Source organism: Phyllostomus discolor, chromosome 4 (assembly GCF_004126475.2).
Source record: "Phyllostomus discolor isolate MPI-MPIP mPhyDis1 chromosome 4, mPhyDis1.pri.v3, whole genome shotgun sequence".
NCBI classification, from domain to species: Eukaryota; Metazoa; Chordata; class Mammalia; order Chiroptera; family Phyllostomidae; genus Phyllostomus; species Phyllostomus discolor.
Window position 1 is genome coordinate 110306478 of NC_040906.2, and position 70646 is coordinate 110377123.

The 70646-nt window shown below is 50.9% G+C and overlaps 1 protein-coding gene and 1 pseudogene across 2 annotated transcripts; one reads left to right on the plus strand and one right to left on the minus strand.

Moving 5' to 3' along the window:
- Positions 1-5093: 5093 nt before the first annotated feature.
- On the plus strand, positions 5094-29313 carry FGD2 (FYVE, RhoGEF and PH domain containing 2). Of its 2 annotated transcripts, XM_036024046.1 has the most exons (17): positions 5094-5626; positions 8385-8616; positions 10343-10423; positions 11105-11253; positions 12377-12533; positions 12697-12835; positions 13391-13449; positions 13672-13818; positions 14517-14609; positions 22971-23050; positions 23135-23165; positions 23599-23691; positions 24247-24378; positions 27075-27221; positions 28361-28507; positions 28726-28800; positions 28886-29313. In XM_036024046.1, exons 1-17 carry the CDS (start codon positions 5559-5561, stop codon positions 29099-29101), a joined length of 2046 nt encoding a protein of 681 aa, XP_035879939.1. In that variant the 5' UTR covers positions 5094-5558; the 3' UTR covers positions 29102-29313. The 2 variants fall into 2 exon arrangements, with proteins under 2 accessions (XP_035879939.1, XP_028365291.1); XM_028509490.2 differs by lacking the exon at positions 28726-28800 and having other exon boundaries at positions 5097-5626; positions 28886-29101.
- Positions 29314-57823: 28510 nt separating this feature from the next.
- On the minus strand, positions 57824-57976 carry LOC114495907 (annotated as a pseudogene).
- Between the last annotated feature and the right edge of the window lie 12670 nt (positions 57977-70646).

Here is a 70646-nt window from a genome sequence, read left to right on the forward strand (position 1 = left end):
TGGAACTGCTGGGTCAAAAGGCAGTTTCATTTTTAATTGTTTGAAGAAACCCCATACCATTTCCACAGTGGCTACACCAGTCTGCATTCCCACCAACAGTGCCCTAGGGTTCCCTTTTCTCTACAACCTTGTCAGCACTCAATGTTTGTTGATTTGGTTACCATGGCCACTCTCACCAGTGTGAAGTGGTATCTCATTGTGGATTTGCATCTCTCTGATGGCTAGGATACTGAGCACTTTTTCATATGTCTATCAGCCCTCTGTATGTCCTCAGAGAAGTGTCTGTTCAGGTCCTTTTTTTAATTGGGTTGTTTGTCTTCCTGGTGTTGAGCCGTATGAGTTTTTTACTTATTTTGGAGATTAAATCCTTGTCTGATGTATCATTGGCAAATATGTTTTCCCATATGGTTGGTTCCCTTTTCATTGTGATGATGGTTTCTTTAGCCCTGCAGAAGCTTTTTAATTTGATGTTTATTTTTTATCTTTGTTGTCCTTGCTCTAAGGAGATATATTGGCAAAAATATTGTTACACAAGATACCTGAAATTTTAATGCTTGTGTTTTCCTCTAGGATTTTTATGGTGTTGCAACTTGTATTTAAGTCCGTATCTATCTTGAGTTTATTCTGGTGTATGGTGTTAGTTGGTGGTCTGGTTTTATTTTTTATTTTTTTGTATGTACCAGTTCAGTTCTCCTAAAACAATTTATTGAAGAGATTGCCTTTACTCCATTGTATGCTCTTGCCTCCTTTGTCCAGTATTAATTGACCATAAAGACATGGGTTTATTTCTGGGCTCTCTATTCTGTTCCATTGATCTATGTGTCTATTATTATGCCAGACTATTTTGATTACAGCAGCCTTGTAATATAATTTGATATCAGGTATTGTGATCCCTCCAACTTTGTTCTTTTTTCTCAAGATTGCTGAGGCTATTTGGGGCCTTGTTTGGTCCATATAAAGTTTTGGAATATTTGTTCTAGATCTATGATATATGCCATTGGTATTTTAATAGGAATGACATTCAATCTACAGATTAGTTTGGGTAGTATGGATATTTTAATGATGTTCATTCTTCCTATCTATGAACATGGTATATGTTTCCACTTATTGTATCTTCCTCAATTTCTTTCTTCAGTGTCTATAGTTTTCTGAGTACAAGTCTTTTACCTCCTTGGTTAAATTTACTCTTATATACTTTTTTTGCTATTTTTGTTGCAATAGTAAATGGGATTGTTTTCTTAGTTTCTCATTTTGATAGTTCATTATTGGTGTATAAAAATGATATAGATTTTTTGAGTATTTATTTTGTATCCTGCTACTTCACTGAATTCATTTATTAGGTCTAGTAGGGGTTTTTGTTTGTTTGTTTGTTTGTTTGTTTATGTAGGGTTTATGTACACTATCATGTCGTCTGCAAATAATGACAGTTTTACTTTCTCCTTTCCAATTTGGATACCTTTTATTTCTTCCTCTCTGTGGCAAGGACTTTCAGTACTGTGTTGAATAAGAGAGGTGAAAATGAAGATCCCTGTCTTGTTCTTGATTTTAAAGGAAATGCTTTTAGTTTTTGCCCATTGAGTATGATATTGGCTGTAGGTTTTTTGTATATGGCCTTTATTATACTGAGGTAAGATCCCTTTATTCCCACTTTGCTGAGGTTGTTACCATATAGATCAGATTTGATGAGAGAAACAGAATCACCAGAGTAGACAGAATGTAAGATTTGATCTTATGCAGTGGAGAAGCTACTTAAAGAATTGATGTCTGTGAGTTTACAATCATCAGGGCAGGCAGTGGGGTAGCAAAGATGGATGCAAAGCTGGGTGAGCAAGACTGATCTGAACCAGTGAGGAAGAACTGGGACTCTGAAGGATGAACCTGCAACCACTTCCAAGCCACCCACTTCAATGACACAGGTGACCTGCAGAAGAATTTACACCCTTTGTCCTGGAGCTAAACACACACCTGGCCTGAGGAGCTAGACACGTTAAAGAGGAGATGCCTTGAGAGCCCAGAAGCCTGCATCCACCTGTGAGAGGTGCAGCTGCACTGGAGCCACCCCAGCTGCTCCCTCCCCTCCTGCGGCCCTGGCCAACTTGCAGGAAAGGGGGGTCTGGAACCGTGGTTCTGCTTAGCTCAGCTGACACAACACAGAGCCACCGCTTTAGGTCAAAGTCCAGACCTGGCGGAGGGCATGGTGGGGGAGGGTTGGGCTTGAGGGAGAAATGGCTGGGAGGGTTGGTCAGAGCCAGACTGGGAGTTTGGGAATCCTTCCACGGGTCATGGGCTGGTTTTAGATACTGCATGTTAAGTTGGAAGTGAAGGTGGAACATGTCCCAGGCATGTCCTGAAGGTGTTGGGCATACTCAGTCTGGGGCAGGAAGACAGGAACCCTGTGATAGATTCTGAATTGGGTGTGTGCGAAGGAGGAGACCAGAGCCTGGGGCTGAGCCTCAGGTGATGTCTGCAGGTGAGGCGCAAGTCAGGCAGAAAGGCTGGCCCGGCTGTGAGGGGCCAAGGCCGGAGAGATGGGGGCACAGGAGGCAGAGCCCTGGAAGACGTTTGGGGATGCGGCCATCTCGGCCCTCCTTGCTGGGCAGATGCAGCTTTGATGGCACTTGTGTCGTGTTCAGAGCCGGGCTATTAGGTGACCTCCTGCAGGAACCTCTGTCCACTCTTCTGCCTCCATGTGATGGGCTGGTCCTGCTGTTCAGGCCCAGACTCTGCGCTGGAAGCTCAGGCACTGGACGCTAAAGTGTGCAAAAAGCCTCTGGGCTCAAGGTGCGACATTTGTCCATTCCACATGCCTTGTGAGGCACCACCGTGTGTGGGACCTTGGGCCAGGCTGGGGACCAGGCAGGAAGCACGTGCGCCCTGGCCCTGCCTGCAGGGAACCAGGGTGTGGTCTGGGGGAGGCAGAAGAGGAAACCAGGCACTGCAGGTGAGGAAGAGGGGTACCAAGGGTGGAGGCCCCCCCACACCTGGGAGGGCCTCTAGAAAGAGGCAGAGTTTGAGTATGAATCTAGTCAAGCCCCTAGATCTAACCGTCATGAGTAGGGAATCCAGGAGCCAGTACTGTCGTCGTCCTGAGGGAGGGACCTGTTTGGCCAGCAAGCAGTGTCCTCTCAGCTGAACTGTGCAGGGAACTGAAAAGAGCATGGCACACCTGCGCACCTGCGGATGAAAGGAGAGTTAATAGACCGGGCAGCTCACTGCGCCATTGTGGGCCTTATTTGGATCCTGAGTTTTTTAAAATGATGACGAATTACTCTGCTCAGGTTGCCATAGCAAAATACCACAGATTTTGAGGCTTAAAAACAACAGAACTTACTTCTCACAGTTCTGGAAGCCTGAAGTCCCAGATCGAGGTCTGACAGGGCTCCATTTCCAGGGAGGATCGATTCCTGCTCCCACGGCCACTTATGCTCACGTGGCCTTTCCTGGGAGCCGTGCAGGGGTGGGGGAGTAGGAGTGTGGGGGGAGAGACCACTCCCTCTTCTTGTAAGTCCACCAGGCCTACCAGATTAGGACCCCACTCGTACGACCTCATTTAACCTTAATGACCTCCCAAAGGTCCTTTTTCCAAATACAGCCACACTGGAGGCCAGGGCTTAAATATGTGAATTTGGGGGACACAGCTCAGTCCATAGCAGGCGGTATTCAGGAGTGATTGGGTCTTTGAATGCTGACTCGCTATTTGATTATATTGCATATAATCAATACATCTCCAATCTCTGAGTTATTATAATGGTAATACTGTTTCATATGTACATAAACATATATAGCTGACCCTTGAACAATGCCTGGGTGAGGGGTGCTGACCTCCCACGCAGTTGAAAATCCGAATGCACTTGAAGTTGGCCCTCTGCATAATGATGGAAAACACAGCTGAACCTTGAAAGAAGCAGGTTTGATCTGCAAGGATCGCTTGAACTGTGGCCATTTGAAACTATCTGTGTGTAAGTGGACCAGTGCAGCTCAAACATGCATTGTTTGAGGGTCAGCTGTATATATAGCATGTATGAAATACGTGTGTGTGCATGTACAGAATACATTACCATTATATGTGTGTATGGGGGGGGGGTAAATGTATGTCCTTATCTCTCAGATACACAGGAAATACTTACGGGTGAAATCATCTGATGTCTGGGATCTACTTCAGATGGTGTGGGAAAGGGGAGGGAATGTGGCTGCCTGTGGAGCAGGCCTGGCTATGAGTTGATGGTTGCTGGGGGGTGGGTCATAACTTCATGGGGTGCATTATATTATTCCGTATTAAAGAGCAAAAACAAGAAGTGAGGAGGATTAGTAAAATTTAGGGCGGGGAGGAGCCAGGCATCTGCTGGCAGGACTTGTTCAGGAGACACTCTGAGAAAGTGAGCTGTTGGCATGTGGGCCCCGGTTCACAGGCGCTGGAGCCTTGCCCTGTGCCCGCACTTTGCATACCAAGTCCCTCCACAGCAGGACAAGGACCAGTCTCAACAGGGGGCCCTGGCTCAGGAAGAAAGAGATCAGAGACCAGTGGGAGGGCCCCAAAGGGCCTCAGGGCTTGAAGGGAGCAGAGGCAGGGGCTGTCTGTGCCACAAAGGCTGGAAGACCAGGTGGTGGAGGAGACATCAGGCAGAGACACCCCACGTGCTGGGAGCAGGGAGCCTGGGGATGCAGCAGTCAGAACGTGGTCATCGAGGCTCCCAACTGAATCTTTGCTAGCACTGTGGACTTTCCCCTGTGCTTCGGAAACATGACCTCTTTTGTGTGCCTGCTGGGTGACTTCGAGCAAGTTACTTAACCTCTCTGATCCTCACTTTTTTCTTCTGTAAATTGGAAATAGTAATAGGATCCACCTCATAGGCTGTTGTGGATTAAATGAGAAAATACTTGTAAAACACTGAAGAGTGTGCGTTAACTATTATTACCATCAGAGTTTCAGGGAGGAAGTGGCCCTCCCTGGGGACAATGAGGTGGGGACAGCAGCCATTAAAATGAGAACCCCAGAAGGGAGGTGAGAGCACCAACTACTCCTCCCTGCCAGCCCTTGTCAGACTTGTGGTTGTTTTTAATTTTTTAAAAGCTGTTTTCTTACAGCAGTGAACAAGGTCAGAAGCAGGAAAGAAGTTGCTGAGAGAGGACCAAGTAGAAGTTCCTGAATCTTGTAAGAAAGTGTGGTTGGCCAGAGATGCTCTAACCAAGAATGCAGCCAAGGGCCCAGCTCCAGAAACTACCTCTGGGCCCTGTTGGCCCCTGTTGTGTGGTTTCTGCAAGTAGGGGTCTACAGGAGTGAAAGGTCAGCCCCTGGGAGGGGTCCTGGGGCCGAGTGAGCTCCTCCCTCTTCGGGGAGCACAGAGCCTTTCCCCTTCAGGCTGCAGCTCAGGAACCACTTCCTCTTTCTTCACTCTGAAGCCAGGAGCCGGCCTGCTGACCCCCGGGTCTGCTGAGCTCCTGGGAAAGAGGAGCAGATTCCTGATGCTTTAGCCCACCTGTGACCCCAGGTCGGGGTGACTGAGTGTGCTGGCTGGAGGCCTCTCTCCCTGCCTCAGGGGACCCTGGAGGCCTGCAGGATGGAGGCGGCGAGTAAGGAGAAGCTGACCTCTGTGTCCAATCTGGTGACTGCATTTGAGAACAGCAGGTATGGGGGGGGGGGGGGGGGAAGGATCAGCATGGCCAACTGGCTGCCGCCCTTCAGCTCCTCTGCCCACCCTGGGCCCCTGGGAAGCACAGGCTGAGGAGTGGGACTAGGGCCACCTTGGGCCCTCAGGGAGCAGCGCTCTCTCTGGGCCCTGCCCTGGATACCCACTCCTAACTGGGCAGCGCCCATGTCACTTGGTCATGGGCTCCTCAGAGCACAGGAGAACATTGTTCAGGCACTGAGGAGCTGGGTAAGGATGAGAGTGTGTGTTGGTGTGTCAGGGAGAGTCCAGAAGTGTGTGGTTATAAGTGACAGTGGGCTGCAGAACCCCACCCATTGCCCTTCCAGCGGAAATTAGAGCTAATACTTATCAAGCACTTATTCTTTATGACTAGAATAACCATATAATTTATCACTCAAACCAGGACACGCTTGACACTGAACATGAATGCCATTAATTATTTTGGTGGGGGTGAGTAATGCGGAAAAATCTGAGATGGCCAGACAAACCAGGATGTATGGTCTGCTTACCTATGGGGCCCTGTTCTGAGTGTATTGTATTACTTCATTTAATCATACAACAGCCTAACAGGGGCAGAAGGAGGTTCTATTTCTATTCTCATCTTATAGATGAGAAAATAAAAGCACAGAAAGGTGGGGAGGTTTTAAGTGCTTTAAGTTCACTGGCAATGGGTGACTCAGGGCCTTCTGTCTGAGGGAGAAAGGCTGAGTCAGATGTGTGGAGGTCACTGCTGGCTCTGTCAGGGGTTGTGTGTGTGTGTGTGTGTGTATGTGTGTGTGGTCTCACTCTGCAGGCATGTTAGGGACTGTCATAGGTGGGTTCTCTGGAAATAGACTCTGAGGTAGAGATTTATTTCAGGAGATTTCTGGAGGAACGCAGCACGGGGCAGAGGGAGAAGCTGGACCACTGTGCACTTGCAACAGAGGCCCCAGCCTGGCTCAGGGGAGCCCTGGACTGGGCTGCCCCTCAGGCTGTTCCAGCTGAGGCAAAGGGCTGAGCCTGTTTACCCCGTAGGCACTAGTCACTGTATGTGGACCTTGGGTGAGGCAGCTCCCCTCCAGGAGGGCAACTCCCAGCAGGAACCCAGTCAATGGCCCAGCAGCCCCCGCCAGCAGCAGTGGTGGGGAAGAGTGCCTCCGTCCTGAGGGGCTGTGGGCGGCACAGCCCAGCACCACACAGGAACTGTAGCAGACGTGGGAGCCTAAAGGAGGATCCCTGTCAGGAAGATTTTTTTCTTCCGATGATAAGCTCACAGCATTAGCACAATGCCAGCTCATGGACAATAGAGACCCCGGGAGGGGCCCAGACATTGTGCTGAGGGGACTCAGAGCAGTCAGAGCCTCCAGTGGCTTGCCGGCGGAAGTGGCATCGGTGGGGACCTAGAGGGCAGTTCAATTTCCTGAGCTGGGCAACCTCACCCTGCTTCTCCCAGGGTCCTTTGCCTAGCACGTTGAGTTCAGCACCGAGGACAGCTCTAGGAGCCACCTTCCTGGCCCACTGCCCCCTTGGGTGTGGAGAGAGGGCATGGCCCAGCCAGCACTCCAGGCATGCCCAGGGGGGCATGCCCCTGGGGGCCTTCAGCACGTGTGCCCTGCCCGGCAACATTCCTAGCAGGAGGAGGCAGCCCTCAAACCAGAACGCGGTCAGAGCAGACCCTGTCAAGAGGAGGAAAGTCACCCTTTACTGTGTGAGGGGCCCCGTGCCAGCTGCCGTGGCCAGGGCTTTCTTGCGAGGTCTTCCAGGGCTTTAGCTGATCTGAAACTGGGGGGTGAAGAGGAAAGAGAAGCTGGCCTGGGGCACTAGGAGAGAAATGCAGAAGCTGAAACCACATGTAGAACAGAAAGCCTGAGGCCCAGCTACTTCCAAGCGCTGCAGACACACAGGCGGAGGAACCAGGCACTGGGGCACCAGTGAGGGGTGGGGAAGCCCGTGTGGGGCTACCGGGGCTGGGTCACAATCTCATCTCTGCCTTGGACCAGCTGTGTGATCCGGGACAGGCCGCTTTGACCCTCCGGACCTATTTCTCCTTGACTCAAATGGGCAGGGGCAGCTTGGGGCAAAGGCTCAGGAGCCACCCTGCCTGAACTGAATCTCACCTCTGCCACCCTCTACCTGAAAGTGACTTATCCTCTCTGTACCCCGGTTTCCTTAGCTGAAGATGGGGGTAATGAAGCTTTCTCACAAAATGTTGGAAATTTTGTACCTGGCATGTTATCCATTCCCCAGCCTGTCCTCCTCCCCCTACCTATGCTACAGGTGTGTAGGGCACAGCTCCCACTGAACAGCCTCAGCGTCGGCAGCTCCACCCTTCCTTCACAGTGTTCTCTGGCTCCCACCTTCCCTAGGTGTAGCAGGTACCGAGGTTCTAAGGCCTTTCCTGCTGCAGAGACTAAAAGCAGGGGTGAGGTCCACAGGTGAGAGTGATTGGCAGCTGGGGGCTTCAGGGCACCTAAAAGCCACTGTGTGCATTCCTGGCTGCATTTTAAACAGGGAAGTATGTAGTTCCCCAGAGAACCAGGCACAGTTCCTGCTGACTCATTTCGAAGACTGGAGTTCCCTCCAAGAAAGTGTTGGGAGGGAAGTGGATGTTTTGCTTAGCAAACTGCTCCTGAGGGCCAGGCACTCAGGGGCCATGGCATCCCTGTGATTTGCATTAATCACCCCAAAATCCTGGCCAGGAGGTGCTGTTCTCCCCACTCTACAGACAGGAAACCCTCAGGTCTGCTCTCTTCTCAGGATGCCAGGAGCAGCGCCCGGAGCCCATGCACTGGAGACCAAGCATCACCACCCTGGGGGCGGGCCTCCCCCGCCCACTGGGCCATGGGAGAAGCCCAGCACAGAGGAGGCCCTGGGGTCTGGGACCAGGACAGTCAGCAGGAGGTACCTGAGCTCCCTGAAGGACAAGCTCTCCAGTGGGACCTGGAGGAAATCTTGCCACCCCAGGACCTACCCCGGGCCGGGGACACAGGTGCCTGGGGGCTGGGGTAGGAGTGGGGTGTTGGGGGTCCCCTCCACTGACCTCTTCCCCACACACTCTTCCCCATGTGGAAGCTAAATTGTCCTCATTAAAGGCTCTTGATGAGCTGTCTAGTTTGCACTCCACTGCCGGCATTATTCCACATGTCCCTCAGTGCAGGAGTCTTCTAGGCCAGGGAATGCAGACTCAGATAGCTTCGGGAACTTGTCCAAAGCCACACAACTTGGAGCAGTCTCCACTTGTAAGCCAGGTACCCATTCCAGGGGCGGCCTCAGTTTACCCACTGAAGGAGGCAACAATCCCAACTAGAAACAGAGGTCAGTACTAATTCCTGCACTTAGACAGGTCCTGGAAAGCTCACCTCCTTTCTCTGGGTTTCAGATTCCTCCTCTGTGCAGTTCAAAGGTCAGGCTGCACGCTACTTGGATGTGAAGCCAGGCTGCCAGGGGTCATGTCCCGGCTCTTCTGCTTACTGACTGCGTGACCTCGGGCATGTCACTCTAACCTCTTTGGATGATCATAGTGGAATGTTCTGGTTAATAATTGCTACGTAACAAACCACCCCCCAATGCTGTAGTCGAGTACAGTTTATTATTTCTTAACAATTTTTTGACTGGAATACTATTCATTGGTTTTTCTTTTATTTTTTAAGATTTTATTTATTTATTTTCTTGGAGAGCAGGGAAGGGGGAGAGGAAGAGAGGGAGATAAATATTGATGTGTGAGAGAGACATCCATTGGTTACCCCTCGTACATACCCCAACCAGGGACCAAACCCACAACCCAGGCATGTGCCCCAGCTGGGAATCGAACCAGCAACCTTTTACTTTGTGGGACAAGGCCCAACCCATTGAGCCCCACCAGTCAGGGCTGGGTGGTTTTTGTATTGGTCCCACTGGAGGGTTTGTCCTACTCCACTAGGGCTTCCATAACAAAATCCCGCAGCTGAGGTGACTTAAGCAACAAATTCATTTTCTCACAGTTCTGGAGACTTGAAGTCCAAGATCAAAGGGTCGGACTTTGATCTTGGCAGGGTTGGTTTCTGGTGAAGCCTTTCTCATTGGCTTGCAGGTGGCTGGCTGTCTTCTTGCATGTCCTCATGTGGCCTTTTCTGTGTACACTGTTTTCCTGGTGTTTCTTCCTCTCCCTATAAAAACACCAATGGGCTTATGACTACCTTATGACTTCAATTAAACTTAACTGCCTCCTTAAAGGCCCTGTCTCTAAACACGGTCACATTAGAGGTTAGGGCTTCAACATAGGAATTTGAGGGAGACGCGACTCAGTTCATGACAGGGTCCCCCACGTGGCTACAGTTGGACGGTGGCTGGGGCCGGGATGCCCACAAAGCTCAGCTCTCCCGCCTGGGACCGCCGAAGCCCAGGTCCAGCAGGAATGCAGAACGGCTAGGAGTCGCAGGGCGTCTCCTCTCCACGAGGTCTCTTCAGCAGGGCACCCAGACCTTCATACACAAGGCTCCCAAGACAGCACAGGCAGAAGCTTCCAGGCCCTTTGGGGCTGTGGCCCAGAACTGGCACGGCCTCACTTTTGCCCCATTCTCTCAGTTAAAGCCACCCCAGTGACAGCCCAGAGGCACTATGGGAGAGCCTAAATGCCGGGAGGGGTGCTTCACAGGGGCATCTTTGGAGACCATGCCCCAGGTCCCCACCAGAGGAGACCAAAGCTGTCCTCTCATTCTCCCCCAAACCTCCTGCAGGAGCCTGAGGAGAAGAGGATCGTCCAGGAGCTGCTGGAGACGGAGCAGGCCTACGTGGCGCGACTCCACCTGCTGGACCAGGCCAGTGGCTGGGCCTCCCCCACCTGAGCCCCAGCACCGTCTCCTCACCCGACCCCTGCCCTCCCTCCCTACCCACCTCACCAGAGCTGAGAGTTAGGCCCCCTCAATTTGATTCCGGGAAGCCTGAGTCCTCTAACCCCACTGGCTACAGTTGGGGCGCAAACCAGGAACAGCCCATCAGCACCACTCCCCATTCCGATAATGGTGATCATGGTGCCAGGGCCTCACCTGCACAGAGGATACGCCAGCCAGGCCTTCCCGGCCCCACACAGCGTCCTCATCTGCATCCCAAAGCAAACATCCTCAGCATTGTCACCCCTTCCCTCTGTCTTAAGGAGCCCCCAGGCTAAAGGGTTCAATCACCGAACATCAGCAGAGGAATCTTTAGCCTGACAAAGTCTAAGGCCCTGACAAATTCCAGACGGGCCCATTTCCGACATTCATCAGCTGCCAGCCTTTGGCCAAGTCCTTGAATGTCTAGGCCAGGGTCCGCCCGTCTGTAAAGTGACCAGAAGACTACCTTCCCCGCCTGTGTCTTCTGGGGCCGTCGTGAGGGTGATGGGAGAGTAGGGAGGTGGACGCGCTCGACGCCAGGACCCTGACCCTGGGCTGTGCTCGTCCCCCCTATGCTGTGGGTGGCTCCCCTTCGGTGGAAGGCCACTGACCCTGTGGCGGCTGCAGGTCTTCTTCCAGGAGCTGCTGGAGGAGGCCCGCAGCAGCAAGGCCTTCCCCGAGGACGTGGTCAAGCTCATCTTCTCCAACATCTCCTCCATCTACCAGTTCCACGCACAGTTTTTCCTCCCAGAGCTGCAGAGGCGGCTGGATGACTGGTGAGGTCCACCAGGAGCCCCGAGCCCACTGACCGCAGCCCTGACCAGACTGGGGTGCAGCCTGCAGGGCACGTGCTGTGTGGCCATGGCGGTCTCCTGCACTGGGCTCACTGTCTGCACAGGGAGGTGCTTGGACAAATGAGCCCTGGGAGGCTGTGTGTGTGTGTGTGTGTGTGTGTCCTGGGGAGGGGATGGATCAGGTCCTCACTAGGCTGGGTGACCCAGGAGGCCGTGCTAACTGAGGGCTTCCTATGTGCCCGGCCCTTCCCATGTGGACTTTACACCTATTAACGCAATCCTCCTATCAGCCCCTGTGTGACAATGCCATCGTGGTTATGCAAGAAACCCTCTTTGTTCTCAGAAATGATCGCTAAAGTATTTAGTGGTAAAATTACTTGCTTCATATATTTTGCCAAAGAAATGCCACAATGTCTGGGACGTCCTTTAAAATTCTTCAGCAAAGAAGAATGTTAGTAATTGTTAAATCCAGGGATGAATATACAGGAGCTCATTGTTACATCCTTTTTACTTTTGTTTGCTTAAAAGTTTTTATAATATGTATTTTTTAAAGACAGCCCTATGAGGTTGCCTACCATCATTTACGTTTCTCCAGAGGGGAAACCGGAGTGTAGAGAGGTTAGTTGGCGTGCTGTGGACACGCGGCGAGAGTAAGCGGTGCAGCAGAGTCCGACTCAGGCCGCCGGCTCCTGGCTGCTCTGCTCTCGCAGCCCCTGGGCTGAGCGACCTTCAGGCCCCACCACAGGAGGGTCCTGGATGGGTTCCTACCCTCCGAGTCTCAGTTTCCTCATATCTGGGATGGGCCCAGGACTGTCTGCCTGCAGGGAATTGAATGAATGGAGACATGCCATGCTTGGCACGTGGCCCTCGGTATCGTTACGAGAAGAAGCACCAGGTGGTTCAGAACACCTGTGCCGGGCGCACACGCTGCTGAGCCTGTGGGGGAGCCAGTCCGTGGGAGAGAACGTGGGAGAGAACACGACTCACACATGTGGGAGGGCGACCTGGCCCCCATGACTGCACCCAGAAGGGCAGCAGAAAGGCTATTGGGGGATTTCAGGGAGGCCCTCAGGCCAAGGACAATACCTGGGTGCCCCTCCTGCAGGACAGCCACCCCCCGTATCGGTGACGTGATCCAGAAACTGGCCCCCTTCCTGAAGATGTACAGTGAGTATGTCAAGAACTTCGAGCGAGCCGCTGAGCTGCTGGCCACCTGGACTGACAAGTCTCCTCCCTTCCAAGAGGTTCTCACTCGAATTCAGGTGAGGTGGGGGTGGGGGCGGGGCAGAGCCTGCACTGCCACCCCCACGTGCGGTGGCTCAGTTTCCCCAGTGTTCTGGGGCACCTCCCAGGCTCAGCGCTTCCGTGAGCCCCCCACCCCTCCTGCTCTCATCCCACACTGCCCCTCCCCTGTGCCTCCCCAAGAGCAGCAAGGCCTCGGGCAGCCTGACCCTGCAGCACCACATGCTGGAACCTGTGCAGAGAATCCCACGCTATGAGCTGCTGCTCAAGGACTACGTCCAGAAGCTGCCAGAAGAGTCCCCAGACCGGGCTGATGCCCAGAGTGAGGACACCCCCAGGGGACCCAGGGGGCTGGGGAGGCCTGAGCTGTTCCCATAAGTTTAATGAGCACCTACTAAAATGGTTATAATGAGCATCGGCCGTCAACTTCAATCATTGGTACTTGGGAGACATTACCTTTGCCATTAGCCATTTTTTACAGACAAGGACACTGAGGCCCAGAGAGGTTCCTGGTAACTGACTTGCCCAAGGGTACACAGCCAGAAAGGAGCAGAGCTGGGATTTGAAGCCATGCCCATAGGAGGCCAAAGCCCGTGCCTTTCCAGCACCCACTGGGTCTGGCTTGGTTTGGGGAGCAGTGAGAGACACAGAAGCCAAACGCCTAAGCCCTGTCTTTCCGTGGCTTCCAGTCTCCCCACCAGGGTGGGAGACGGCCCCCATCACCCAGAACCTCATGTGCTGGGCTGCACAGGCAGGGCTGCCCCGGGGTGCTCAGAGCAGGCCCAAGGCCACTTTGTCAAGCCTCAAGGACCTCCTGCGTCCACCACCAGCCCAGGTGCTCAGGCGGTAACTCTGGCTCTGCTCCCCACCCCTTCAGAAGCCCTTGACATGATCTTCTCAGCCGCGCAGCACTCCAACGCAGCCATCACTGAGATGGTGAGTGACCGGCCCTCGGTGCACCGCGGGACCCTGTCAACCTCCCCCTGTGCTCCCAGCCCCCAGCCCGCCCAGGTCTCTGCATCTGCTCCTCCCCTGATCCCTGTCACTGGCCCCACTGCCCTTCCCCCACCCCACCCCTGTCCCTGTCCACGCGAAGCAAACCTTCTCGAAGGAGGTGGGCCCCGCGGGGCCTCGGCTGAGGGCACACCCTGTTCCCAGGAGCGGCTGCAGGACCTGTGGGACGTGTACCAGCGACTGGGCCTCGAAGATGACATAGTGGACCCCTCCAACACCCTGCTCCGCGAGGGCCCTGTGCTCAAGATCTCCTTCCGCCGCAGAGACCCCATGGAGCGATACCTTTTCTTGGTAAGGGGATGTGGGGGGCCCCCGGCCCCGGGAGGAAAGCCGTGGGCCACACTGCCTGGGTCAGGTCCCGCCTGCCTGGGTCTGCCCAGTGCTGCGGGGGGAAGAGGGGAGAGCCTGCTTTTCGGCTCTCTGCTCCTTTGGTCCTGGCTGACCTCGGACAAGTGCTGCCTCAAGGCCTCTGGGAGCCCCAGACAAGGGGTTTCCTAGATATGCCCTCGGAAGCCACAGGATCGGCATCTGAACCCAGTCTGTTTGGCTCCAAAGCCTGTGGTATCATTTGTGCTCTAGGAACACACGGCAGGAGGGACTTAAGTTAGCTACTTGGAAAAACCGTCTGGGTTTGCACCAAAGAAGCCAGGGGTCTCCTGGAAATCTGGAAACTGGTCCTGCCTGGTGGTCAGGAGGAGGGAGCTACCCTTGCATAAGCCCCTTTCCCTGAGTCCCCGTGAGAAAGGCCTCATAGGTTTCTGAGCTCAGCTGTGGTCCCTGGGTGCTCACAGGTGGGGCAGCCCTGCAGTGACATCCTAGTTGGATCGGGGTCCAGACAACCCCTTTCTCACAACCTGTGGCGTCCTGGGAGCTGGCCCAGAGTGTGGAGAGAGGGGTGGGAGAGCAGTGGTGCTGGGCCCCCTCAGGGAAGCCCGGCTGGGCGTCTTCCTGCGCCACCGCCGCTCATGCTCACATGGTGTCTCCCGCAGTTCAACAACATGCTGCTCTACTGCGTGCCCAGGGTCATCCAGGTGGGCGCCCAGTTCCAGGTGAGGACCCGCATCGACGTGGCCGGGATGAAGGTGAGAGGTGCCCCAAGTGCTGTCGGGCTTCATCCTGAGAGTGGGCCCAGGTATGGGGAGTAGCCAGAGGTGCCGACCTGGGTTCTCAGTCCAGGAACCCAGGCCCGGCAGGGCTGGAGCCGGTGTGGACGGGGAAGTGCAAGGGGTAAGAGCTGTCTGGTCTGTGCTCCCAGCCTTCCTGCCCAGGGCCCTTCCCAGCCCCCGGAGGCCTTTGGGGCGCCAGAGCCAGCCTGGCCCCACTCGGTCTTCCCTGTCGTCTACACCAGTGCTTCCAGAACGAGCATGGGTGCCGGAGTCCCCTGTGGGGGTCTTGTTCGAATGCAGGTTCTGACTCAGTCGGTCTGGGGGTCCTGAGATTCTGCCTGTCTAGTCAGCTCCCGGGCAGTGCTGACACTGCAGACCCACAGGCCACACCTGAGTAGGAAGGGCCTCCACTGCGAGCTGGGCTGGGTCTCCACTGCCATCTCCCCACGCAGAGGTGGCCACAGCCATCCGCAGGGGTGCCCCTGACGAGGCAGCCGCTGTGGTTGGGCCCTATGTCATCAGATCCTCGTAACAGCCCTGTGATGTAGGGCTCTTATTATCCCCTGCTTTGGAGTTTTTAATCTTTTAGAAATAATACTTTTATCGCTTTAAAAATACAGACCATTCCAAAATCAAACACTATAAAAATATATACAATGCAAAGTCCCCTCCCCACCGCATCCCCTCGGTGCCCTTCCTGGAGGCAGCCTTGGCTTCTCGGGAGGCCTTCCAGAGGCATCTTTGCCAACACAGACTAACACAGTATTTACCATCGCTTCCTTTTCTTTCACATAAACAGTGAAACCAGTTTCATGCACAATATTTGGCACTTAGCTGTTTTGACCTGCTGGAGTGATCTGGCTCCGGAGATTTCGAGCCTCAGCACAGCAGGAGGTCGCCTTCCTTTTGCTGGGCTGCCTGGTGTTCCAGGTGCGGGTGGGCTGCGCCTCACTCAGCCAGGCCTCTATTCGGGACGTTCACGCTGTTTCCAGCCAGCAGTCTGCAAATGAGTTGAATGACTGTGTGCAATTTGCCTGTGTATGCATATATCTGTACTTAACTCTATTTTTAAAAAGATTTCATTAATTTACTTTTAGAGAGGAGAAGGGAGGGAGAAAAAGAGGGAGAGAAACATCAATGTGTGGTTGCCTCTCTCACGCCCCCTACTGGGGACCTGGCCCACAACCCAGGCATGTGCCCTGACTGGGAATTGAACCAGCAACCCTTTGGTTAGCAGGCTGGCGCTCAATCTACTGAGCCACAGCAGCCAGGGCTGATTCTATTTTTAAAATAAGGAAATAAACTCTGATACATCCAGACAATGGAATACTATGCAGTGATAAAACAAAATGAGCTATCAATCCTAAATGCATATGACTAAGTGAAAGAAGCCAATCTGAAAAGGCTACATGATACCAACTACGTGACATTCTAGACAAGGCAAAGCTATGGAGACGGTAAAAAGATCGGTGGTTGCCAGGTGTTAGCGGGGAGAGAGGGATGAATAGACAGAGCACAGAGGATTTTTAGGGCAGGGAAACTGTTTTGTGTATTGTAATGGTATACACATGTCATTATACATTTGTCCAAACCCACAAAGCACCCGATGCTGAGCACGGACCCTGGCGCACACCGTGAGCCTTGGGGGAAAATGGTGTGTCCGTGTAGGTCCCTCAGTCGTAACGAAGCCCCATTCTGGGGAGGGCTGTTTATAATGGGGGAGGTTATGCATGTGCGAAGGCAGGGAAATCTCTACCTTCCTCTCAATTTTGTGGAGAACTTAAAACTGTTCTAAAAAAATTGTCTTTAAAAAATAAAGAAATCAAAACCCAGAAGGTTAAGCAACTTGCTTGGAGTTAAACCAGGACTGAAGGGTCAGGTATAGCCGAGCCCAGAGTCCCTGTACTAAGGCTTCACCCAGAGGGACAAAGCATGCGGTGGAATTGCTGGTGCAGCGCAGGGAGTGATGAGGGCCTTCCCAGTCGCTCCTCCCTGGTCCCTCCCGAGTCCAGGTGTCTCCTGAGGGCTGGGGCTGGAGGAAGCATGTGCAAGCTCCTTTTTTAAAAATGTTCAGCTACAGTTTATATTCAGAAATATTTTAGTATTTGTGTTAGTTTCAGGTATGCAGCATCATGGTTAGACAATCATAAACTTTACAAAGTATTCTCTCCAATGCTTCTGTACCCATCTGCACCATACATAGTTATTACAATATTATCAGCTGTATTCCCTGTGCTGTACTTCACATCCCTTCGACTATTTTGTATAATAACTCCCAATTTGTGCTTCTCTGTCCCTTCACCTCTTTCTCCCCGCCCCCAAACCCCCTCCCCTCTGGCAACCGTACGTCTGTTCTCTGTATCTGAGTCTGTTTCAATTTTGTTTGTTCATTTATTTTGTTCTTTAGGTTTCACATATACGTGAAATTATATGGTATTTGTCTTTCTCTGACTGACTTATTTCACTTAGTATAATACATTCTAGGTCTACCCATGCTGTGACAAATGGTAAAATTTTATTCTTTTTTATGGCCAAGTAATATCCCATTGTATGTATGTACCACAACTTTTTTTATCCACTCAAGTGTCCGTCTACTGATGGACACTTGGGCTGTTTCCATATCTTGGTGATTGTAAATAACACTGCAGTGAATGTAGGGTGCAATTCTTTCGAATTAGTGTTTTGGTTGTTTTTTTGTTTTTGTTTTGTTTTGTTTCATATAGATAGCCCGGAGAGGAATTTCTGGGTCATAAGGCAGTTTCATTTTTAATTTCTTGAGGTATCTTCGTACCACTTTCTAATCTGCATTTCCACTAACAGTGCCCAAGGGTTCTCTTTTCTCCACATCCTTGCCAACCCTTGTTGTTTGTTGATTCATTGATGATGGCCATTCTGACTGGTGTTAGGTGGTGTCTCACTGTGGTTTTAGTTTACATTTCTCTGATGATTAGTGACATTGAGCATCTTTTCATGTGCCTGTTGGCCATCTGTGTGTTCTCTTTGGAGAAGTGTCTGTTCAGGTCCTTTGCCCATGTTTTCATTGGATTGTTTTTTCATTTTGTTGATAGTTTCCTTTTCTGTGCAAAACCTTTTTAGTTTGATATAGTTTCATTTGTTTATTTTTTCCTTTGTTTCCCTTGTTTGAGGAGATACGAGATCAGAGAAAATATTGCTAAGAGAGATGTCAGTGATTTTACTGCCTATGTTTTCTTCTAAGAGTTTTGTGGTTTCAACTGTTGCATTTGTCATTAATTCATTTTGAGTTTACTCTTGTATACAGCGTAAGAAGGTGGTCTAGTCTCATTTTTCTGCATGTATCTGTCCAACTTTCCTAACACCATTTGTTGAATAGATAGTCTTTACTCCATTGTATGTTCTTGCCTCCTTTGTCATATGTTAACTGACCATATAGGCATGTGTTTATTTCTGGGCTCTCTATTCAGTTATTGATTCATGACTGTTTTTATTTCAGTACCATGCTGGTTTAATTACTATGGCCTTGTAGCATAGATAGACATCAGGTAGCATGATACCTCCAACTTTGTTCTTTCTCAAGATTGCTGTGGCTATTTGGGGTCTTTTGTGGTTTTATATCAATTTCGGGCTTATTTGTTCCAGTTCTGTAAAGCATGCCATTGGTATTTTGATAGGAATTTCATTGAATCTGTAGACTTGGGCAGTGTGGACATTCTAATGATGTTCATTCTCCCTGTCCAGGAGCACACTATGTGCCTCTGTTTATTTGCGTTTCTTCAGTTTCTTTCTTCAGTGTCCTATAATTTTCTGAGTACAGGTCTTTTACCTCCTTGATTGAGTTTATTCCTAGGTATTTTAGATGCAATTTTAAATGGGGTTATTTTCTTAGTTTTCCTTTTTTGATTGTTCATTATCAGTGTATAAAAATGCAAATGATTTCTGAATATTTATTTTGTATTCTATTCCTTTACCAAATTCATTGAGCAGTTCTAGTAGATTTTTGGTGGAATCTTTAGGGTTCTCTAGATACAGTATTGTGTCACCTACAAATAGTGACAGTTTTACTTCTTCCTTTCCAATTTGGGTATTTTTTATTTCTTCTTCTCTGATTGCTGGGGCTAGGACTTCCAGTACTGTGTTGAATAAGATGGTGAAAGTGGACATCTCTGTCTTATTCCTGATCTTAAGGGAAACACTTTTAGTTTTTTCCTGTTGAGTGTGATATTAGTTATGGGTTTGTCACATATGGTCCTTATTATTTTGTGATATGCTCCCTCTATTCCCACTTTGATGAGAGTTTTTATTATAAATGTGTGCTACATTTTATCAAATGCTTTTTCTGCATCTACTGATATGATCATGTGATTTTTATCTTTCATTTTGTTGATGTGATATATTATGTTAATTGATTTGCAAATATTGTAACCATCTTACATCCCTGGAATAAACCCCACTTGATCATGGTGTATGATCTTTTGAATGCATTGCTGAATTTGGTTTGCTAATATCTTATTGAGGATTTTTGCATCTATGTTCATCAGGATATTGGCTTATAATTCTCTTTCTTTGTAGTGTGTTTGTCTGGTTTTGGAGTTCAGATGATGCTGATGGCGTGTGCAGGTGTGTGTTTCTGGGAGCCTCAGTGGGTGGGACTGAGAAAGGCAGGTTCATGAGGAGTTAGTTACATAGACCAGGGGTGTCAAGTTCATTTTCACTGGGGGCCACATCAGCCTCGAGGTTGCCTTCAAAGGGCTGGATGTAATTTTAAGACTGTATAAGTGTAACTACTCCTTAACTGTTAAGTGAGAGCTCAGCACTGCCGCCAGGTAGGAACAAGGTTCTGGGCTGGATAAAACAGGTGGAGGGCCGGATTTTGCCTGTGGGCCTCATGTTTGCCACCTGTGACACAGATGGACAAATAGAGATGGGCAGCCCTGTCTTAGGACTGGCAGAAACCCAGGCATAGAAAAGAAGAGGCGCAGATCGACAGATAGAAAATGCCAAGAAATGCAAAGACTAAAACAGTCATCAGGAAAAAATACATAAAGGTGGGGCTGGGGGTGTCAGGCACTCAGGGCTCGTGAGCCCAGTGCGTGCTGGCTCCCTGGAGCTGCCAGTCCCAAAGAGTGTGCTCCCCGCAGGGCCCGTTTGGTGCCCCAGCGGCCACACAGCACCCTCTGCTGGATGGCACAGGCCTGCCAGATGGGGAGCGGTCCACACACTGTGTCTGCGTGGGAACCGCTGTCTGCATCTCAGGTTTGGAGGCAGATCTGGCCTTCAACCACCATGACATTTCCCACTGACCTGCAAGCCCCTGGCTTCCTCCTTCCTGGGAGTCAGGGAGGCCTAGTTCTCAGCAGCTGATTCTCCCAAGGTCTGGCTTGGTCCTAACGCTGTGCCATCCTACACAGGGCCAGCCTGGGAGGAAGGAAGGGATGTGAGATACACACACACGCAGGGTCTCCATGTACAACTGTGCAGGTTGTGTGCTGCACAAACACACCTCATACACAGCAGCCAGCATAGGTGGTATAGTCACAACTCTTGTTGTCCAGCAGAGGGCAGTCAAGCATCTTGTTCCAGGAACACTGGATTAGTATGCCAGTTTACCAACAGATGTCAGTAAGGTGTTTTGAGGAAGTGGTGTCTTTGGCTAGTTGGCACAAAGGTACCATATAGGCTGCAGGGGCCTGAACCAGCCCAAGCTTGGGCACTCTGCAAAGTGATCTCCAGAAACCATCCTGTCTCTCTACAGAGGTATGTGGTCCTGGACCCCAGGTCAGCAGCTGCCCCATTTCTATAAAAAGTATCATATTTTCCTACCTCTGGACTCCAAACCTTAGGTTTCTCCCTTCTTTTCCCTCTCTCCTCTCCCTCACCCAATTAGTCGTGGAGTCTTGCCAGATTTCCTAATATTGTTCCTCAGGTAGAAACCTCTTCTCCCTCCCCCCGTGCAGGCAGGCCAGTACCATTTCGGGTATCACTTCCACACTAGCCTCTGGGGTACTGGTCTGTCCCATTTCCCCCAGACCCAGCCCTTCGTCCCTTACACTCAGATGCAGGAGCAACTTCCCAAGGACGTCTTTCCACTTGAGCTTCTCCATTTGCAAACCCTCAGAGCCTCCCCATTGCCAAGAGTGTTAAGTCCAAATCACATTAGGCCGTTACAGAGTGGGGCAGACTGATTTCCTGGGCCTGGCGGGAAGATGAGTCCTGGTGTGAAGAAGGGTGTCCCCAGAGTCTGTGCTCTCTGGGACCTGGTGAGCCGCCCTGAAAGTCATCACATACGCCAGGTCACACGTGGCAGCGGCCAGCAGAGGGGGCTCAAGTGTCAGATGGATTCAATGGCAACAAAATTCCCCCACACCAGGCCTTGTGGGCTCTAAGTTTATGTCTAAGCTTCCCTTTGTGCCTCTCCCCACTGCCTGGGAGAGGTCTGTGCTCACAGGACTCTGAGCTTGGGTGGAAATAAACATTCTTCCATTTTATCCTTGGAGGCCAAAGACCTGAGTTTGAATTCTCATTCCGCCATTTAGGTGCTATGTTACCTCAGGCAGGTCCCTTGCCCTCTCTGAGTCTCCATTCCCTCATCCCCTAAATGAGGGTGATAGTATCTGCCTCACAAGATTGCTGTGAAGGTTTTCTTTAACTTTTTACAAACATTTTAACTGAGAAAAATAGAACCCTATATCCTGGTTTTAACAATTGCCAACTCAAAGCCAGTCTTGTTTCCTCAGCATTTCCCCTCTGAATTTTCTCTTATCACTTAAAAGCAATCCCAATTACATAATTATTTCACCTGTAAATACTTCAGTATGTCTGTCAGAGATAAGAATTTTGGGTGGGGCTTTGCCCTAAAAGATGAGAACAGTACCATTATCACATCTGACAAGTGGATAACAATTATTTAGTCACATCAAGATCCTTCAGCCCTGGCTGGTGTGGCTCAGTGGATTGAGTGCTGGCCTGCAAACCAAAGGGTTGTTGGTTGGATTCCTGGTCAGGGCACATGCCTGGGTTGTGGGCCAGGTCCCCAGTAGGGTGCATTCGAGAGGCAACCACACATTAATGTTTCTCTTCCTCTCTTTCTCCCACCCTTCCCCTCTCTAAAAATAAATAAATAAAATCTTTGAAAAAGATCCTTTGGGTTTCCTTGACTGTCTCATAAATGTGTTTTCACAGCTGATCTGTTTGAATCATTTGTGATATGCTTCTTACATCCCTTTTTATATACTACACTTCCATTTCCCACTTTTTTTCTTCTTTGTTTGTTGAAAAAATCGGATCCTTTCTCTGGTAGAGGATTTCATCGTCTGGGCTTTGCTGACTGCACCCCTATGGTGTCATTTAACATGTCCTGCGGCCTCACATATTTCTTGTAAACTGGTAGAGAACCCAGAGGCCTGACCAGATTCAGCCATGCGGGAAGCCAGAGCTGCAGAGAGACGCCGCCCTCGGGGGCACATAATGGCTTTTAAGTGTAGGATTGATCGGTGGGTTCAGCAGTTGTGCAGATCGAATGAGAGCATGTGTGGAGAGCCCTGGACTCCATGCAGAGCTGTCACTTAGTAAGCTCCCTCTGACTGGCAGCTTTCATAATGGCCTTGGGACCTGCAGCATCCTGGGTGAGAGGATGGTGAGAGACAAGGAGAAATTGATCACCCAGTTCATGGATGTTTTCGAGGGTGGATCTCTATGGTCTAGGAGTTGGGTAATCAATCCCTTCATTCAATGTAGGGGGAAGGGCAGCAATTTTCAACCGGTGTGCTGTAAGAATCTGTAAGACGTGCACTACCTGACTGTTTAGTCAGGGCACTGACCTTTTTCCTTAGAATGTCAAATTGAAAAATGACAACAGCCAACACAACATAACCATCCAGTGTGAATGAATCAAAATTGTACCTGTTTTTTTTGTCATATCAGCAAAAAAAGCATATTCTTGGCACACTGCAGAACTGTAGTAGTTTATGTGTGCCGTGAGATGAGAACACAGTGCAGATCGCTGGGGCAGAGGGGCTCACTGCAGGCCGTAGATCTGCCCGTGCCAAAGCTGTGTCCCCCAGCCCAGTCTGCGGCCCAGTTTTCATTTCCGGTGAAGCATCTGCCAGGAGCTGTCACCCTGACTCACACTGGGCCAGTTCAGCAGCTGCTCAAATCCCAGGAGCCCTTAGCACCACTTTTGTAGAGCAAGGCCCAGGGCAGGTGCGTTTGCTTGGGGTTAGGGAGGTGACGAACAAGCTCACTCTCTCTGTCCCAGGAGCTTGAATTGTCCCTTGGGCACAATCCATCTCCTTCCACCCCACTGTGCCTGGGGTGGGGCCGGGGACAAGTCTGAACGGCTTCCCTCCTATTTCCGAGCAGGTGCGGGAGCTGACTGATGCGGAGTTCCCACACTCCTTCCTGGTGTCCGGGAAGCAGCGCACCCTGGAGCTGCAAGCCAGGTAGGCGGGAGGGCTGGCTGGGGGCAGGGAGGCAAAAAACTGGGAGGGGCCGCTTCCCTAACACCAGTGTTCACTTCCGAGCAGGTCCCAGGAGGAAATGATTTCCTGGATGCAGGTATCAGACCAATCCAAGGCCCCTAGGACTCTGACCACACCCCCTCCTCACCCAGGAAGAGGGAGGGCTGTATGCTTGTATGCTGGGTGGGGTATGGAAGGGTGCTCGTGCCTCTGCTCCTGCCTGGCTGCTCCCTGCTGTCCCTCAGGAGTAGCTCCATGGTGGTTTGAAGGCAAACCTGAGTCCAAACCTTGCTGTCCCTCACTGTCTAGCTGGGACGAGTCACTCAATATCCTCAGTTTTCACATCTGTAATCTGGGGGTGATGTTCCCTCTTCCTTAAGTCAGCCCGTGTGTGCTGAGAATCCAGTGCCTGGAACCAGGAGGCTCTCAGCAGTGTTTGTTGAGTGTGCGGATGGATGGCAGATGAGCAAGCTCGCCCCCCCCCCCCCCGCCCGGCACCCATTTAACCAGCTCCCCGTGCCCCCGTCCAGGCCTGCCAAGCAGCCATTGACCACATCGAGAAGCGGAATGAAACCTTCAAGGCTGCAGTCCAGGGCCCTGAGGGAGACGCCCAGGGGCAGGAGGTGAATGCGGAGTTTTTGTTCCTCCCTGGAGACTCACAGGGCTTGAAGGGACCGAGGAAGCCCACCCGCCCACCCCGACATCACCCTACTTGGAGGCTCAGTGCCCAAGGTTCCCCATTAGCAAACAATTCCCATGGGAACCTGTGTACACAACTCATCATAGGAAGGACTTTGCGACCATATGGCCCTGGCTGAGGGGGTGTTGCAGGTTTGGGTTTGAAGGTGCCTGAGAAATGTAAGACCTGGGGAAGGTCTCCATCCCGGGAGGGATGGGATCAGGGACACTGTGACTAGATTTCAAATCTGAGCTCTGAACTGGGCTCGCTGGTGTCTCTGCCAAGTCACTCAACCCCTCTGGGCCTCAGTTTGCTCACCCGTAAAGTGGGAGTGATAGCGCCTGACCTGCCATACCACCTTCATCAGTGCGACCAGCTCCATGTGGACGGCACGGGGAAGCACCGGGCACAGAACGCCTGCCATAAGCAGGCGGGGAGGGGCCCGGCGCTCAGGGAGTGGGCAGAAGGGTCATGAAGTGCCCGTCCTGCTGCCCCACAGCTGCAGTCCGAGGAGCTGGGCCTGCGGGCGCCACAATGGGTCCGGGACAAGATGGTGACCATGTGCATGCGCTGCCAGGAGCCCTTCAACGCCCTGACGCGCCGGCGCCACCACTGCCGGGCCTGCGGCTATGTGAGTACCCCCGTCAGCACCCCTGCCAGCACCCCTGCCTCCCACCAGCTCAGCCTGCTTGCAGTGGTGTGGCCCAGGAGCGCTGGCGGAAGCTCTGCGCTGGGTTTTTGAGCTGCCTCGTCTGGACCTCCCAGTGCCCACCTGTGAGGCAGGACCTGCTTGTCCCCATTTTACACATGGGGAGGTGGGGCTCAGAAAGTCTAAATGACTCGCTCCTCAAGGCGCTCCTCGAGGCCACCCTATTAGTGCACCTGCTTTCTTCCCACCATTTCCCAGACCCGGCAGCAGGAATGGTCTCCAGTTTGAGGGGGAGGGCCATGCAAGCCCCTCAGCCCCCTCCCGCCTTGCACTCCCCACGTCCTTATCCCCACACCTGCGACACACACCCCTCATTGTCCTCTCCTCATGACTGACCTCTGCTCGCTGTCCTCTCCTCTTCCTTGCAAGTCCACAGTGCTCCTGTGCCTGACTGGTTCTGTTGCTAACTCTGCCCTCCAGGTTCAGGCCTCAGTGTCCTCACCTGTACGATGGAGGTTATAATACCTCCCTCCAGGGTGGTGGTGAGGACTCAACAGAAGAAGGTTCACCCTTCCCTCTCCTCCTCCGTTCCTTCCCCCTCCTCAAGAGCTCAGGCCAGGCTCACTCAGAGGAGCGAGTCACCAGCTGACTGAGGAAGGGACCTCCCCACTCTGGGCTGAGCTTGCCTGGCTTTTTAACCATCCACAGCACTTGAGCTGTTCTCTGCCGACATCCCAACTCCCTCCACGTACTCTGCAGAGAAGCCCTTATGACCTTAGTCTTCAGTGAACTCTGGGGGCCGGGGGCCAGCTGGGCAGGTCGGGTCAAGGAGGTGTCCCCACATTGTGTTAAAATACAGTAAGAACACAGAGTAAAAGTCTAGGACTGGGGATACACCTCTGCTGAGATTTAAGCGGTGAGTTATATCCTGGATCTGGGGATTAGCTGCTGTTCTTATTTATGTCTATAAAATAAGAGTTGAGTTCACTCACACTTGTGACTTAGTAAAGTAGTTCCTAAAAAGTATTTAAATGGTTAAGAAATACAAAAAGCCACAAGAACAATATAACAACTTGAAAAGCAGTTGCATGGAAGAAATAAAATATTCTGACAACTAAATGAAATATATGATCCTTGACTGGATCCTAAATTGGAAAACAAAACCCACCACAGAAGTCATTTTCGGGACTGTTGGTGGGAATTTGATTACGAGCCATGTGTAAATAGTAATTTTGTACCAATGTTACATTTTCTGAGTATGATCACGGCATCACGGATGGGCAGAGACTGTTCTTGTTCCTAGGAGACACCAGCTACATGTTTAAGGAGAAGGTGTCATGATGACTGTAATTTATACTCAACTGGTTTAGGAAAAATAAAATGCAGAAAGAGCTAAAGCACATGTGGCAAAAATGTTAACAATTGGGGCATTGAGTAGTGGCAGGGTATCACTGCATTATTCTTTGAACTTGTCTGCAGGTTTAAAATTTTTCAAAATAAAAAGTTGGTAGAGCAGAAAAGAAATACTAATAATATTTTCAAAAGTAAAAAGATACTCCCAAGGTAGTTGAAGTCCCCTGCGTGAGGACGTGAAGCGTCCTTGGCCCGATTTTGGTTTCTTTCTGCCTAGCCATACCTCTCTGCACTCCGTGAGTCATCCTTTCATGGGCTGGTGCCCAGTTTCTGTCTCCCGCTGGCCAGGCGGGAGCCCTGTGAGGGTGGGGCAGGCCCAGGCCTCCTCCCGTGGGGCCCTCCCAGTCACGGGCTGTGCTGGGCGCACCCAGGAGCTCACTGACGAACAGCCCCCACCCTCGTCTCCAGCTTTCACTCCCATTTCCAAGCCCATATCCTGGACTCACAGTGACACCCTAGTGTTCCTGGAAGTCGAGTCCTGAAGCACCCCATGTTTCTTTCCAAGTCTTGTCATGCTTCTTTCACCCGGTGTCCCCAGCACAATCCATGTTGGCCTTCTTGGGGGCCTCTCCATGGTGGGCCCACTCCACAGAGTACCCACGGCAGGTCTTCTTGGCAAGAACAACTAGTCCGTCACTGTTACATTAGAACACATTTGACTCTAAGATTGAGCAGAGTGCAAAATTTGCATGCACCTTAAAGCTAAACTGCAGAACTTGAAGGACATGTCCTGTTTGTGGAGGGCCAGTTCTGCCATGAGCTGAGCAGCCTTTGGCAAGCGGCTGCCCCTCTGGGATGCCCTGTTGCTTCCTGTGAGGCCAGAGAGGATAAAGACCCCAGCGCTGTGCAACCAGTGGGCTGCTGGGAGAGTCTGGTGGGATGGTGGAGGGGACAGAGGGCACTTGGAAGAGTGAATAGGGTATAAGGGGTGTGTGCAGGGCAAGCCCCTGGGATTAACCACTGCCTTCACTGAAGGGGAGTCTGAAGGGGAGAAAAGCCGAGGCACCTGCAGAGGGGGCCAGGTGGCAGCCCCCCGAGCTGGGGAAGCCCAAAGCGTGAGCTCTCCTCCTGCATCTTGGCCTCCAGACAGCTGTCTCTCCGCCAGTGCCGGGGACGGCCCCTCTCTGCCTGCATTCCTCTCCCGAATCTTGCTCTTTCTTCCTCTTGCCCCTGGTTGCTCTCACACCCCCACCCAGCCAAGGTACAAACACGGTCCTCCCCACCTCGCCCGAGGCCCCAAGCCCCTCCTGCCCCTTCTCCCTCAGGTGGTGTGTGCCAGGTGCTCCGACTACCGGGCTGAGCTCAAATATGATGACAACAGGCCCAACCGAGTCTGCCTCACCTGCTACACATTCCTCACCGGAAATGTGCTCCCCGAGGACAAAGATGATAAGAAGCGGGGCATCCTGGAGGTGAGGACCACTCTTCCCCCATTCAGCAAAAGTTTACAGGACTCCCACCGCAGCGGGCACTGTCCTAGGTGCTGAGGAAAAGCCAGCCATGGCCACGCTCTCCCTCCTCTCTCTATCCTTCACCCCTTCCCCTACCAGAGCCGGGCCTGTCACCACAGGAAAGCAACTGTTCACTCCAGGCTGTCGTCCAGGCTCTTCCACTCCCCCTCTGGGTCCCCACCCAGATGGCACCGCCTCTCTGGACAGTGTTTGCTCACATTTCCACCCCTGCCCCATAATCCTAGGAGCTGAGGAGAGCTGGTGTTACTGACTCCACATTACAGATGGGGAGACTGAGGCTCCAGGTCAGGGTCCCACTGCTGAAAAGAGGCAGACTGGAGATCCCATTCTAACTAGAAGGGACTTCAGGGACCAGACCCAGAGCAGCGATGTGCCCAAGGTCGCCCAGTGAGTTGGGAGCCAGCTCTCTGACCTTGCCACAGATGTCCTCTCTGCCACCCTTGGGGCCTGGCTGAGCCACTCCCTGCCCCACAGGCGCTCCCCAGGCCGCCCCCTCGCTGCTGGTCAGCACCGCTGGGGCACTAGCTGTGTTCAGCCACGTGCTACACATATAATGCAACCCAGCCCGGATGCTGGGCACCACTGCCCCCTGCCCCTCCTTCACTAAAGGCCGGGTGGACATCCCACGTCCCTGGGAGGGAGAAGACCCCAGCCTATTCCAGTGCACATGCCTCCCAGGTTTCCAGTTGGTTCCTTTTCATGGGCATCTCCCTGCTTTCCAGTCCTCCCCATTACTTTTGGTCCAGCCCCTGCCCCCACCCTTCCTGGCCATCCGGCAACACGGTCCGCTCCTAGAAAGAGGGGGTGGCCAGTCTTTTCTTGGGTCCCAGCTGCGTTCCCTGGGGGGACTTTCAGGTGGTAAGCTCTCCCAGCACCTGCCCCAAGTTCAGGCTGGCCGAGGTTTGACCACGACTCTGCCACTGGCCAGCCGTGCGACCACAGGCTCACGAGGGGACCTCTCTGAGCCCCAGGGACAAATAGCCCCACCTTGCAGGGTTGCTGCAGGATTAGAAACGGTGACTGTCCAGCTCCCAGGCGGATGCCTGTCATCTAGCATGTGCTCTGTTCTCTGGCTTTAGAAGGGGTCCGCATCGGGGTCTGAGCAGAACCTCATGTGCAGCTTCCTGCAGCTCCTCGGGGACAAGTGGGGCAAGGGCAGCACCCGGGGCTGGTGTGCGATCCCCCGGGATGACCCCCTCGTGCTCTATGTCTACGCTGCTCCTCAGGTAATGCCTTCACCTGCCCCCCCTGCCCCCCCCCAAACACACACACAGGTCTTGGCCTTCTTGCAGCGTGTAGGATGGGGGGAGGGTGAGTATTGTTGGCTCCGTTATCTCAGATGCAGAAACTGAGGCCCAGTGAGGACATAGTTCTCTGGAGTCACAGGATTAGTGGCTTTCAAAGTTGGGCCCAGTCTCCAGGACACAACGGCTTTGTTCTCAAGGGGCAGCAGACTCTCTGCTCTGGTGCCCTTCTGCCAGCCCTCCTGCCTCGAGGGTGTGTGGGAAGTGGGAGGCAGGTGTGTGGCCATGACCTTCAAGCGACTGTCTGAGGGGCGGGCCGAATGGGAGGACAGCGGCCCACGGCTCTCTCCTCCCTCTCAGGACATGCGGGCCCACACCTCCATCCCCCTGCTGGGCTACCAGGTGACCGACGGACCCCAGGGGGACCCCCGGGTCTTCCAGCTGCAGCAGTCAGGCCAACTCTACACGTTCAAAGCTGAAACCGAGGAGCTGAAGGGCCGCTGGGTGAAAGCCATGGAGCGGGCCGCCAGTGGCTGGACCCCCGGGGAAGCCGGTGACGGGGACCTGTCTGACTGAGCGCAGCCGGCTGCCCCCCTCAGAGCCTGGCTCCTGCCACAGGCCGCCCCCGTGGCCTCTGTGACCTGCCACCCAAGCTGAGCTTTACACAGTTGATTTCTGATCATCTGCGCCCAATGTGTCCGTTGGGAAGGCAGACGTGGTGGCCAAGCGTGCCAGTTTGCCCAGGGTTGAGGGGATTCCTGGGATGTGGGACTTTCTGTGGTAAAACCTGGGAAGTCCCAGGTAACCCAGGACTGGCGGTCACCAGTGTGGTTCTTGCCCTGGGCTGCACAGCAGTATCACTGGAGACCTTTAAAAAAATATGCCCATAAAAATATATAAATAAACTAAAACTACCAGTGCCTGTAGCCACCACCGAAGATTTCTGATTTAATTGGGCTGGCGTTGGGGAGGCCTGGGTGTGTCTCGGGAGTGTCCCCACGAGTCTAACGTGCAGCCTGGGTTGCCCAGGCGAAGGAGAAAGAGAGCAAACGACCACTGGCTGGGCACCTACCACGATAATAATAATAATAATAATAATAATTAAGAAGAAACATCTGCTGGGCCAGGCACTGTGCTATGTACTTGACACAGACTATCTCATTTCACCCTCAGGAGTTGTGGCCCCGCTTTCCAGATGGACACTGCATCTTAGAGTGGTTCAGTCGTTGGCCCGAGGTCACACAGCTAGTGGACGCCAAGGCCAGTGTTGAACCTAGCACACCAACGTCAAAATTGTCAGGTGGCAGAGCATTGGGCAAGCGAAGAGGGGAGTTGAGTGGAAAAGGAAGAGGGGGGAAGGAGTGAAGAAAAGGTGGGGGAGACAGGAGGGGAGAAGTGAAAGGAAGGAGGTGGGGAAGGCAGGTACCTCTGTTAGGCCCCTGGCTGGTGGGTGAGGCTGCTTTTTCACAAGGAACCACCAGGGGGTGGCAATGGTCAGCCAATGCACACTGTGGCCCCAGGCGGGGCCCTGACACCCGATGTCCCTTCCGTCAAGTCCAGACACTGCCAGGCTCTGCTCTTCAAGAAGGGCAAGCGGACAAGTTATAGCCTTTGCCTGCTTCCAGGACAAGCAGTTTTTCTGCCCCCGACCTGAGGCCACCTCTCCCCGTGGGGTGTTTTGAAAGCCCAAGAAAACCTCATGGCACGATCCCTGGGAACCAGGCTGGCCACAAGTTCATCCATTCATTCAACAAGCATTTGTTGAGCATCTTCTATGAGGCAAATGCAGTTCCTGTACTGGGGATACAGCAGTCAACACAACAGACAAAAATTTCTGCCTTTATGGAGTTTATGTTCTAGTGGGGGAGACAATCAACAACGTAAGTTTGTAAAATGTAGAGCATATCAGTTGTGATAAGTGTTTAAATATGGTGATGAACCATCCTGGACTTTCCTATTTTTACAACCAAAAGTCTCCAGTCCCAGGAAACCCTGCAGTTCCAGGCAAACCCGGATGGTTGGTCACCCTAGTAGAAGCAGAAAAAGCAAGAAGGGGAATGAGGGAGAATGGGATGTGTGTGAGTGTGTGTGTGTTTAAAAAGAAAATCAAAGAAGGCCTCACTGAGAATTTGATGTTTGAAAACAATCACAAGGAAGGAAGGAAGGGAGCTACGCAGACATCTGGGGGAGGAGCATTCCACGTGGCGAGAAGAGCCAGTGCAAAGGTCCTGCAGTGGGAGCCTGCCTAGTGTCTGCAAAGAACAGAGAGGGGGTGAGTGGGGCTGGATCAGAGAACACAGGAAGGTGATCATGGGAGAAGACGCTAATCATCATTAAACCAAGGTTAGGGGTTGGGGGAAGCAGGTGGGAGGCCTTCAGAGGGCCCAGGGAGAGCAGGGGCCATTAGAGGGGCCGGCTTCATTTTAATAAACACCCCTGCTGCTTGTTGTGACGCAGAGACTGAAAGGCATGGGGGTGAAGACAGTTTGCAGGCTATGCAGCAGTCCAGGTGGAGAGGTGGTGGCTTACGGCAGGTTGGAGCATTGAAAGGGGTGGGAAGGGACAGCACTCTGGCTGGATTTTGGAGGCAGATGGAGATTCCCCTACAGAGTGAATGTGGTGGGAGACAGGGAGCCAGCAGTGACCTGGGGCCTCTGACCCGAGAGTACAGAGGACTGAGCCGCCACTGGCCGAGATGAGAGACCGTGGAAGGGAGGGTCAGGCACAGTAGCACAGCAGGAGCTCTGCCAGGACTAAGTCAGAGCTGAGCTGTCCCTACAGTCACAGCCCCCGGGGGACACCTGAGCTCAGGGGCCAGGTGTGGCCTGGGAAGTTGGTGAGGGAGCTATCATCCCAAAGATGGGGTTTAAAGTGTGTGTGAGACAGAAGGAAGAATCCCAAAGACGGAGCCCTGTGCACCCCAACATTTTAAATTGCATGTGCAAAAATTCTAACTACACTCACCCTGACATTCTAACAACACCCACCCCAACATTCCAGCTACATGTACCCCAACATTCTAACTACACCCACCCCAACAATCTAGCTATACTCCGACATTCTAACTCACCCTGACATTCTCACTACACCCACTCCGACATTCTAGCTAAAAGCACCCCGACATTCTAACTACACTCACTCCCACATTCAAATACACGCACCTCAACAGTCTAGCTACACTCACCCTGACATTCTAACTACATGCAAACTGACACTCGAGCTACATGCACCCCAACATTCTAACTATATTCACCCCAACATTCTAGCTTCATCTACACTGACAGTCTAGCTACACTCACCCCAACATTCTAGCTACATGCACCCCAACATTCTAACCCTGCAGTTACAATTCTGAGAATTCACTCCAAGGAGGCAGGCCAGTGTGAGAAGACTCCAGCGCATTGTTACCATAGCCCCTAAACTGGAAACTGCATGAATATCCATCCAAAGGAGACTCAGTAAATGGACCTACACCCACGGAGAGGGAGGTCCTAGAAACCTCAACCGCACCCACTCCCAGAGCTGCGTGGCTGTTCAAGGGTCTCAGTGTGCTGGAATGGGAAGGTGAGTAGTAACCACAGAAGGGGCTGATCATTTTAAACACTTACTGCATCAAGCCCTGTAATGAGGCCTTAGTGGAGATTACTTCATTTAATTCTTCATAACATTAGAAACAGACAGTTTGTTCGGATTCTCAGTGTACAGATGAGGAAACCGAGGCATCAATGGCTGAGTAGTTTGCCCGTGGTCGTGTGGCATGGGAAGAGGCAGTGTCCCGAACCCCGCACTGTGGAGTTTCTCTGCAGGAACTCCACAATGCCCTGCAGGAGCGGTGGTTTTGCTCTCTCCTTCAGATGCTCTGTGGCATTTGATTTTTTTTTTTCAATATCTTGCATTCAGTAATCACAAGAACAAAAGTGCCTTCCCCACATTAGGGGGAAGATAAAGGAAGAACAAAGGAAAAGGCATCTGCCCCACCCAGGAGGCCTGGCCTACCACCACTTGGGGTCAGTAAAGCATCAGTGCCAGAGCCAGAGGCTGTGTCCCAGGGCCCCTGGGAAGCACCCAGTGGGAGTGGGGCTGGCTTGTTATTCCACCCTTGCGTGTGGAGACGAGAAAACAAGAAGTGACTGGCGGTAGAGAAGAGCTGGACCGGGCAGTACCCAGGGTCTCCCTGGAGAGGAGTGCTATGGACACCAAGAGGGTGCCATCCCCCTGGCCCTGCTCCTGGGAGCTGAAAGGGGCCTGTGTGACCCAGGGGAGCCCCAGCCTTCCCTGGCAGCATCTCAGCCTGGATTCACTCCCCGAGAGACACTGTGCAGCCCAGGCTCAGGCCGCATCAGGCAGCAAAGACTCAAAGGCCTTCAAAGCTTTACTACTCAGTTTTTACTTCTAAAAGGAAAACTTTTAGAAGGATCCCCAACAGTCGGTGGCTGCCCCTGAAGGGAAAGCTAGGGGTGGGGGTGAGGAAAGCTGGCATTCCTCACCCTGACATTCTAGCTACACTCACCCCAACATCTCTGGGGCATCTCTGGAGAACCCACGTCAGCTGGGAGACCTTGCCTCTCCCTGCCTTCTCTCCTGGGAAACGCCTTTCCTGGGAGTTGGTCTTGCTGCTGGCATGCTGGGATTCTGGGGCTTGACTCATTCATTCATTCATTCATTCATTTCTTCCCAGGTTCATCATTGCTAGCACTGAGTATTTTGCTATGCAGAGAGCTCTCAGCAGACATCATCTCATTTCTGTAACAGCCTTTTGACATCAGTTCAAGGGTCCATGTTTCATTTACAAAGGGGAGGTGAAACCAAGCAAGGCTAAATATCTTGCTCATGGTCCCCCAGCCTGTAAGTAACGAACCCAGATTCACATTCAAGACCATCTGATTCCAAAATGTTGCCCCAGCAGGCACTGGGGGGCAGCATCTCCCAGTGGTTAGTGGTCCAGGCCACCAAGCAGCTCTGCACTTACTGGCTATGTTGTCTTGGGCAAGACTTCAGTGGTCTGTGCCCAGGTCTCCTCATCTGTCAAAGGGGGATAACCACATCCCTGCCTCCCTGGGGACAGGGGTGGGCATCAACTAAATGAATACGTGTCCCCAGCACTGAGAACAGAGGAGGCCTCACACAATTGTTGCTGGTGTTCACCGGTCGGATCTTTCGCACCATTCGTCTGCCTCCATGAGCTTCAGGGCACATATTCAGGGGGTATCGAGGCAATGCAAAGTTGAATAAGCCACAGTCCCTGCCATTGGGGAGCTCATTGTCTAGGTCATTAGAATCACCTGGGAAGCTTTTGAAAAACTCCCAATGCCCAGGTTGCACCCCAAGCCCATTAAATCAGAACCCCTTATTTAGGCTGGGGCTGCAGCATCAGCATTTTAAAGCCCACCAGCGATTCTGGTGGACAGTCTCCTTGGAAAGGGCAGGGCCGGCTCTTGAGCCCAGGAGCCCTGGCTCTGGCCCCCAGGAGTCTCCAGGGGGTTTAGTCTGAGCTGGTGTGGGAACTGTCCTTATCAAGGTGCTAGATGAGTTGGGTTTGCGGAGGGGCAATTTACATAGAGTAACACCCACCCTTTATATAGTATAGTTCTATGAGTTTGGACAAAAGTCAGGCAACCACCATCACAATCAAGACATAGAGCAGCTGCACCCCTTTGGAAGTTCCCCTGTGCTGCCCCTTTGCTGTCGCCCCTTCCTCTCCTCACCAGCCCGGACCCTGGCAACCATGGATCTGCTTTCTCACGTGCAGTTTCCATGTATATGGAACCGTGTAGTATGCAGCCTTCTGAGCCTGGCTTCTTTCGCTCATCATCATGTATTTGAGACTCATCCACGGTGTCGTACGGATTGGTCTTTGTCCTTTTTCGTTGCTGAGTAGTACTCCCCATGTGGGTATACCACCATTTACCCATTTACCAGCTGAAGGATATTTGGATTATTTCCAGTTTGGGCAATTAAATAATGCCACCATGAACTATAAGCATTCACATTCAAGTTTTGTGTGAGCATACTTTTTTTTTAAAGATTTTATTTAGTCCTCAGGGGGAAGGTGGCAGTGCACCTGTGCCTGGGCGGGGCTGGGGGGGGGGGGGGCATGGACATTTGCCCAGGGGACTCCATGCTGAGATTGTCTCAAAGTCACAGGGAAAATGGAAAATTCACCGTCACCATTGCCCAGACAGAGTGATTTATGCCTTTGTTCTTTTCTTAAGCTCCCAACTTGGCTTCATAGTGTATCTTGCATAGGCTTTTATTCCTGAATCTTGGCTAAACACCTTGAACTTAACCTATTGGCTTCAAAATAGGGAAACCAGCAAGAATATTTGTGCCCTAAAACTGCAGAAAGGCTCAGAAATTGGACATGCCAGGTATTGGGCAGTGCGTTGCCCGTCTACCTCCTCATCACTGTAATAACCGGCATGTGCTCCCATTTGGAGTAAACATGACGAGTGCCTGCCACTCAGCTCCATTCACACAGTCACAGGGAACTATGCTAAAAACCAACAGCAGAAGAAACACCAAGAAGAGGCTATTCCAGCATTAAGACATATTCCTATTAGTGAAGTAAACCAAATGTTCTTTTTTATAAGATTTTGTTTATTTATTTTTAGACAGAGGAGAAGGTAGGGAGAAAGAGATCGAGAGAAACATCAATGTGTGATTACCTCTCACATGTCCCCTTACTGGGGACCTGGCTAGCAACATAGGCATGTGCCCTGAGTAGGAATTGAACCATCAACCCTTTGGTTCGCAGATCGGTGCTCAATCCACTGAGCCACATCATCCAGGGCCAAATGTTCTTTCTTCAAGCCAAATAACTTTACACCAAAAACTGAATTGTATGTAGACTATCTTCAAACATTTATTATTAGTTTTGACATAATGTTTTTTACCATAATTATCTCTCTTGTCAATACCTGGTATTGAAATATTTTGAAAAATGTCAGAAGAGATATTTTATTTATTTGTTTTTAGAGAGAGGGGAAGGGAAGGAGGAGAGAACATCAATGTGTGTGCAAGAGAAACTTCAATCAGTTGCCTCTCACACACCCACAACCTAGCCCTCAACCCAGGCACCTGCCCTGGCCAGGAATCAACTGACAACCTTTTGGTTTGCAGGGTGCGCCCAACCCACTGAACCACACCAGCCAGGGCATGAGTGCACATTTTCATTTCTCTTGGTTAGATAGATATCTACTATTGGGCTACTAGGTCATATGGTAAGTGTATGATTAACTTTCTCAGAACTGCCGAGCTGTCTTCTGGGGTGGCTGTACCATTTTGCATTCACATAAGCAACGAAGAGCATTCCCATTGCCTGCATCCTTGCCAGCAAATTAGTAGCTTATTAGTAAGTGGCTCTAATTTTAACTTTCTCTTGCCTCTCAGAAGATCTCTTTGTCTGCCTCAGTGGTGCCGGTGTGTGCGGCACACGGCAGGCTCCCAGGTGCAGGGGCCTCAGTGTGACTTCTCTTCCCCTCTCCTCCCTTGGGCTCTTATTCTTCAAGCTCTAGGGAGACTGAGCACCTCGCCCCTTTTGTCGCTATGGTTACGCCCCGCAGGGTGGGCAGGGTGCTCCCCAGCAGGCTTCCAACACTCAGGTCCAGACCAGCACCGGAGTAAGTATGTTCGAACGGAGGCCAGTTGGAGATTGTGCTTCACTTCACAGAAACTGGCTCAAGTAAACTTTTCAGAAACACATTTACTTTTGTGGAGCAAGGCAAGAAATGCTGGTCTGACTTTTTTTTAAACATTATTTTTAATATATTTAATTTTTTTCATTAAGAGACATCACTTTCTGCCAAAACACATAGTTAAATTTAGCCTATGGTTTCATAAATATTTAGGCCCTAATTCAAACATGATGTAAGTCATTTTAAAATCTATTTGTTGAAAAATCATACTTTATGTTACATAATTAGCTCAAAATAAACATTTTTATGTTACCTGCTAAATGGTAAAAAACGGCTGTTTTTCGTGCTTTATTATAAATATTAAATGTAGTAATAAAACCTTCTTTAATACATAAAGAAGACACCACTTGCCTGACGGTGTAGCAGAGCGCACAGGCCTCAGGTGTGCGGCTCAAGGACTCTTCTGGTGCCCACCCGCATCACCGCCACCAGACCGAGACCAGAACATTTCCAGCAGCCAGAGGGTCCCTTGCGCCCCCACAGTATCGATTCTTGGTAAAAAATTAGAAAAGCACAAAGGGTAAAATGAAAAATCTCCCTCCCATCCTGCCATCAGACACCAGGTTTTTTCTCCCGAGTCATTAGCACTGTTTTCTTACTGATACTTTATAAGGAAAGGAGATACGTAGACACACACACCATATGTTATGTTATGTTTTATATTTTCTCCCCTTTTTACACAAAAGGTACTTAACTATGCAATCATTGTATACCTTACTTTTTTTACTTAACACACTTTAAAACACTAGACTCATTTTAATAACTAGCAAATTAATATCTTTACAAAAAAGCTGCCTCTTAACAGAAAACTTGGCTTATAAAAAAATCCAAATTTTATTACCAAATAATTCTGTGCTCTGCCTTACAGACGTCTGAGGGTCCTCAGCAGCAAGTTCCGCCACAACATCACAGAATGCAACTCAGTTAGGAAAATGGGACTCATGGAACCTTCGACAGCCCACCCAGCCCAGCGTTCTGTGAGATTCTGCCTTATTGGTATTATCTTCTCCTTTTATAGCTCTTGGCAATGACAACATTATAACTCATGAGTTCTAAATGACAGGTGTGAGAGACCAAAAAAAAAGTGACTAAAATTTGGAGCATAAATTGTAGAATTTCTCAAAGTCCTGAGTTACTGGAGTTTGTTAGGTTAGGGTGAATAAAAAGGGAAGAGAAGTATTTTGCACTTGCAGGTGGATTAAGCAGTTTTCCTGGGAAATGGGTCAAGAGAATGAACTTCCCTGAAGGGAGGGTAGGTCCTGCCAGAGGGCAGCTGGGAGGGCTGGGCTGGGCTGTGAGTTCCAGGAAGCAGGGAGGCTCAAAGGGTAATCCAAATCAAAGTCCTCAGATGCATCAGCAAGGCCAAAGGGCATACACAGGGCCCCGAACCAGAGACACAGCCAACCCGCAGAGCTTCTGGGCTGGGCTGGGTGAGAATGGAGTTAGAAACAAGTTTGGAGGTGCCAGGTCAGGTCATTGCCAAGAGTAAAGCCAAAGTTCACTGGTCTATGGGTGCATGTGTGGGGCATACTGACTCAGCAAATGTACTTTGTACACCATCCATAAGGAGAGTTGATGCAATAATGGCCCCTAATAGAATTATCCCCACCCCTGTGTCCTTGCCTCTTTGCAATGGACTTTGCTGTTTCTGCTATCACATGGTGGAATCTGTGTCACCTCCTCTTGAATCTGGGTTGGCTTTGTGACTTGCTTTGACTTATAGGATATGGCAGAAGTGCTATGCAACTTCTGAAGCTGGGCTGTTTCTGGGATGATTCTATCATCACTTAAAGAAGCCCAGCATGAAAGACCGCAGAGAGAGAAAGGCCCAGGCATCTCCACCAAGCCGAGCCATCATGGCAGACTGCAGCCACATAAATAAGACAAGCAGGGGAAGCATGCAGCCAACTCACAGACCTGCAAGAAATAATAGACTGTCATGTTAAGTCACTAAATCCAGGGATGGTTTATTACACAGCAACGGGTAACTGATACATTTCTCTACCTTATAAATTACTGCCTGGTCTACAAAGAGCCTTTCATGTTATGCAAACTCAGAATTGTGAGACCAAAAATTATAAATATCTCATGTGTTAATAATTATATTCTCCAAGAGGGGAAAAAGGTACAGAGAATAAGTAGCATAAATAGTAGGTAGAAGGACTTCTGGCCAAGATGGAGGCATAGGTGGACGCACTGTACCTCCACGCACAACCAAGATGGGAGCAACAACAATTTAGAGGCAGAATAACACCCAGAACTGGCAGAAAATTTATCTGAATGTAAGTTGGACAGCCAAGAAGTTGAAATAGACCCGTTCATCCAGACCGGTAGGAGAGGCAGAGACGAGAGGCCGTGCGCAGATCGAGGCTCAGAGAACAGGGAGAACTGGGTGCATAAGGCAACTAGGAGCACGCAAGATCGCAGCGGGTGGACCCTGAGTATGCAAGCAGCAGCTGGCAGACCCAGTGAGGCAGCGATTGTGGAGCAGGGCAGAGCACACAACCCAGGATCCCACGGAAGGGATTGAGGTCCCACAGAGAACGGAGCTACCGCCATGGTTCCCTCTCAACCCTGCCCTCACATACAACGTCACAATCTAGCGACTGGGGTGCCAAGCCCTGGAGAACACCTAAGGCTCTGCCCCTCACCGTAACAGGAGCAACCAGATCAAAAGAGAGAGAGAGAGAGAGAGAGAGAGAGAGAGAGAGAGAGATATGGTTCAAACAGAAGAACAAATCAGTGCCCCAGAACTCATCCTTTTGAGTGACTAAGAGATAGCTAACCTATCATATGTACATGCACAGTTCAAAACACTGGTGATCAGGAAGCTCACAGAATTGGTTGATTTTGGTCACAAATTAGATGAAAAAATGCAAGTTACCATAAAAGAAATGAAGGAAAATGCAAAGGGAACCAATAGTGATGGGAAGGAAACTGGGACTCAAAACAATAGAGTGGATCAGAAGGAAGAAAGAAACAACCAAACAGGAAAGAATGGAGAAATAAGAATTCAAAAAAATGAGGAGAAGCTTAAGAACCTCCAGGACATCTTTAAGCATTCCAACATCCAAATTATAGGGGTACCAGAAGGGGAAGAGGTAGAGCAACAGATTGAAAATGTATTTGAACAAATAATAAAGGAGAAATTCCCCATTATGGCAAAGGAAATAGACTTCCAGGAAGTCCGGGAAGCTCAGAGAGTCCCAAAAAAGCTGGACCCAAGAAGAAACACACCAAGGCACATCATAATTACATTAGCCAAGGTAAAAATGGAGGAGAGAATCCTAGAAGCAGCAAGAGATAAGGGGACAGTAACCCACAAAGGAGTTCCCATCAGACTGTCAGCTGATTTCTCAAAAGAGACCATATAAGCAAGAAGGGGCTGGAAAGAAGTATTCCAAGTCATGAAAGACAAGGACCTACATCCCAGATTACTCTATCCAGCAAAGCTTTCATTTAGAATGGAAGGGCAGATAAAGTGCTTCCCAGATAAGGTCAAGTTAAAGGAGTTTATCATCACCAAGCCCTTATTTTATGAAATGCTAAAGGGACTTATCTAAGAAAAGAAGATTAAAAAAAAACATGTATAGTAAAAGGACAGCAAACTCACAATTATTAACAACCACACCTAAAGCAATACCAAAAGAAATTAAGCAATCAACTAGAACAGGAACAGAACCACAGAAATGGAGATCACATGGAGGGTTAGCAATAGGGGAGTGGGAGGAGGAGAGAGGGGGGAAAAGGTACAGAGAATAAGTAGCATAGATGGTACGTAGAAAATAGACAGGGGGAGGGTAAGAATAGTATGGGCAATGTAGAAGCTAAAGAACTTATAAGTGTGACACATGGACATGAACTAAAGGGGGGGAAGTGGGTGGGAGAGGGTGTACAGGGTAGAGGGGAGTGAAGGGGGGAAATGGGACAACTGTAACAGCATAATCAAGAAAATATATTTAAAAAAACTAAAAAAAATAGTAGGTATAAAATAGACAGGGGGAGGTTAAGAATAGTATAGGAAACAGAGAGGCCAAAGAACTTATATGTATGACCCATGGACATGAACTAAAGGGGGGGAATATGGGTAGGAGGGGGTGTGCAGGGTGGAGGGGAGTGAAGGGGGGAAAAGAAATGGGACAACTGTAATAGCATAATCAATAAAACATATTTTTAAAAAAATTATATTCTCCAGAACCCTATCATATGTACTAATTTAATTGTCATGACAATACAGTGAGGACAAAGAAGAGGGAATGTGGCATATTTCCCTTAAATGTATGAGAGAGATAGGGGACTGCCCCCTAACTGCTCAGCAAGTCAGTAGGAATGCTATTAAGATCTGAATTGTATGACCCCAAATTCATAGTCGAAGCCCTGAGTCCCTTGCTGTATTTGGAGATGGGGCCCTGAAAGAGATCATTAAGGTTAAGTGAGGCCAGAAGAGTAGGCACTGATCTAAGAGGCTGTGCCCGGATGAAAGGCCGTGTGAGGACACAGCAAGAAAGCATCTGTCTGCAAGCCAAGGTGAGAGGCCTCGGGAGAAAGTGCACCTGTTCACACCTGGACTTCCAGGCTCCAGAACAATGAGAAAATAAGTTTTTGTTGTGTAAGACACCCAGTTTCTGGCACTTTGTCATGGGCAGCAAGCAAAAATGCAGGTGTAGATCTATCAAATTTAGGTCTTCTACTTTTTTAGAAGGAATTCTCTTAAGACACCGAGATACATTTCTTGCGTAACAAATTGGCAAAGAGTTTTGAAAGATAAACTTGGTTAGTAGTAAGGATGTGGAGATACAGACTTGCTCAATCACCACTGGGGAGAGTCTAAATTGGCACAACTTTCTAGAGGGAATTGCTAAAAGAAATCAAAGGTCTTCAAATGTACTTAGCATCAGTTTTTCACAACAGCAAAATACTGGAAATGACTTGGGCAAGTTATAATTTCTAAAGATGGAGGCACTACTATATCCTATTGCCCCTGCTCTTCTTACAATGTGATGTCAGCACTCCTCCACTGAAAGGGGCACCTATTCCCTCCCCTTGAACCTGGACAGCCCTTTGTCATTGCCACAAGCAAGAGAAGCCAAGGCATGTGACTTCCAAGGCCAGCCTCTACCTTGGCCTCTCGGATACCTCACACCATGAAATCCTGCGTCCGGGTCAAGAGGCCATCTAGGCAGCTCTGCGGAGAGATCTGTGCGTGTGGAACTGAGGCTCCTGCCCACAGCCAGCCCCCACGTGCCCCTTGACTGGCGAGGAGCCTCAGAACCTGGCCCTGCAGCCCCAGATGGCCGCAGCCCTTAGAGACCCCAGGAGAGAGCTGCCCTGCTGACTCCCTCTCAAGTTTCTGACCAATGGAAACAGATAAAGTTTTATTGTTGTTTCATGTCATTACATTCTGGGGTAATGTGTCACACAGCCACATACAATTAACACACAACCTATATGCCCATCAATAGGGAACTATTTAAATATATTACAGTGTGTGATTATAATGAAATACTGTGCAGCTGTTTAAAAAAATGAAGTTCTTTATGTGCTGACATGAAGGGGAAAATGCCAAGTCCACAGTAGTATATAGAGGGTTGACTACCATTTGTGAAAAAAGTATGTGTATACACAGTCATTTATATGTACAAATGCATAGTTACAGAGAATACATGCACTCTACATATTATATATACACAAAATATCTGTGGGAAGAACTTAAGACGTTGGTAATAGTGATTCCCTCTGGGGAGGAAATCAGAGGTGGAGAGATGCCTTTTAAATTTTGAACCTTGGGAAATAAAGTTCAAAAGTTTTAACTATGGATTTCTCTTCAATTCAGATATTTTACTCCTAGGCATGTGTACTTAGTAAGCAATCATGACAAAGATTTAGCTATGCGAAGTTATGCAATGGCACGGTATAATGTTATCTGTAACGTGAATTTGACCGTGTGAGTGCAGATGGCAATGCAAGGTAGGACACATGGAGAAACAGGGAGAGATGCAGAAACCAAATGTTAGCAGTGCTTATCTCTGCCCGGTCAGATTATCTTCCTTTTTGTTTTCTTCTGCTCTGTGTTTTCAACCATAAATGGGGTACTTTTGTAAAAACACAACTGCTAAAAGTTGGTCCCTTTTTAAAAAGTTTCATGGATGATCCTATAGACAGCAGCCCCAGGTAGAGAATTTGAAACATTGTTTTTAGACAGCAGTGTTTCAATGCCAAAGATAACCAGACCCACGCTGTTGGGTTCAGGGGGCTGCTCGCCCAGCCTTTCGGTCACAGCCCGCTGGCTGTGGGGGCCATGTCCAAAGGCTGCATCCCCAAACCATCCCGGTCAAAACTGGGAGGCGGGGAGTATCCCAGACGTCCACGGGAAGGGGACCAGCCTCCAACCTGCATTCCCAAAGCAGGCACACCGCCTTCCCCTCCACTGAAGGTTAAGGGCCAGCAAACATGGGCTTGACTGTGTTCCCCAAAATCCATGTGTTGACATCCCTAGTCCCTCAGAATGTGACTGTATTTGGACACAGGGCCTTTAGAGAGGTCACTAAGGTAAAATGAGGTCACGAAGGTAGGCCCTAATCCGGTGCGTCCTCATGAGAAGAGGAAGTTCGGGCACAGACACAGGGGAAGGGCCACAGGGAGGCAACTAGGAGAGAGGTCTCAAAAGGACTAACCTTGCCATGACCTTGATCTCAGACTTCCAGCCTCCAGGACTGGGAGAAAATAAATTTCTGCTGTTTTAGCCACCCAGATGGTGGCGCTCTGATACGGCAGCCTGAGCCAACGAATATACCAAGTTTCCCAGAGATACACTTTCACACAATTGAGAAAGCGTCCATTGTCCACAGCAAAGGCTGTTATCTTCTGCGATGGCTCTGAAATGCGGAGCTGATGGTGATTGTGGGGCCCTTGGGTGCCCTTATCCCTGCCACCACGACGGGCTGTCAGTCAGCACCCGGACCCTCCCCACAGGCTGAGCAGTAACCCCATCACCCATCCGGCGGGAGGTGCCCAGACTCCACAGGTGATGTGGCCTCCAGCTCTCCGTTGAGACTGCAGCCAGGCCCGGAGGCCTCTGGCTGGTCTTTCCAGCCCCCTCTTTAGGGGCCATCTGGGACCCTGTCACTCTTCTCAGAGGGGCCCCGCCTGCCTCTCAGACCACCCCCATCTCTATCCCCATAGCTCCTGGCTGCTCAGCTTCACCCCACTCTACCTACAGACTCAAAAATGACTGCTGGTCTGGAGGGTGTTCCCCGTCTCCACAGCCCAGGGCTGCCCTTTGTGGGGCTGCAAGGCCCTGGACACTCTCACTCTCAGAGACCACCTCCCTCAAACACATTCAGAAGAACCCACACACCTCATCACATACAATTTACATGAACTACAGCGGTTGAGTTGCAATTGTCTAGTCAACGTTGCGTGGACTTTGAACTGTTCACCTTTACAACAGCACACTTTTCTAATGTTGGAGCTGCCCATGATGCCCACTCTGGCTCAGGTGTTTCCATGGGTGTCTGAAAAGCTGGCTGACTCCAGGCACTGCAGCCGAGGACTCAGCTGCGGGTCCTCCCCAGGGCCCCTTCCAAGGAGGTCCGGTGTGCACTGGGTGTGCCTGACCCAAGGGGAGCCCGCCAAGCACCCAGGGACCAGTTGCAGTGCCCCAATCCCCTGTAAGTGCCAGAGGGGACCCTATGGCAGAACGGTGCCCCCCCTCCTCCAAACTTGCCCCTCAGCCAGGCCACACCTTCTCTTGCTTCTAGCAGATTTCCCACTAGGCCAGAGAAACCCAGGGCCAGGAGGTCCTTGTCCATCACAGAATCCAAACCTCCTCCCCATGACAGAGATGAGGACACTGGGGTCCAGAGAAAGGAGGGTCCCCTTCAGGAGCACCCATGCATTTTTGTGGAATGTGAATGCAGGACTCTGTACTAGGTTGAGACTGAGACTGAGATTGCTCAGAAGGAAGCAGTGAGGCAGAGTGTTTCCACACTTCTCTGACCACTGACACCCCTACGTGTACTGCACCCCAGGCCAGTGGACTTCTTCCGGCCCCACTGTCTCTGTAACATCCCCTGCCCCGGACCTTGGGGAGGGCTGGAGGTTTGCCCCAGGTGCTGAGTGTCCAGGGTTGCCAGATACAAAACAGGATGTCCAGTTAAATTTGAATTTCAGATAAACAATTTTTTTTAGTACAAGGATATCCTAAATGTTGCTTTCTGCAATTCAACTTTAACTGGGTGTCCTGTGTGTTTATTTCCGAGCCCGGCCACCCTCCTGGTGTCCCCTGTCCCCTTCACCCTGCAGCTGCGAGGTTTCCTGCCACCTCATCAGTGCATGAGTCACAGCTGTGGACCTCTAGGCAAATGTTTTGAACGGAACAGCCTCGTGGCTTAGGGAAATCCCCCTACGGTCCCCATTCGCATGTGTTGGTAACGCAGAAGCCCTAAAACAATGCCCGTGAAAGGAAAACAGAAGAGGTGAGGGGAGTCCCTAACCCCTTGGAGTGGCTTTGGCTTACCCGTTCTCTGCCTTCCCGCCTCCCAGGGAAGTACAGCTGTTTTGAGATTGTGGGGATATCGAGACCAGACCTTCCCAACCCCTCCTCTGAGAGGCAGATAGTCCTCCCTCCCTGCCTTTCTGAGAAAGAGTCTACTGAGAAGAAGGGGCTGGTGGGCTGTGTGAGCCAGGCAGGGTGCTGGACCTGGGGGTGACGACCACGTCTTCGTCATGGCCCCACTGTGGGGGTTAGAGGGAAGCCGATGGCAGATGCTGGGCAAGGAGCCTGGTGCATTGTAAGTGCTTACTGTCATCGGCAACCGCTGTTGCAGTGTGAGGGCTTTCTCTTCATCGCCAAACCGGTGGGTCTTCTTGAGAAGGCATTCTCTCAGTTCTCCAGGCTCCCAAAACTTGTCCTCAAGAAGCTTTGGGCTTCCAAAATGGTCATGTCGCCTGGACAAGAATCTATACGAAGCCAGCATCACCTGTCACTTCTTCGTCTGGGTTAGATTTTCAGTTGCTCGGCAGAGCCCTGAGGAGCAGCACTCAGAAGATGTTGGCCTTGCGGGCTGAGGAAGCACGTTTTCCACCCGGGGTGTCTCTGAGAGCCGGAAGACCACGAAAGCGAGGGGGCCATTGGTGGGGTTGGTATGTCCCTGGGTGTGGGAAAGGGCCCACAAAACGCACACGTCTCATTTCCTCTTCTGGAATGCCCACGATGGGACTGGGCTTTGGTTGGAACTGAGGTGGGGAAGCCCCTGAGGTCGCAGCTTTCCCCCCAACACCTGGCTCTGCCAAGGGCCCTGGGGTTGGGACAGTCCAGCTTCTTAGAAAGAAACTGAAAGCCCTTAGGAGAAACTCCACCACTTCCCCTTCCTCAATAAGAGGAACTTGGAGTTGCCCTTACAGGAAAGTCTTGGTGGGGCTTCTCGGAAACAGCCACCGCTGCTCTACTGAGGAAAACCGCAGGCCGGAGGCCAGTCCAGGGGCCAGGGTGGTGGAGAACCGGCCATAGACAGAGAGCCACGGCCTCCAACCCAGCTCGCAGATGCAGACGGAGCTGCGAAGCTGCCAACGTTTTCTCTTCAGTACCACTCACCACCTCCTCTGGGGAAGTCTTCATGCACTCCCCTCCCTCTCAGCTGCCTGGGGTGCCCTCCCTCCTCCTCCACCACTCCCTCGCCAGGATCATCCTTGTGTCAGTGTCTAGACCCCTTACTCTGTTCACCGTCCTCCGGTTCTCACCCATCTAGCCCCCACGCCCTAGAGAGGCACCGACCCCCCAGTAGGCACAGGGAGCTATGTTTTGGAATAGGCCCCATCCTCTGAGCTGTCTCGGATGACCTAGAGAGTTGGAAAGAGAGCACCTTCTGGCCACCCAGAGATGCCTGATGTAACAGTGACTGCTGTGTGCCTCATTTCTAGACTGGACACAGGCTTGCTTCTCTCTAGAGACTGGGGGGTGGCTCTCCCCATCCTAGACACAACCATGGGCAGCTGCTGCAGCGAGAGAAAATAACGCACAGGGAAAAATGACATGCAAGGTTAACCCCAGAAGGGGCTGAGGCACTCCAGTCCCAAGCCTTAGTACAAATGTGTCAGTGTGGCGTGCACTAGGATCTGGCCATGGCACTCCTCTGCTAAAAACCTTCCATGGCTCCCTACTGCCTTCAGGGACTCTGCTGTCTGTGTATAAGACCCGCTGTAGCAAGTCCCAGCCCTCCTCTCCAGCTCCCCCTCTGGGCTTTGCTCTGAGGAGCCTCTGCCTCCTTTACCCAGCCATCTCTTGCTCACATGATAAGACACAGTGGGGCATGGATTTGCTAGGGGGTCTTCCCTGCTCCCACTCCCAGTCCAGGTGGGTTCGGGGCTGCCTCCATGAGCTCACTGGGTGCATCCCTCACCAGGTGCATCTCTGACCCACATCACCTTGTGATTGCCTAGTCTCCTGACCATCACCCAGCATTTAGGTCCCCCAGGGGCAGCAACTGTGGGCTTGACATATCTTAATGAACATTGATGAGAGAATGAGTGAATTTACATCTGCCAGGCTGTGTGGCCAAGAGCCAAGAGCCCCACGTGTCCACAGGCCCAGACATCCACGTGTGGATGTGTAGGCCCATGTGCAGTGGGAGGAGACACGTGCAAGGCTGCCATGGTGTTCTGAGATGTGTCTGTGGGTGTCTATTTACCCACCAGGATCACTGACAATTTTGGACAGCAGGTGGCGCTGCACCCCTCCCCTGTGGTATTTGTCCATCCTGATGGACTGCTGTCATCACTGGAGGGCCCGCCAGCACACAGAGCTTGCCTCCCGCCCACAGAGGGATGGGGGTCCCTGGGTCTCATAGGGAATCAGTCTGCTTTTCCGACTGAGCAGACAGGGCACTGACCCCACAGCACCCAGACCTCAGTTCACCCTATGTCCATGGCACTCCCTATGCCCACCCCCAACTGCAGGCCACAGGAGACCTTGATGTCCAGGCAGCTGTAAAGCACAGGAGTTAAAACAAAAGCATGTGCTCAGAGTTCCAGCTCTGCCTCTGCCCGGCTGTGTGACCTTGAGCAAATCCCTTAACCTCTCTGAGCTCATTTCTACGTCTATTACACAGGGGTCATGCAATCTGTAAAAAGAAACAACCATGTCCAACATGGACCACAGTAAGGCTGTACCCTAGGGCAGTGGTTCTCAAACTGTAGCCCTGGAGGGTTCATTAAAAGACAGATTGCTGGGCCCCACCTCCAGAGTTTCAGATTCCGGGGGTGGAGGTCTGTGAATTTGCATTTCTACCAAGTTCCCCTGGTGCTGATGCTGCCTGGGGACCACGCTCAGAAAACCGCTGGTTATGGGATGCTTGTAGTCATCAGGGGAGACACACAAGGTTAAACACCCGGCACAAAAGGAGCAGGCTTCCCAGGAGATGTAATGGAAGCAGAGGCAGTGGAGGGTAGACACTGAGGGCTGTGGAGGCCCAAGGAGGGCCGCCCCCCCCCTCCGTGGCCTGAGGAGAAAGAGGGGCCTCAGCTCTCTCCCGCCAGAACTCTCAGCCCCGCCCCCTGGGCAGCCCTGGGGGAGGAGGTGAGCCCAGCCCAGCGCTGGCTGGCAGGGCACCAGGCCTGCCTCCCTCCACGTGGCCACTGCCTTTCCCTGGAAGGGATGGGTCTCTGGTTTTCCTTTCTAGCTTGGCCTCTGCTGTGCTTCCTCAGCTTCTGGGAACTCACATTTACTTTCTCTTTCTTTTTTTAATCAAATTATCGTAAGGGTAATGTGCATTCATCTTAAAGCATTAATACCACGCAGCAAAGTATAAAGACGAAAATAAAAATAGCAATCCAAGAGTCAGTCCCTCGGAGGTAACCACTGTCTGTTTCTTCCCTCGTGTATGTGTCTCCTGCGTAATATTGCATCCACTTGACATGGTAGCGTGAGTGTTGTCCTTTGACATTAAAACTCTGAGGACGCACATAGATTTGGGGGCAGCATGACTGCTAAATGAAGGTCTTTTTCTTTTGATTTTAAAGATTTTATTTATTTATTTTTAGAGAGAAGAGAAAGAGAGGGAGAGAAACATCAGTGTGTAGTTGCCTCTCACATTCCCCCAACTGGGGGCCCAGCCTGCAACCCAGGTGCGTGCCCTGACTGAGGATTGAACCGGCGACCCCTCATGCCAGCACTCAGTTCACTGAGCCACACCAGTCAGGGCTATGTTTATTGAATTTAAAGAGAGAGGAAGGGAGAGGGAAGGAAGGAAGGAAGGAAGGAAGGAAGGAAGGAAGGAAGGAAGGAAGGAAGGAAGGAAGGAAGGAAGGAAGGAAGGAAAAGAAAGAAAGAGGGAGGGAGGAAGGAAGATCAATGTGAGAGAGAAACATTGACCAGTTACCTTCTGCATGCACCTAAGCCAGGGAACAAAGCTGAAACTTAAGCATGTGCACTGACTAGGAATTGAACCCAAAATCTTTTGGCATATGAGACAATGCTCCAAACAGCTGAGCCAACTGGCCATGGCTACACAGTGGGTCTCGATACAGGAAGGCCCATCTGCATTTCAGGTGACTTCCCCAGGGGAGCTTCTTAGACAGATTCACTGCGTCAAAGGATATAAAAAGTAAACACTTAGGGAAATAGTAACAAAAAGTGTAAGATCCATACACCGAGAACTTCAGAACAATGTTTTTAAGGGAACTGAATAAATGAAAAAAAACATACCGTGTTCATAGATTGGAAAACTCAGTATTTTTAAGTGGTAATTGTATCTAAATTGATCAATAGATTTAAACACAATTCTTAATCAAAATTCAAACAGGACTGTTTTTATAGAAATTAGCAAGTTAATATGGATGGTGTCAGATGGGTACTAGACTTATCAGGGGGATCACTTCCTAAGATATATAAATGTCTAACTACTATGTTGTACACCTGAAACGAATATAATATTATGTTAACTGTAACTGAAAAAAAGTTTGATTATTTAAATCCTAAAATGTATGTGAAAATGCAAAAGACCTAGAGTAGCCAACATAAAAAGATTGAAGGATTCACATTACCTTATTTCAAAATGTACTACCAAAAACAGTGACGAAGAAAGTGTGATAATGGTATGAGGACAGACATGTTGATCAATGGGAAGTAATAAAGACTGCAGAGATATTTATTTTTAAAAGACTCCATACATATGAACAAAGTGCTTCCCGAAAAGGCTGTGCGGTTCAGAGTCCCACCCAGGGTGGAGAGGTCCCGGCTGCTGCTGGGCCCAGTTCGTGACATTTGGGATGAACGAGGAGGCGGAGGCAGCATGGACTGGACGGCAGGGTGGCCAGCACTCTCCGAGCGCCTCTCATCCCTGGGCAGTCGTGCCCCTGCCGCTCTCCAGGCTGGATGTGACCTGGGCAGAGCTGCCCTCGTTCTCGCAGCCAAGGTCATCTTGACCCCTCGCTTTCCCTCATGACTCGTGTCCAGTCTGCCTGCCAATGCTGCTGGGTTCCCTGCAAACACATCTCAGACGTGACCACTCCTCCAGCACCAGCCTGGCCCGTCTCTGCTTGGGAGACTCAGCAGCCCCTCATCCTCCTGCCTCTCCCATTCCTTACCCCATGCCAGTCTGTTCTCCATGGTAGCCAGAGAGAGTCTTTTTTAAACACAGGTGAAGTTAGTCCCCAGCTCAAAACCCTCCCATGGCTCCCATCCCACTGGGGTGGGGTGGGGGAAAGGCTTCCCTGACCTGCAAGGCCGTTAGGACACGTGCCCCACCCCCGCCATTACCTTCCTGACCTCACTCTCTACCACTCCCTCCCTCACCTACTCAGCTTCCTGGCCCTCCTCAGATCGTCCAGGTACATTCCTGCCTCCTGAACCTTGGTTTTGTCATCTATAAAATGGGCATGATGATACCTGTGCTGCTGGCATTGCAGGGCTCTTGTGAGGATTAAATGACAAATATGTCAGCAAAGCACAAAGACAACTCTGCTCAAGCTGCAGCTTCTGCACGAGGCTCTACCCAAAACTCACCCTCACCCACCCCCACTCCCTTCTCTGAGCACCCCTAGACTGTGCGCCCTCGAATCAGAGGCCAGGCCTCACCATCACTGCGTCCATCCATCGGGCTCTGTGCCTGGCAGCTGGGCAGTGCCCCTTGGACACCTGATGACTGATAAATCTATTTGTTAAAAGCTGTAGATGGTTACTATGATACGAATAAATAAGGGTGGGGAATTCAGAGAGGGGCAGAGGGCTGGAATAAGGCAACCCAGTTAGGGGCTCTTTGGGTTCTGGGGCAGAAGGGCCTGTGGGGAGCTCGAGGGCACCGACCTGAGGCACAGGGAGGGAGGAATGAAGGACCGGCCGCGTTCACTCTGGGACAGAACCTGCCGGCTTCCTCCCCGACGTTGGCCGCATCAGCCACGTCTTCTGGGCTGCGGGTGGAGGCCTGGCTACCCACCTGCATTCCTCACTGTGTCTACCCATGATCTCATCCCAGCCCCGTAGCTGCCCTGGGGACAGGAGGCTTTGCAGCGCCCAGCCCATGAGGAAATGGAGACTCACAGAAATTGACTCCTGTCCTGACGGTGCTGTGGTGGGCCCAAGGCCCCAGTTGGGGCAGGTGGAGTGTGGTCCTGAAGGCCACTTCATACTGTCCAGTTGGGCCTTAAAAGCCCCACTAATCCTCCCTGGCCAGTGTGGCCCAGTTGTTTGGATGTCATCCCACAAACCAAAAGGTCACAGGTTTGATTCCCAGTCAGGAATGCCTGGGTTGCAGGTTCAATCCCCAGTTGGGGTGCCTATGAAAGATAACCAATCGATGTTCCTCTTTCACATCCATGTTTCTCTCCCTCTCTTTCTCCCTCCCTCCCCCTCTCTCCACAAAATCAAGAAGCATGTCCTCAGGTGAGGATGAAAAACAAACAAACAAACAAGCCATTGATCCTATCCTCACACTTAATAAACTCTGGTCGATTGGCCAATCCACTCTCCCTAGGGCTGCCCAGGGCTGTCGGGGGTTTGCCAGGCCCGGCTGCCTGCCCTCCGCAGGCTCGGTGACCCAGACAGGGCCAGCTGACAGGCAGGCCCAGCCCGGGAGGGGCGTGGGACACATGGAGCGAAACTGCTTTTAGGAAGGAACTCTTCTCAGAGCCAAGGCTAAGAAACCAGCATCTTGCCAAGACCTGGGGGTGGGGGTGCCCAGGTGAGCCGACTCAGTCCTCAGGAATGGGTGGGGCCGTGAGGGGAGGCAGGCACTTCCTTCTGCCCCAGCCCAGGGTCCCGTTCAATCCTTACTGAGGAGTTTCCCGGCGACAGGCAGTGACCTGCCGGCCGCCTGTGTGGGAAGAAGCTTGGCGTGGCCCTCACCGTCTCATTAGCAGTGATTCACTCAGGACTCACCTGACTGTCAGGGGCCTGCCCCACTGCCCGCCAGAACCAGCTCCGCCGGCCCCCTGGAGCGGCCGAGACTCCTTTTCCTCAGCCCTCCACCCTCCCGGGCTCCGGGGCAGAGCCTGCCCAGCACAGTCAGAACTCAGAATTCATTCATTCAGCCAACAAGCATGATTGAGCACCTGTCATGTGCCAGGTGCTGTGCTAGTTGCTGAGGGTGCAGGGTGATGACTTGGGCAGACCCAGGTCATCACCCTGCAGTGTGGGGACCCTGCAGTGTGGGGACAGACATTCTCGTGGGGAAAGACAGACGGGAAACAAGTAAGGGAGTCAGAGGCTCTTGAAGAGGGTAAGTGCGATAAGGAAAAATAAAGCAATAAAGAGTGTGAGATGAGGGTTTTTATTTTATTTATTTATTTATTTATTTTGTTTTTAATTGATTTGAGAGAGAGAAAGTAAGGGAGAGGGAGAGGGCGGGAGAGAGAGAGAGAGAGAGAGAGAGAGACATGGATTTGCTGTTCCACTTATGTATGCACTCATTGGTTGCTTCTTGTACGTGCCCTGACCAGAGATCGAACCTGAAACTTTGAGGTATTGAGATAATGCTGAAACCAGCTCAGCTATGCAGTCAGGGCTAATCGGTTGCAATTTTAAATAGGGTGTCTGGGTAGACCTCTCCAAGGAGATACTGGAGCAGAATCTGATGAAGATGAAGATGAATAAGGGAGCTGCACAAAAAAGGGAGGGAAAATGTGTACCAGGAACAGCAAGTGCAAAGGACCTGGGGTAGGAATGCAGAGGACAGGTATCTAAGGACCAGCAAGGGGACCGGTAGTGCAGCAGCCGTCCTGGCGAAGGGGAGAGCGGTGGAAGGTAGGGTCAAAGAGGAGGGGGTGGTCTAGACCATGCAGAGGCGTAAAGGCCTTTGTAAGAACTTTGGCTTTTACTCAGCTGAATTTTGTCAGAATACTCCCCAGTCCCCATGTGGAAACTGAGACAAGGTCCCCAGGCTTCTGCCTGGCTCAGAGCTCAGGGAGATAAGTCTCAGGTCAGGGGTGTTCTCACTTGGGGGGCGGTCTGGAAGGATGAGTTTGCTGAGCAGAGGGTTGCTGCCTGTGGAGGATGCTTGAGGGGGAAGGTGCCTGCTGGGGAAACAGGTACCTACCTACCGCACAGGGATATTGTAAAAAGAGTGGGGGGGGGGGAGGCGGGGAAAGGGGAGTAGAGGCTGAAAAAGGAAGGAGGGACCAGTGAGAGTTTTGTCCAGCTGTCTCCCTCCCCCAAGCCTGTCCTTCCAGATTCATCAGGGACAGATCTGATACTCTCCTCCAACCTCTCTTCCCTCTGCCTGGGAATTCTTGCTGTTCTTTGCCTGGTGAATCCCCACTCATCCTGCACAAAGTGGTCTCGGAGTTTGCAGAGCAGAGGCTCCCCGCATGGGCCCAGCATGCCCCATTGAGGCATTTTCACACTGGATCACACATGCCCACTGAGGGCCTCGCTTCCCCCGGAGACCACGGCCATGGACCACATCGGGCTTTGTCACCTTTGTACCCTCAGAAGCTGACACAGAGCAGGGGCTGACATGGCCGAGTGAATGAAGAAATGCTTGCTAGGGTTTGGATGCCTCAGAGGGTTTGGAACAGAGTCAAACAATCAGATTCACATTTCGGGAAGATGACCCTCATTCCATGTGTGTTGCGGGGTGGGGGTGGGTGCTGGAGGAGGGTGACAGCTAAGAGGCTGCTGCAATAGTCCAAGCAGGAGCAAGAGAGACATGAGGCAGCACAGACCCAGGGTGCCCGCTGCTGGGAGTGAGAGCAGCAGCAAGAGCAGGTTTCAACATTGGGCCTGGTGGGGAGGAGGAAGTGGAGGGGGAGGCCCCACTCTCCTTCTTTCACTGTGTGTCCTTCCCTGTGACCTGCCCATGAACAGATGTCACTCACTCACACAAGATGGCACAGGCTTTGGAGCCCAGCTCTGGGTTCGATCCCCTTTCTACCACGTACTTGCTGCGCGACATCGGGACGGGTGTGCTCAGCCTCTCTGTTCCTCAGTGTGCCCCTCTGTGGGGCACGATGGCAACTAAGCATTAGTTACTGCGTTTTATTGATTCTAAGATTCCCTTTTTGACAGTTCTGAAATCAGGTGAGCCTTAAGGCCAACGACATGTCGTACATTCATCAGCGGCACACAAATCATGGTGTACCTGAAGGCTAGTGGAGCCTTAGATTGGAGGAGACACAAATCTGTGGGGAAGCCAGTACCTGGCGTGTTGTGAGGGCTGAATAAATGTCAGCCCTGTTATTACTGTCATTATTTGCTCTTTGGAGCATGAGGTAACAAATGCCCCCAAAAGAATACAGAGATAAATATACTTTGGAGCTAAAGGAGAAAAGGAACTAATTCATAAATAGATATAAAGGTGAAAAAATCTGTACAATTTTCCCCCAAAAAAACATCCAAAGCCTAATGCTTCTTCCTCTGAAAGATCCCGTTGAATTTTGCCACAGTTCTTGAGAAATTCCTCTTCTTCGGTGGGGCCAGAACTCCTGGCTCCCTGACCAGCAGGGGGAAGCAGGGCCTGTCCCCAGTGACTCGGGGGTGTTCCCTGTGTCCTTGCGAATTTCCCTGACTCACCATTGCTCACTGCCCACAGGCAGGGCTCTGCTACCTTCTGACCAGGAGACCGATGCCCTGGGATCAAGGGTCAGACTCCAACAAAAGTGTGATTATAGTGTGTTCAGCACAGGCTGCTGCTCAGGAGAAGAGGGTGACCCTCGCTGGCGTCTTATTTTTGGCCTCCTTCCTGGGTTGCGTTCCTGCCTACTGATTTGGCAAATCCTGGGCGACTCGCCTTGTTTTCTCTCCTCACTTAAATACATGTCTGGAAAAAGCCTCCACCCCCACAGACCCTGCTGTGTGTGTGGAAATGGTGACAGGCTTGGAGGAGGAGGAGACACTGGGTGGCTGGTTCACGAGCCTCCCTCTGCATGCTGGAAGAAGAGCTGGCGCAGGCAGCCGCTCTACGGGGCTGCCGCTGGGGCCAGCCACACCGCCATGGGCTAGTCCTGCGTTCCTTTGGGCTCAGCCAGGGTGCCCAGCCCAGCTCTTATGCTCTCCTGCTCTGACTACTTTGACAAGAGACCATCTCGGCCACCCCTGCCCTGTCGGCCTCCCACATGCCTCTGGTGACAGGAGCAGGGTCACTCCTGGGGCTGGGAGGCTGGGAGCTGAACAGAGAGGAATGTGGCCGCACACAGGCAGCAGGCACACGCTGGACCGACTGGGGTAGGGGGGTGCTGAAAGCAGCCCCCACCAGCGTGCCTGCTCCTGTGAGCGCTCAGCTGGGTAGGAGGCAGGAAAAGTATGCCCAGGACACTCTCCCAGGGAGAATGAGGGATGGAGAGTCAGCAGTGGGTCTCTTGGGAGACCTTTTGGGCAGGAAAACCACCCTCCCTCCCGGCCCCAAGACACCAGGCCAGCGTTCTTCCAGAGCCACAGACCACCCTGGCCACCAACGGCTGCCCTCACACCGACGGCACCACCATTCCTGTTGTGAAACCAGAGACCTGTCCACTCACGAGCTGCGTGGAGCCTCTTCTCTGGCCTGAAGGCACCAAGATGGGTTCAAAGCCTGAGGACACCCCTCCCATCTGCACTGGAAAGAGGGAACTGACAGAATGCAGGGCTCCTCTGAGGCCGAAGAGCCATGCAGGAGTCCAGAAACACAGGGCAGGCATCAGGAGAGGGCTGGAAGCAAGTAATGCCCGCTCCCCATCACAGCTCCCCCATGATTGGATCACAGCTGCTTTTACTCTATGTAAAGGCATTTACTCTATGTAAAGGCATTTACTCTATGTAAAGGCAAATGCAGTTGCAAGCTCCTAACTCTGTGGACAGCCCTGCTCCCCAGCCTTCCCCATCTCAGTATTAAAATGAGCTGTTTCGTTACCACTAAAGATGCCTTCCTGAAGGCAGGGCTAGTCTAATTCATCCTTGATCTCTAGCCCCCAGCAGAGTGCTGGCACATAGTAGGCATGTCACGAACATTTGTTGCACGAAAGCACTGTGTGATACCTCATCAACACCTGCATCAGCCTGGGGAGATGGGCATTATCGTTCCTATTTATCATCCCCGTGTTAAAGGTGAGAGGACTGAGGCCCAGGGAGGTTAGCGGCTGGTCTGGGTCTCACAGTTAATAAGGAACAGATCTAAGTTTTTAACCAAGGTCTGCGTGCTTATAAGGGGTGCTACACAAACAAGAGCTGTTTGATAAACAATGCTGATCATAACAGTTTACTGAGTGCGAATTTTTGTTCCCATTTCACAGGTAAGGAAAGTGAGGCTCAGAGAGTTTCCACAGCTTGCCCAAGGCCACACAGTGGTGCAGCCTGGTCGGGTTTGACCCTGGGTCTCCTGACTTTACAACGCAGTCTCTTTTTGGGAAACGCTGCAAGCCCTGCTCAGCTGCACCCCTAAGAGTCGTCTGGTATTCTTTTTCTGCAGAGCCTCCTTTCTGGAATTTTCTCTTGCTTGTCTCTTTCTCCTGGGCAGCACCTGAGCTTTCTATCCAGCTTCCCTAGTGCAGGGACCTCCTTTAGCTGCACAGCACCCAGTACAGGCCACCTCCTCACCTGCCGTCCACTGTGCCTCAAGGCCCTTCCCCCAGAGTCTGCTCAATAGAGCTGAACAGACCTGGCTTTAAACTTCCCAACAAGTTCCTGTCCCCAAGGTAACCTTGGGGAGACATGACAGAAGCAAGATAACAGTGGTGAGAGGCCACTGGAAAGGGTGACAGTGGCCACACAGAAAATCTGGCCATCCAGGCGAGTGCCTTGTTGCTTTGGTGGCATCTTTTCTGCCAAAGCAAATACAGTGGCAGACTTGGCCTGCCTTCACAGCTCCTGCGCCCTCCACAGACGAAGGGCACGGGCACCCAGCTCTCAGCAGGTTGACAGCGCTGGCACCCTGCCAGCTTTGCTGGGCTCTGCGAGAATCACTGAGGAAACACACTCCTTTGACCAAATGTGGGGTCAATCCCATAATCAGACTCATTAGGAGATTACTGGAGTGGTGAGAACAAATTTCAATAGTTTTGCAAAAAGAAACCCTGTTTACCTCACCCCCAGTAAGATGGCTACTCTTTAAAAAAAACAAAAACAAAACCAAAAACAAACAGAAGTGTTGACAAAGATGTAAAGAAATTGGAACTATAGATGTAAAGAAATAGGATTGTAACATACTGGAAAACAGTATGGTGGTTCCTCAAAAGATTAAAAAATAGAACTACTATATGATCCAGCAATCTCCATTCTAGATATATATCCAAAAGAATTAGCCCTGGCTGGTGTGGCTCAGTGGATTGAGCACTGGCCTGTGAGCCAAAAGACCGCTGGTTCGATTCTTGGTCAGGACACATGCCTGGGTCACAGGCCAGGTCCCCATCTGGGGGTATGCACTAGGCAACTGGTCAATGTCTCTCTCTCGGACATTGCTGTTTCTTTCGCTCTGTTTCTCCCTCCCTTCTCTTCTCTCCCTCCCTCCTACTCTCTCTACAAGTAAATAAATAAAATCTTTAAAAATATTAAAAGCAGGGTCTCAAGGGGATATTTGCAAACTCACATTCATTGCAGTGTTATCTACAATTCCATCAAGGGGTGGAAGCAATCTAAGTGTCCACTGAAGATGAATAAATGAAACGTGGCCTATACATACAATGGAATATTACTCAACCTTAAAAAGGAAGGAGATGCTACTACATGTTACGCACTACAACATAGACAATCCTGGAGGACATTATGCTAAGTGAAGTGAGCCAGAGGCAAAAGGACAAATTTACTGCATGATTCCACTTATAGGGGGTAACGAAAGTGGTCAAGTTCATAGAAACAGAAAGTAGAATGGTGGCGACTGAGAACTTAGTGGAGGGGGAAATGAGGAATTACTATTTAATGGGTATAGAGTTTTAGTTTTGCAAGGTAAAAAATGTTATAGACATTCATTGCATAATAATGTGAATATACTTAACACTGCTATATACACTTAAAAATGGTTAAGATGATAAATTTTATGGGTTTTACCATAATTAAAAATAAAAATTTTAAAAAGGGGGGAACCTTGTTGAGTTCCTCACTTTGGAGGTATTTATAATATTGTCCAAGGCAGTTACTTGATATGCATTGTTTTCTTTAATTTTCACCGTGACTTATTTATTTATTTATTTGTATTTTTTGTCAGGGGAGAGAGCAAATGCAGCCCCCCACTACCACAAATTATGCAGTCGAGTCTCCCACATTTGGGGGAATCACAGGGGTCAGCACAGCCAGAGTGGAATGGATTAAGCCTCGCCCTGGGAAAACCACCTGGTATCTCCCCTGCCAGGTAAGTATAATTTTCAGTGCCATTTGATGTGGTAGCCATCACAGTTTTCTTTCCACATCCCGATAAACTGAGGCCCAGTGAGAGAAACCGGCTCACAGTCTCAGGGAACGTGGTGAGGGGAAGATCCCCAGTTTGTGCTCAGGTGTGTCTACCTCTGTGGGAACTGTCGGCACTTGCCTGGCCCCCTCGCCCATGGGGCTGGCGGAGGATCCCCTCGTTGAAGCTTCCAATCATGAACAGAAAGCAAATGAACTTTTAATGTGAGTGCTCCATTTCCCCAGTTGAGCCCAAGTTCCTTGGTGACAAGCCACATGTACCTTCCATTTCCTGACTCGCTCAGGGAATTGAGCTGAGCGCTGAGCATGCATAGTTAGTGAGTAACAAACACTTGAGAGCTAGTTGGGGTTTTTTTTAAAAACTTCTCAAAATGCCAGAATGGGTTTTCACAGAAAATACCATTTGAGCACTTTCGCCTCACAAAGCGTTCACCTACATTAACCTATCTGCTCCTGATGGAGTCCCTGGATAGAAGACGTCATTATCATCTCCATTTTACAGAGCAGGGAGGCACAGCTCAGAAGGACGCACTCAGAGTCCCACGGCTGGGATTACACTTACAGGAGGCACGACTGGACAGGTGTCTCAGGACCCCATGTCTGTGATGCTGTGGCAGATGGCCTCATGGAGTTAGGGCGGGGCACCCTCTCTCACCCAGGGCTCTCCATGGATCGCATGCTGTGCTCACCTGCTGACTGAGAGGGTGAGCCTTGCTCTGTCTCCAAGGGCAAGTAAACTCCTGACAGTCCCTGTGAGGGCTGCAGGCGCAGCTCCCTGAGATGGCAGTTGCAGCCTTTGAATCTCAGCCAGGCACCAAGCGGCCATAAGCGAAATGCCTGGGCAGTCCCAGCCCCAGGAAAGTGCTGGTCAGAAGGGGTCAGGCTGGAGTCCAGCGAAGTAGGGAGGCCTGGCAGCTGGCAGAGGGCAGGGAGGCACACATGGGGTCAAGCTTGGGGAAACAGCTAAGACCATGAACTCGAAATGAGTTGACCAGGTTTGCCCAGAGGGGCCAGGGTGGCAGAACAGAGGACCCAAGCTGCTTGCCCTTGGTCGTTTCCCATCCCCTGCCAAGTGTGGGCAGCTTGGAGCCCAAAGATTCGGCCCCAGAGTGAGGGTGGTGGGTGGCCTGCAGGTGGGAACAGCGGGATGGCCACCCAGGAGCCAACCACAGGTTGGTCCTTTCATTATGACATTTTTCTCCTGATTACAAAGGTATCTTGTGTTCACAATAAAAAAATTGAAGACTACCAAAAACCCACATCCCACTGACGCTCTCTTTTTTTTAACTGTATAAAAGGCAAAGGTAAAAGGCAAATGCCCTCATCTCTCCCCTGCCACCTCACCCCTCCCCCACACTCCCAGAGGTCATCCCTGGTGACAGTTTGATAGCATTTGCTAAGGCTCCTTCTCTCTCCTTCTCTTCCCTTTGGAGGGAGAGGGCAGTGATTTTCCCTGAAGGGAAACAAAAACTCGGTCACTGCTATAACTGACAACATAAATGTCCATTTCACTCCAGTTCCTTTTAAATATGTTGGTGACAAGGTGATCTGTCTGGGAAGTGTCCTGGCTCTGTCCACTCTGGACACTTCTACCTCCCTGACCTCTGGCCACTGTTACAGCCTTCCCAGAGGGCCACCGAGAAGGACATCCGCTGCCCTCCATACTTCCCCATTAGGTTGCATTCCGCCGGCAGAATGTCAGACCTTATTTTATTTTTAAGTTTTCATTTACTTACTTTTAGAGAGAGGAGGAGGGAGGGAATTAAAGAGGGTGGAAAATATTGATGTGAGAGAGAAACAATAATTGGTTGCCTCTCACACACGCAACAGGGGACCTGGCCCTCAACCTAGGCATGTACCCTGACTGGGAATTGAACCGGCAACTTTTGGCTTTACAGGACGACACCCAATGAACTGAGCCACACCAGGCAGGGCTGCGTGTCAGATCTTTAATGAAAAATTTCATTTTCCCAGAAAATATAGCTCTCCCTCTTAGGAACTGAATCTTTAAGTGTGTGGAAGAGAAATGAGTTATAATTTTCTTTTCTGAGGACAGGGTTTGGTTGGTTGTTTGTTTTTTAATGATATTTATGGGCTTTTTTCCTGACTATAAAAATAATGTATTTGTTGTAGAAAATGTAGAAAAAGAGAAGAGCATAAATAAGCAAACAAAATTTGCTCATAAAATGTCGCCCAGAGATAACCTCTACTAACACTTTTTACATAAAACCTCCAGTCTCTTCCCTATGTAAATGACACATGTAGGTAAACGTACACATACCCGCTCACGTGCACATGTACATAATGCCGACGACTTGGCACCTCACTGTTACACCGCGTTGTTAGTGTTCTTTGATCATGCAACTCTTCATGCCTATGTGCACTCTGTCATTTAAATCCACCAAATATCGGTCACTAATCCCCCACTGCTGGACACGGAAGCAGGTTCTAACTCTTCTCTACCACGTCCGATGCTGCAAGTAGCACCCTGCACACAGGTTCTAGTCACGGGACTGGGGGGCACACACAGACAAGCCAGAGCCTGGAGCAGGGGTCACTGAGAAGACTGTCATCCACCTGAGAAACCTGCAGAATGTGGAAACTTGGGAGACATGGCGGCTTTCCCCGATTGCACAATGTGGCCTGTGGCTGGCCCCTACTGAGTGGCACGTGAGACATGACAGGCAGGTGCTGCTTGCTGGCCAGATGAACTGCCTCAACGAAGTCCTCCCTCCGTAACAACAGCTCAAATTCCGCAGTGAACAGTGTACACTGCCCTCCCCGTGGCACCACACCCGCCGGCCCTAACCTTGTGCTGCTGGGCACAGAGCTCCAGCTACAACAGCCTGGGCCAAGGTGTGGCCGCCACGCAAGCAGTGGTTTACAGACTGGATGCGCATAAAGGGCACAGAGGGGGAGCACAGCATTAACACCCTGCCCGTGGGGACCTGCTGTATTGAAAAGTGGCTCACTCTCACCAGGTTGCTTGAAAAGCAGAGGACAGTTAAGGGGGCAGAAGGTAAGGACTACATGAGGAGAAGGTAGCAAGCAGGAGCCAGGAGGCATCAGAAGCCAGGAGACAGAGTCCATAATTGGGTTGGGTGTGAGCAGCCAAGGGCTCCAGCACCAGGGTCCAGTCATCCTGGAGGGCTGCTCTCTATCTGATGAGACCCCTGCAGTCTCCCTACCTCCCCAGCACAACCTTACAGTAAAGCCTCATCGCTGGAAGTACCCGGAGTGGGTCGGTCTTCCCTGCAGCCTGCAGGAGTCTCACTGCACATGTGTGGACCACACTTTACAGTTTATGTGGCACTTTCCCAGGCATTCTCTCATCATGGCCGTGGGAGGGAGAGAGGGTTATCCCCATTTTACAGATGGGGAAACCGATGTTTAGAGAGGATATGAGTGCACTGGCGGGTCGGGGAGTGGGAACTCAGAGATCGGTTTGCTGACTCCTGGCCGCTCTCGCAAACGTGCTCACTGCGCCACAGCACCGCTGTTACCGGCCCTCTCTGTCTGCAGGCGAGGGAGGCTTCCTGTGCGGCAGCTTGTCCACTCAGTTTGATGTTGTAATGCGTGAGGACTGGGCTCGCAGGTTTTCTTGTGCATAGTGCCCAGCACATGCGAGCATACAGTAGGTGCTCAGTAAATGCTGGTAGTTCCAAATGCAGTTTTCAAAATTCAGAGGCCCACATCCCACCTCAGAGTACAGAATAAAGACTCCAGGCAGCTTTGAAAAACTGCCCTGGAAGTCCGATCACATTCCAGCTTGTAAATCAGACATAAAGAGTGCCTATCCGATTCCTTCAGCTTTCAATACACAACCATGAACCAGGAAATAAGCAAAAACATGTAAATGAGCAACCAAACTGAATCTCATAAATTCCATGTGCAAAAGCTAAGGCCTGTTTGTCTTAAAGAAACTGTTCTAGCCTCACTCTGCACCTGTAGACCTTATTCCACACAGAATTCTGACGAGGTTGGTCGCCTGGTTTCTCAGCCCACGGTGTATAGAAAGCATGCATAGGAAGAACTCTGAGAAACTGAAAGCTGATGGTTTGAGAATTAATATTTTAGAACACAGTGAAGTCGTCGACGTCGTCAATAAGTTCTGCGACTTTAAGTGAAACGACATATAAACAAGAGTCAAGTGCCCACGGCACCTCATCAAAGTTATAACAAAATAACATTGGACAACGTGACGCCACTTGAGGACCTGCTGTGGCTACAAACATTGGCAGTCATAACAGTGGCCTGAGTCCTCAAGGAAAGGTTGAAGTACATACAGCAGGATGACGTACAGTCCAGTTGGAAAGATCTTCTGAAGAAAATGGGCTTGGGTGTTTAAAGGGGAGAGTGTCAGTTACCCTGAAAATTCACCATGCATTAAAAAGGAGCCCGGCCTTCACCCTGTGCTCTGCTACTGCCAGTCCTGCCTGCAGCAATTGGCTCGTCACATGGCTCTGCCAGGTCCGTCTCTCCGACTCGTGTGCCGTGCGGTAGTTAACAGCAAGCACTCTCGGAGCCAGGCTCACCAGGTTGAAGTCCTGGCTCTGTGCCTTGTGAGCTGTGTGACCTTGGCCAAGTTACTTAACCTCTCTGTGCTTGTTTCTTCATCTGTCAAATGAGGATAGTAATTGCACCCACCTCTGGCTCAGGTACATAGAGAGCTCTTGTACATGAGAGTGATGACAAAAGGGATTGAGTCTTTTTTAAAATATATATATTTGTATCAATTTTAGAGAGAGAAGAAGGGAGAGCGAGAGGGGAAGGAAGAGGGAAACATTGACTGGTTGCCTCCCATAGGTGTCCCAACCTGGGATTGAACCTACAACCTAGGTATGTGCCGTGACTGGGGATCGAACCCGCAACCTTCCTGTGTACGGGACAACACACCAACCAACTGAGCCATGCTGGTCAGGGCAGGGATTCTTATTCAACACTGTATCTCCACTTCTCTCTAGCCCCTTACTCCTCAAGGTGGGGCCTGACAGCAACTGGGAGCTTGTCAGCAATACAAAGTACCACCCCCAGGACTATTAAGTCTGAACCAGTATCTTTAGATTTTGCGTGCACATTGAGAAGCCCTGAATGAATACTGCCAGATGAGGCACTCTTGTGCTCACACGTCCCAGGGGTGTCAGAGGGACAGAGGATGGGGGAGTAGGGGGGTAGTGCATGAGGACAAGAGAGGAACTTGGTACTGAGGAGAGATGGAGAGCAGGAAGCTGGGCCCTCAGAAGGACTTGGCCTGGCCACTTTCCCGGCTGTCTGTCCTTGAGCCTCATTTGTAAACTGGAGGGGCTAATGTTCACCTTCCAAGGTTGCAAGTAGGGTGGGCGATGAGGACCTCCCGGGCCTGCACAGGGTAGGCCTTAGGCTGTCGTGACTGCAGGCGCAGGCCCTTGCCCGAAGCCCTGAGGTCAGACGCCTGTGGGTTTGCAGAGCTTTCTGTCTTTCAGAACAGTCACGGCACACGTGTGCTGACACGACAGGACACCCCAGTGGGGTCTGGGGCAGCGCCCTTAATTAGGCACAGCAAAGTTTCTGTGGCAAAATGTATGAGCAGTGTGAGACATAATAAAGACTTTAAATAACCTTACATCAGGGCAGACCAGATTTGTGGCCAAATGAGTTTATATCCAACTTATTTTTAAAAGTCTGGTTTTTAGAGTGTTTGAAGTTCAGAATTACAGACAAGGGAATGTGAGCCTGGATGATAAAGGAGGAGTGGCAGCCCTGGTGGGACAGTGGGGAGAGCCTGCTGGGCTGGGAGGGGCAAGTGGGTGCTCACCGGCAGGGGCGAGTCCACAGTCAGAGGAGAGGGCAGAAAGCACGCCATCAGAGGCCTTGAAAGCAGGAGAGACCCTGACACACGGACAGCAGGAAGTCATCAAGGTTAGAGTCTGAGCAGGAGTGTGACCTAATGGAAGACTGGGTGACAGATTGGTCAGGCTGGCAGACAAACAGGAAGAGTCACCTTGGAGCCGCCTCTTGGCTTTTCCAAGGGGCACCCCTGGGATTTTCCAGCCTGGAAGGTAGAGGGGACTCACCCCCACTCCCACCCCCCACACTCCACCTGCTCCAAACACACACAAGAAAAAGAGTTTAATAGTCTATCGGACTGCCAGCGACAGCCCATACAGTCTTACAGATCACACAGGCACATGTAAAACACCAACAAAAATAAACATAATTATGGTTTTACTGTGCAATGGGTGCCACAAACATGTCTCTAGCTCTTATAACACCCCTATGAGGTATGAATTATTGTTCCATTTTACAGAGGAGGACACCAAGGTTGCCTGAGACTGTCCAGGGTCACATGGGAGAATCATGTGGTGCTGGTGTCAGAGTGCCTTCCATTCAGTCACGCCCTCGAGAGCCCACTCGGCACAGCGGAGGCCGAGGGGAGCCAGCAGCAGTGCGGGGAGAGCGCGTCCTGCAGCCTCCGAGATCCCCGGTTCAGACTCTGCCTCTGTCCTCCACCTTTCTGAATTCTTGTTATGTTTTGGATGTACTTCTTGTAAGCCCCAGAGCGTCGGGATTGGTCCTCTCTCTATTCTGACTATTATTTCTGAGGTCTTTCATCTTTTTCTGTTTGGATCCACCCTCAATATTTTGAGAGTTAAGTGAACATAGTACATGTGTGTGTGTGTGTGTGTGTGTGTGTGTGTTTTGTACCACTACTCTGATAGCTTGAGATGATCTTATAAAAACAAGAGTTTTGTCCCTGGCTGGTGTGGCTCAGTGGGTGAGTGCTGGCCCGGGGACGGAAAGGTTGCTGGTCCAATTCCCAGTCAGGGCACATGCCTGGGTTGCAGGCCAGTCCCCAGTTGGTTCCTCTCCCTCTCCTTGTCCCTCCTTTTCCCTCTCTCTAAAAATAAATAAATAAAATATTTTCTAAAAAATAAACAAACAGAAAAGAGTTTTTGGAGTTAAGCAGGCCTGAGTGGGAACCCTGGCTCTAGCCCTTCCTAGCTGTGTGCTCCTTCACAGCTACTTTTCCCCGCGTCTCAGTTTCCCGGCTCATAAAGTGTGGGTGATGGACCCACTATACAGCTTATGGTGACACTTCAGGGAGCTCAGGGATGCCGAGCGCCCTGTCTAGGGCTTGGCACAGAGTAGGGGCTCGATGAAGGTTTGCTCCCCTCCCCTTTCTGCTTTTGCCTCTCTGCTTCCCGGAAGAGCTGGCCCTGCTAGAGGCTGCTTAAGAGTCCAGCTGCACAGCTGGGCTTGACCGTAGTAAACCTTCCCAGAAGGAATCCCTCTGGAATGAGATGTTCCCAGGGAACGGCAAGTCTGCAGCACCATTGGTGGACAGGGCAGCTCAGTCTGGGAAGTGGGAGGCTGTTGGGAAATGATACTGGAACGGGGGGATGGGCTGTATTAATCAGTGTCCCAGGGGAGCCCAGGGCAGGGCAGCGCTCCCCAGTGTGTGTGTGTGTCCTCGCCCTGTAAGGGAAGGGGGCCTGACCAGAGAGCAACAGCCCCCCACTCCTGGGAGGCGAGGCAGGTGTGTCCTCTTGGAGAACAGAGCAGTGACTCACCAGACTGCCTCAGCTCGTTATAAATATCCCCTGAGACACCCAGCTCCCTCGGCCCTGATTCTATATTAGCACAAGTGGCGCCCCATAAGTCCGTAATTAATTAGGTTTCCTAGGCACCTCACGACTGGGAGAGGGTGTCCCAACCTGTGGAGAAAAATATTACTAACTACATGGCAGGTCCCCCCGCCCCCACTGTGAATAGAATAATAAGTTCTCTTTCTCTTCATCTATTTACTTATAACAAATCAGAATTGGGTGAATTCTGAGAAGTGAGGGCTAGCCAAATGTTCCCTATTTGAATAATTCTGCATTGCCCTAGATGGACCCAGTAACCCAAACCAACTTCCATCTCATTTACTTAACACATTCAGGGAAACTGAGGCCCAGGAAGGGAAAAAGCACCCAGACCTCACAATGAGACAAGGTGGCCAGGTAGGAACTCAAAGCTCCTGCATTTCTCTTAACTCAGCTGTCGGACTCTCGGTTTTCTCACCTGTGAACAGAGGTCCCTGCTCTGACGACTGTCCAAAGCACTGAATGCAAGAGGGGGGAGGGGCTGATGGAGCGGGAGTCCCGAACGTGGCTGGGCTGAGAAGGACCTGGCCCCTCCCCTTGTCCTCTCTCCCCAGACCAGTACCTTTCTCTGCTTCCTTCCATTACCTCTGGCAGTAAATGGGTGCAAGAGTCTCCATAACATGATTGGAAATTAATTTTACCAGCAGCAACTCTAAGCTTTAATAATAACGTTAGAGCCCTGTCCCACACCCTGATTGATGGGGCACTAACCGGCAACCGAGGCCTGTGCCCTGATCGGGAATTGCACCAGCGACCTTTTCCTTTTCTGGACCACGCCCAGCCCACCGAGCCACGCAGGCCAGGGAATACGTGATCTCTTTTAATCCTTCCAATCTGAGCTGCCCGGGACATAGCCACTAGCCATGTGCAGCATTTGGAAAGTGGCTAGTACCACTGAGGAACTGAATTTTTAATTTAATTTAATATAAAATTTTAAAATTTATACTCAATTCAGTCATTAGAAAACTTTTAATATATTTAGGACAACTTGAGTATGTAAATCTATTGCTTTGTAGAAATCTAACTACAGATCAAGAATTTCCAATGCTAAAAAAAAATTTCCAGTGAAAATTTAGTGTCCAAACTGAGATGTGCTGTGAGTAAAATCCACACTGATTTCAAAAACTTAATACAGCAAAATGTAAAAATCTCATTCATAGTGTATTTTATATTGATGAATGCTGACAGGACAATATTTTGGACATATTGAGTTCAAATATATTATTAAAATCAATCTTACTTGTTTCATTTTACTTTTTAATGTAGCTAGTAGAAATTTTTAAATTACAAATGTGTTGGGAAAATTGGTGAAATCTAAATAAAGTCCATTGGTTGATAATGTTGTGTCAATGTTAATCTTTTAGTTTTGGCAAATGTACCTTGGTTACGCAAGATGCTAACCTCAGGAGAAGCCGGGTGAAGGGGTTACTGGAACTTACCAAACAATCTTTGCAGCTTTCCTATAAATCTAAAATGATTCCAGAACGAGAAATGTAAAATCCCCCACATTAATTTATAATTACATTATATTTCTATTGGGGAAATATATAATACTATTATTGTATATTTATTTTTTAAAAAGATTTTATTTATTTTTAAAGAGAGGACAAGGGAGGAAGAGAAACATCGATGAGCTATTGCCCCTTGCACACCCCCAACCGTCCCCGCAACCCAGGCATGTGCCCTGACTGGGCATTGAACTGGAGAACTTTTGGTTCACAGGCTGGGACTCAATCCACTGAGCCACAACAGCCAAGGTCTGTTACTGTATATTTCTATCAGACAGCTTAAAACAGTTCTTTAAAAAAAATTACCCTCATCTTTCAGGTGAGGAACTGGTGCTGAGAGTGGGTAACTGGTAGGATTTTGAACCGTCTGTTGAGTTGAAGTCCTGAGCTTTCTGCCCTTGTCCTTGGCTTCCACTTTCACAGCTGGCCCCCACTAGGCCTTTCGGAGGGTTCTTCCAAGGGCGCTAGGGTGGCTGTGTGGGCCCGTGGGTAAGCCACTTGCTGCACAGTGGGGCTGGTGAGTGGGGAGGAGGCAGGCAATCTGTGGGTTCCTGTGATAGCGCAGGCCTTCCAGGATGGAGCCAGCAAGGTCTGAGGCGGCAGGACAAAGAGGAGAGGCGAGGGCTGAGTCCATAGGCTGTACTTTTTGTTGACTGTTTTCAGGAGCATCTACTGATGCCTCAAGGAAAGAATGGGCAAGGCTGCTAAAGCCTTACAGGAATAGGCCACACAGGGGGTGAATAATGGCACCACAGGGGAGAGCAGGGGGCCTGGGCTTGCAGGTGTGAGGAAAAGGCCTTGGGAATGCTCCATTTCCAGCATGCCTTGTTGCCCTTCTGTTCTTTCTCATATCAAACAGGAGTATTCTCTGTCCTGACACAGAAGACCCTGACTCCTAACCTGCAGCCCCAGAAGTCCACACCCCCAAGCCTAGGCACCCTGTTTCTGTCCATTTCTTCTCTGCAGTCGCCCTGAAGCTGCTTTCTGCTTCCCATCCTGGCAGGCCCCCAGGCCTCCCTGAGGGCAGAAGCACTGTGCCTGAAATCCAGAATCCCTGCTTCTTGTAGGCCTAAACCCCTCATCCTGGGAGGCCTCTGAGGCCTCGGGCTCCCCTGCCAGCGAGGGCGCTACTCTGCTGGGCTCCCTGGAGTGCCTGGGACTGCCTGGCCCTGCAGGCAGTGTGTGCTGTCTGCCTGTCTGCGGCCGGCCGCCCACCACCTCCCCACTTCCAGACGCCTCGGAGCGGAGCGCCGGGCCGCCCTGTCCTGACGTGCCCCTTCCCCTTTGCTGCCCTGCCGCGCACTCCGCCTCGCGGCGGCCAGATGTGCCGGCTTTGGTGCTGGCGGCCCCTAACGAGGTCCAGATGTGCGGCGGGCCTGGGCCTGGGCCGGCGACGACGGCGGCGGCTACCAAAGGAGAGGGAGGCCCTGCGAGGGTGCAGCTGGACGCCGCGGTGCTGCAGGAGGAATGCGCTGGGAAGGATTCCCACTGGAATGCGAGCTCGGGACGTCTCTGCCTAAATAAGGACCTGGCCTCTCCGCCGGCCAGGGAGCAGGAGGAGGCCCCAACTCCTCCTGGGCAGCAGCGCTGAGGAAGAGCTTTCAGCAGTCCCTCAACCCCTTTCTTAGCAGTTTTTTACTTTACTCATTCTGAAAGTTAAACATGGTAATGAAAGGAGGTTTAGAAAACCCAAATGAGCTAAAAGATGAAAACAAAGAAAGATGAAATAAAAATCACCTCTATTCCCCCCACCCCAGCCACCATGGAAGTTCTAAGATGCATCCTGCTAGAACTTTTCAAATACAAATATATACACAGGTAATGTGTTGGGTTAAATTGTGCTGCAGAGACTTGGAAGCTGAGGTTTTCGCTCTGCTCTCTCACCTTGAGTCTGCTGTGCAGTGCTCCCCATTTGGTCCCACAGAACACCAGGGCCAGTTGCTATTAACAGGGCAGTCCTTCCCCACCTATTTGGGACACCCTGGCTTATGCCAACGTACATGGGCTTCTTTCCTGGAGGACCTCACAGAGTCTTTAATTTAGTAATGTGCATTCTGAATCATCAAAGAGGAGACTGGCATTTCCTGCACATATTTCACTGTGAAATTCCTGGAGGGATCCTCTTGAGGCTTAGATCTGTGGAGGAAGCATCGCCTAGAAAAGGCTGTTCTACAACATTCTTAATATGGCTGCGTAGAAACCATGTGTATCCATCGTAGTTTTTTCAGCCTCCCTCAATGGGTGGACATTACAGCAACTTTCAATGCACCACTCTGTGGTGGCCACCCTTACACCCCCCTCTGTTGTGCAGAAGCATTCCAAGCAGTAGGACCACTGCCAGTGTGAAAGGTCCTTTGGAACTCACAGGTTCTGGGGGCCCTATGGCTCTTGCCCCCCTCCTCCATCCTCTTTATGGGTGGTGAGGCTTTTACCCCACTACCACAAAAGGGAGCATTGGAGAGCGGAAGGGGTGGGGTCTCCAAGCCTCTAACTTATGCATTTCTTGAGCACTTCCTACCTTTGGACCTTGGGGATTGCCATGAAAAATAACTCTTCTTGGACTACTATAAATAACACTGTAATGAACATCTGTGAGCTACTATTATTTTTCAAAGAGCTGTTGCAAGCAGAGCATAAAACCACATTTGAGGTGCAGAGAATACCTTCACCCAAGAGGCCATACAGCCCCATGGTACCCCAGGTTGCCTAAAGAGGTAGAATGAGTCTGTACAATCACTGACACGCTGCTGCCGAAGGTGCCGGGGAAGGCCCCCTGTCTGGGAACGCAACAAGCCCGTCACAAGCACAGGCCAGCCCTGTGCAGGTCTTGCCATTTACACCTTCTGCCATGTTATTTCCTTCGGTCTTCACAACACCCTGTGAGACAGGGAGGTGTAGACTTATTAGGTCCATTCCACAGATAGGAAACTGAGACTCAGAGTAAAGGATTTATCCACGGTCACACCACTAAGTCATGGAGAGGAACTAGACCCCAGCAACCTCAGTCCATGCTTCTTCTTTTTTAAAGATTTTATTTATTTATTTATTTGTTTATTTATTTATTTATTTTTAGACAGAGGGGAAGGGAAGGAGAAAGAGGACAGAAACATCAATGTATGGTTGCCTCTCATCTGCCCCCCACTGGGGACCTGGCCTGCAACCCAGGCATGTGCCCTGACTGGGAACTGAACCAGCAACCCTTTGGTTCACAGTCCACTGAGCCATACCAGCCAGGGCCCAATCCATGCTTCTGATGAACACATTACTGTGGCAGCTGACTGCCTTCCTTCCTTTACATGGGCTTTATGGACATGAGACACAGGACCTGGGCATTTGATGGGAAATAGGGGAAAGACCCCCAGAGGGAGCAGGTCTTATTCATTTTTGTATCCCCAGTGCCAGACACAAAGTAGGTGTTTCACCTAGGCTCCTAAACTGAAGACATACCCCCCACACCCCTAGCCCTGGACTCTCCTGGGCTCAACCCCA

Bases quoted from the DNA above. Each gene is read 5' to 3' on its own strand.
- FGD2 (XM_036024046.1), top strand. From the start codon at position 5,559: ATGGAGGCGGCGAGTAAGGAGAAGCTGACCTCTGTGTCCAATCTGGTG. The intron at 11,254-12,376 runs GTGAGGTCCACC...CCCCTCCTGCAG, and splicing joins CAGAGGCGGCTGGATGACTG to GACAGCCACCCCCCGTATCG. The intron at 28,508-28,725 runs GTAATGCCTTCA...TTTGTTCTCAAG, and splicing joins ATGTCTACGCTGCTCCTCAG to GGGCAGCAGACTCTCTGCTC.